Below are 71548 nucleotides of genomic sequence, written 5' to 3' on the forward strand. Positions count from 1 at the left end.
GTTCAAATCCGACCTCAGACACTTAACACTTACTAGCTGTATGACCCTCCGCAAGTCACTTAACCCCAATTGCCTCACTAAAACAAAACAAAAATTAGAGAAGCTATCAGCATAATTCATCATATCAATCATAAAATCCAACAAAAATCATGATTGTCTCAGTTGATGCAGAAAAAGCTTTTGACAAAATGCAATCCTTATTCCTATTAAAAATACTAGAGAGCATAAGAATATATGGAGTTTTATTTAACATGATAAGTAGTATCTATCTAAAACTGAGAGCAAGCATTATCTGTAACGGGGATAAAATGGAGATTTTCCAATAAGATCCGGGGGGAGCAAGGATGCCCACTATCACCACTATTGTACAATATTGTATTAGAAATGCTAGGTATAGCAATAAGACAAGAAAAAAGAAATTGGTTAATTCTGAGCCCTGGTTATGCTATGTCCTGTGAATAATATGGAACTTGGACTATTCCAAAATAAAGATGAATTCTGACTCTTAACTGGGATCAAACAGAGCTATGGAAGCTCTATCTTGTTAAGCTTATATGAGGTTGGGCTGTGCCCTTGAAGGACAGCCTTGACTTTGTTATAACCATTCCCTGCCTTGTCTTTTCATTGCAAATTACTAAAACCAGGACAAGTGAATTGTAAAAGTTTTTTGTTTGTTTTGTTGTTTTAAATGATAAATCTTATTGTTGAAATGCTTAAACATGTCCAAGTTTCTATAATAGGATGCAAGTATAAAAGACTTAATGTTTTGAATTTTCTTATTCTGAATTTGTGATCACTAATTATTTCCATTTTCTAACCTAAGCAATTAGGTAAAGAAATCCTTAGGTTTGCCAGCGATCCCCTTGTTAAGGGTTAAGAATTCATGTGTAGAAACATGGCTGCACAGTGCCACCTCTTTTCTAGATGATGTGATGAGATATAGATGTGTCTGTATATATACACATATTCATGTGTATGTATATGCACCCATGTATATATCATACTTTGTGCGCATATGCATATGCATACATGTGCACGTGGGTATATTGTGTGTGCAGGTGTATATGTACATGTGGGTATATGTGTATATGTATATTCTCACAGGAGGGATAGTTTAAAAAATATGATTTAATTAAAATACAAAAATTTTAACTCAAATTTTGTGTGAAAGTTTACAATTTTCATGGAATAGCAAACTTTGAGAAAAACAACAAGGTTACACTGTTTTCTCTAAGAACTAGGATATATATATACATATACATATGCACATTTATGATTAATTTTCACATATCCCTATTAAGAGTAACAAAAGCATGAGTAAACAGGATGTTCCTGGATTGTATATCTTTAGGAGATATATATATGTGTGTGTGTGTGTACGTATATATATATATATATATACACACACACATAATTTTCTATTTTTCTTTTGTACCTGACAGTAATTAAGAATAAGTGAAAAAATAGAACAAAGGATTGAACATCCTTCAGGTTCAAGCGATTACACAAACGAATTTTTTAAAATAACTTTTTATTCTCTTCCTTTGTCTGAAATATCCAGACTTTATTTATATTTTAGAAATGAGTTCCTAAAAGTAGGTTATGGATTGTATACATAAAATTGCATGAGTAATTATCAAGAATTTAAAAATCATGTTTCTGTTCCTGTCTCGAAGGCTGATGATATTCATATTAAAAGACACAAGGCCTCATTTTATATCTCAGACCCTTAAGAATCCTTTTCAAAGGCAGATCGCTTCTCCAACTATCTCAGTTTCTTCATCTATAAACTGGGGGTCCGAGCAGCAGTGAGCTCCCAGGGCTGTTGCGAGCATGGAATGGTAGAAAAGTCCCTGTCCTACTGCAAGTGGGGCACAGCGCGCGTGGGGACTGGCATCATCGCTGTCCACCCGACCGGACAACCCCCTCTGCCACCTTTCTCCGGCACAGGTTGGGGCAGTCGCAGCCACTTTCTCCAGGGCCAAGCTTGGTCGGCATCATTAAATGCACGGCCTGGTTGCCTTTGCAGTTAATCGGTTGGCGGCAGTTCTTATGGCCCCCCCTCCCCTGACCCCTTCCCTTCCCTGGCGTGGGCTCCTATGCTGCCTTTTGGGGGGATGCCGGGGGGGGGGGGAGGGAGGCCTCTTTTTCATCTGGGCTGCCATGACTCTCCTGAACGCTAGGGGGCGGAGGAGAGAAAGGGGTGCGGAGGAGGACTTGCCCTCTCCGTGAGTGCTGAGGCCGAAGCAGTCCCAGCAGCGGAGGCGTCCTGGGAGGTGAGCAAGCTTCGCACGTGCAGCCCCGCCCCCTGCCCCCGTGCCTGCCTACCCCCCCCCCCCGCCTGCCCGGCTCTGGCACGCGGCTAGAACTCGCCTCACTCCAACCGTCGCCCTCGTCATGCGCCATTGTGGGCGTCGTTGTCGTCATCCTGGGTGGGGGAGCGGAGCCCCCTGTCCGGGGGGGGGGGCGGTGTTAGTGCTTGTGGATCCTGGGAGGCCGGGACGGTCGGGCCTTCTCCCCATTCCTGCCCCGCCATTTGTCTTAGGCCCGGCTACCAGTGAGTACCTCCGGTCCCCCGCCGCGGCATTCCAAAGGACGCCCCCATCCCCCCTCCCCGCCCAGCCCTACCTCGTCCCCCCCCATCCCCGCAGCCCCGCCCTGTGTAGACGCCCGCCCCACCCATCCCCCCATCCCCGCCCCGGGCAGCCGCCTCCGCGCCCCCCCAATCCCCGCCATGGGCAGCCCCCCTCCCAGACCCCCCCATCCCCTCCCCGGGCAGCCGCCCTCCCCCCGCACTTCCATCACTGCCATGGATAGCCCACCCCCGCGCCCCCCATTCCCCGCCATAGGCAGTCCCGCTCCCACGCCCCCCCATCCCCGCAGCCCCGCCCCGAGTAGACCTCCGCCCCCCAATCCCCTACACTCGGCCGTCCCCCCACATCCCCTCCCCGGGCCGCCCCCCCCGCCCCCCTGCCCAGCGTCCCCCCCAGAGCCCCGCCCTGGGTAGACCCCCGCGTCCCCCCATCCCCGCCATGGGCAGCGCCCCCCGCTCCTCCCTATCCCCGTCATGGGCAGGCCCCCCCACACCACCCAATCCCCGCAGCCCCGCCCCGAGTAGACCGCCGCCCCCCAATCCCCAGCCCCGGGCAGCCCCCCCACATCCTCTTCCCGGGCAGCCCCCCGCAGCCCCCAGCAGTCCTGCCGGGTGGCCCCCACAGTCCCGCCCTGGTTAGACCCCACCCTACCCATCCCCCCCATCCCCGCCATTGGCAAGCCCCCCCTCCCCCACCAGACTGAGCCAAGTGCTCCCCGCTGGCCAAGAGACAGACTGAGGCGCCCGTGACCCCTGCCAGGCCGGAGCCCCGGATCCTCCGCCTCCTCCCGGACATTGACCTTGACCAAGACCTGGACACCCGCGGGCCCGAACGTACGAGGTACCCCCCCCCCGCCCCCGTTTTATTTGGGTTTATTGTGGTCTCCCGCGAAGTGAAATTGCATGTTCTAGCTCCTGTGTTGGCTCTGACTCGCTGGGTGACGTGGGAAGGAAAGTGCGGGTGTCCCTTTGATCTTTGGCCGGTTAGAAAGGGGAGCTCTTCCCTCATTCCTTCGGTTACAGGCTGCTGAGTTCAAATTAGTTAATCAGTCAATTAATTAATTAATTTTTGCGGGGCGATGAGGGTTAAGTGACTTGCCCAGGGTCACACAGCTAGTAGGTGTCAAGTGTCTGAGGCCGAATTTGAACTCAGGTCCCAAGTCAGGTCTTCCTGACTCCAGGGCCAGCGCTTTATCGACTGTGACCCCCCCCCCCAGCTGCCCCTTACATAAGATCCTAAATGCTTCTTGATACTGCTCACAAGGAGAATTCTTTCATTAACCGACCCCCCCCACCCACCCACCCCTGGAAACTCTCTAAGTTTTCTCTGCTTGGCAGCCCTGGCCACACACCCCCAGCCAGCAAGACCCCTCGAGAAAAACCAGCCTCAGAGGAAGAACTTGTCAAAGCCATCGCTAAAAGCAACGCTTGGCCCAGCACCCCTGAAGCCAACCTAAGGATAACAGGTGTGACTGCAAGCTCTGTCTGTCTGTCTGTCTGTCTGTCTGTCTGTCTGTCTGTCTGTCTGTCTGTCTGTCTGTCTGTCTGTGGTGGCTATGAGTGCTTAGGCCAGTTCCAAATCTGGTCGGGCTCAAAGAGAGGTAAAGGAAGCAGGGGCTAGAGAATCCAGCCAGCCCTTTAAGGAGGGAAGGGAAAGATTGGGGGGGGGGGAGCAGCGAATTGTCATCGTGTGTCTTTAAAAGCACAGAAACATATGGCCTTGTGGGTAATAATAGCCTTTTTTCCTTTAAAGTGCTAAGAGTCCTGGGCCTAGGAAATGAGATTGTAAAATTGGACCGGACCGGACTAGATTGGATTGGGAAATATCTGAGCGGTGGGACCCCAAGCCAGTAACCACTTGTCTGCTTCCCTCCCTTTGCTCTCGTTCAAGGGGATAACGATAACAGCACCCACCTCCCAGGGCGCTTGTGAGGATCCCATGGTTATAAGGTGCCTAACACAGTGCCTGGTATTGGAGCAAATGCTATGTGAATGTTAACCGTTTGAATTATTTCTTTAAGTAGGTGTGATTGCTTCACACGGGATAACTTTACATGGCTTTTTAGAAGTGATCAGATGCATAAGGAGAGAAATGATTTTCTGTGTAAGGTAATTGGGAAATGGTGGATAAAGCACCCCCCCCCCATTCAGGAGGATGGGAGTTCAAATCAGGTCTCAGACACTTGATACTTACTAGCTGTGTGACCTTGGGCAAGTCATTTAACCTCATTGCCCCAGCAAAAACAGAAACAAAAAAGTAATTGGGAAATGCATTCACCTGAATTAAGGCCACTTCAGGTGGTGATGCTTTTGATTGGTCATTGGGTTTACTTTCAAGTTTCATAGGCATGAAATCGTTTATGGTATTGTTATGCTTCTTATTTTTCTTATATGGGGATATGCGGTAAACTAGTGTATCAGCTATGTTGTTAGAAAAGCAACTTCTCTTATGATCTAGATATCGTGAGATTAAGAATTGTACTGTTCCAAAAAGGTAAAGAAATGGGTTGAGAAGACTGTTGGGTCATTTTATCAGCCCTGCTGACCATGTGCTGTAATATTCTGAAGTACTGTAATTGAAGAACTTGTAAACTCTCAGTTTTGTCTATAAATAAGGAGGAAATTTCATTTTAAATTATTTGGGTACAATTGATGCACATTATGAGATTGTTTAACTACGTTATTTGGAGTTATGGTTATAATGTTATAAACCTTTCAAGGGGCAGCTAGATGGCGCAGTGGTTAAAGCACTGGCCCTGGATTCAGGAGTACCTGAGTTCAAATCCAGCCTTGGACACTTGACACTTACTAGCTGTTTGACCCTGGGCAAGTCACTTAACCCCCATTGCCCCGCAAAAAAAAAAAAAAAACCAAAAAAAAACAAAAAAACCTTTCAAGTGTTTACATAGATATTTTAAGAAAGAAAATTTGGAATTGTCTAAAATGGGTGGGAAAAGGTACAAAGAAAAGACCTTGTAAAATCTCTTGTAAACTTGGGATTCTTGGAACTCTCCAGTCAGAAATTTTTATCAACCCTACACAAAAGTTTTCTGTGTTGTGGAATTCCTACTGATTAAATAGGATGTAAATACTCCTTGCAAAAAAATAGGGCACCAGCTCTGGCGTCAGGAGGACCTGAGTTCAAATTCGGCCTCCGACAGTTGACACTTACTAGCTGTGTGACGCTGGGCAAGTCACTTAAACCCCAATTGCCTCACCAAAAAAAAGTGTTTTAAAAAATTGGGGTGTAATTTTCAAGTCTGTTTATACTGCAGAGTGAGTCAGGAACCTCTTTAGTCACACATGTTAGTGGAGAATAGTAACTTATGAGGCATCTTGTGTTACCTTAATGAGAAATCCTATTTAGTTTACAATTGTTATTTAACCTGGCATTAGAACCTGCCTGTACAGCATGGCCTGAAATGCATGCAAACTACCCGAGTGTCACCTTAAAGATGTACCCATTGTTTACAGGGATTCTGAGAGCACTCATCTCTGATAATTATGATCATTTGTACATGGCTAAAATTGAACATGTTTGACTATAGACAACTTTTTATATCAGCTGTTCTCTGTATACAGTTTGGCATCATTACATTTACGCATCCCATCCCATGGCTTTTGTTGTTTGTCGTTCAATATCTCAGAGCTTTCAAATCATTTGTGTAATGTCGAACTTGAGGATGAAAAGGCATCTGCTTGCCATGAGTCCTAGTTGTATCAAGATAAGTTGGGGTTTTTCACGATGGATGTCTTACTGTTACCAAAGTGAGATTGGTGATCCAAGGAAATGTGATCCTTGACTATGGAATCCACCTGAAGCTCCCATCAATGGACCTTGCCATTGAAGACCTTATGGGACTGTAACTGATACTGTTCTGAGTCTGACCTCTGGGGTTGATGTCCCTGTACTGCAGATGGAATTCTCCTGGAAGAGGTTGGGAGAGTGATTCTGGCATGGACTGGTGCAAGTTCTTCAGGGTGACATTTCTCCTTGAATGGAAAATATCCCACCTTGATGACTTTCAGGACCGGCTCTGTGCACTTGACTGTATAACTTTTGCCTGCAGTTGATAGAAATTTAGAGAAGCTTATTGTTCCCTTACTGTGTAGCCCTGTCCCCGATTCTGCATTGATGAACAATTTCTATAATTAGTTTTCTGTTATTCTGGGACTAAGTCTGAGTGACTGTAGTCTGATACAAGTAGGAGATTTGATGTATTTGTTCTAGAATTTGAATCCTTGCTATAATGCCAACAACTAGGGGATGGAGTATTTAACCTTGTTGTCTGCCTGTTAATAGTTATATATTCCTGTGTACGAAAAGGTCCTTTAATTGATGGTTGGAGGATAATTGGGAAAGTGATGCAAAGACTTGGGAAACGAAGATAAAATTCTGCTCTTTAGTTAGGATCATATCTTAACTTTCTCAGTTCCGTGTTAATGAAAAGAATAACAGAACACTTAGTGATCTCAAGAGAAGAATGGCTTGTAAATGACAAAGAGAAATCCACTTTTACTAGGCATTACTCGTTTAAACATGGATGGGAGTTAAAAATGTTTTATTATAAATAACTTACTTGATATGGCCTGCTTTGAAATTGAGAATTCAGGGTTTTAGTTGAAGTTAATCTGGAGCAGCAACTAGGTGGCACAGTGGATGGAGCACCAGCCCTGGGGGCAGGAGGACCTGAGTTCAAATCTGCCCTCAGACACCTGACACTTACTAGCTGTGTGACCCTGGGCAAGTCACTTGACCCCACAAGTGTGAAGTTCACCACCCCACAAGAAGTGAAGTTCATCTAGAACTTTTCATTTATTTTTCTATCAGAGTTCATCTTCTTGTAAGAAAATCTTCCATTAACCCCTTGGCAGAAAGAATCTCCTTCTCCTAATGGGGGAGATGAAAGGTGCCAAGGATAAAAACTGGGCTCTAATTTTCTGTTGGTATCTGAGTTTCTTAGATTTATCCACATGACAATTGGCCAGTCTGAAAATGTAAATTCTGTGCTCTAAAAGGTTCACAGTTTGGTTTTCTAATAGTGGAGATGTAAGGGTTGAGCTCCCTTTCAGTCTTTGACCTGGTTACTGACAATGTAAATTACAATTGTGTTAAGACCAATTTTGTAGGTGATTTTTAGCAAGAGAAGAGCCTCTCTTCAAGCGACCTGAACCAGAGAAGCCAGTCAGCTGGGAACTGCTCTGAAGACCATACCCAAATCAGAGAGCTGCATCAGAGGGTATCCCAAGAACCAGGCAGCAGCTGTGTGAGATGAGACTTCTGAGCCTTAACTGGGCAATTGTATTTTATTATTTGCTTTCTCCCTGTGTACCTATTATCTGCAAGGTCTACTTAACAGGGGGGACTGGATCAATGCAATGGATCTCTTTCCCTTTCCCCCCACATTGTTTGCTCTTATAAGGCCCTGTGCTCTTGGTGACTTGTCATTATCAGTTATTGGACTTTGTCTCTCAATAGAATCAAATGGGGAATGACGGAAATGATGAGTCCTCTCTCGTGTTAATAACTAGTGATTGTATTGAGACCCCTTTTTTACTTGCTCATCCAGACATCACCAAGTGTGGGGAATCTTAGGCAAAGGCTTACCAGGCCAAGAGACCTGATCAGACCAGAAAAGGGATTCAAAAGGGCTTCAAAGTTTGGAGGAATGGGAGGATTCTCGCTCATTGTCTTTACTCAGACAGGTCTGGGAAAGTGGTGATTCTCCCTTTTGTCAGACAAGGTGATAGGGAAATTGATAAGTCTCTTTGACCAAGACTTGAGTGAGCCAAGGCAGGTACCCCCAATACTACCCCTATTTTAATATAGGCCACCTCCCATTATAATATGTATTCTCTCATTACTTGTTGACCAATGAGAGTCGAATGCCACCCTCAGGAACACCTACCTTTCCAAGGGCATACAAAGAGTGAGCCCACCACAGTGAGGGGTCTTTGGCATTAGAAAGGGCCACCGACTTCTTTTAATTCATAAACATGCTAGCCTAAAGCGACTAAATGACCCAGAAATGGTGTGTCTTGAACTTTTTCAATGGCACAGTTTGTAGCTACCCACAAAGGGACTTTAGAGGAAAACAGACAGGCCTGGCTTAAGGTCCCCTAGGAAAAGAAGACAGTGTTTGAGAAGGGCTTGGTCCAGTACCTTGCACATACACGGTAAGCCCATAAGAAATGATTATTACCTTCCTGCAAGCTGCCCAGGGGTTCTGCTCTCAGACAGTGACCTTGGCCATCCTCCCTCAGCCACCTAGAGGTGTGCCCCCAGAGACTCTCCAAATCTGAGGCCCTCCAGCCCCCTTCTCCCCTGACTATCTCATAGACACACCAACATTTTGGCCGCCCGCCACCTGTGAGTCTTTCCTTCTTTGCCTCCTATTTTCTGAGGGGCCAGTATCTCAAAAGCCTTTCCACCCAGATTGACATTAAGGACTCTCTCCAGGCCTGAGCTCTTTTGAGGAAGCTGCTCCAAGGAATTTTGAGCTGGACCATTCTCGCCAGTTTTCAGCCCCCAGTAGGTATCTCCTCCCAGGAACTGAGGATGGTCATCCCCTCCAGGCCCCAGCTCCGGAGAGGCATCTCCTCCCCAAACGAGAGAATATTTGTGAAAGGCTTAGCCCCTGCCTGGCACACAGTAGGCCCATAAGAAAGAATTCTTTCCTTCCCCCAAGCTGTCCGGGAGGGCTGATCTCAGAAACTAACCTTCATCCCAGGACTGTCCACACAGGAGCCTCCAATCAGCCTGACCTTGGCCATCCCCCCTCAGCCAACTAGAGGTGTGCCCCCAGAGACTCTCTAAGTATGAGGCCTTGCAGCAGCCCCCTGCCCCGACTCTCTTTCAGACACCAACATTTGTTTTGCTACCTGTGAGGCTTTTTCTTTGTTTGCCTCCTGTTCTTCCCTGGACCGGTATCTGGGAGGTTTTGAGTGACCTAGACCATTCTTCCCAGGCACTAGCTCCTTAGAGGCAGTTCTTCCCACAAGCAGCTATTTGTAAAGCACTTAGCCCGGTCCCTGCCACGTGTCGTAGACCCTCCATGAATCCCTTTTTTCTTCCTCAGTCAGTCTGACCTCTGAGACTGGCTTTGCTCATTTCCCCAGGCCTGAGCTCCCAAGAGCTGTCTCCTCTCAGAGATTGAGGTTGGTCATTCGAGGCTAAGCACCCCAAAGTTTCAACAGACTGATTATTCAAATGCAAGAGAAAAAAACCAAAAACAAATGCAGTCCCATATATGGTGGTATGCAGGAGACACCTAGAAGACTGGCTTAATTCTCTTTCTGCCACCTTGGAAAGTTGTCTTTAGGGCTTTGCTGGGGTTTCCCCCTTCAAGGTCTCTCAAGTAAGTATAACCTTGTGCCCACAGTCTTTCCAACCTTGCCGTCTGTCCCTTTGTGGTTTCCAAATTTGGTACGGAAAACTCTCTCCTCTAGCACTTAGGATCGTCAGGTGCCAGAATCAAATAACCAAAAAACACAAAACGCCAGGCGTTTCTACCACAATATCATAGAAAGAATTTGAGGAGATCCCTTCTTTTCCTATTTGTACCAATTGTCTATGTGATAGCAAATTAATCCTCCTCTGAATGTTTGGTAGACCTCACTTCTAAATCAATCTGGTCTGGGGGGAGGGGAATCTTTGAGTTAAGCTATAGTTTGATTCGGGTTTGTTTGTTTTTTTTTTCCTGAGATTGAGTCACTGAAATTCTGTTTCTTTTTCTTTTTGGCAGCTGTGTGTCCACTGACAAGTCACTCCGACTGTCATACCCTTAGGTCAGTCTATAAAATGAGGAAGGCCACCTTGGTACCACCTGCTTCCCAGGGTCGTCCTGAGGAGAGGGTTTGGCAGGTCTGAACGTCTCAGAGAAAGGGAGTTAATGTTCTCCCAGTGGGGAGCCCCGTCCTGAATCAGGGAGCCCCGAGTTCCCTTCAGGCCTCACGCCTCGTGTTCATGGGACCCGGGCAAAGCTCTTAAGCTTTATGTGTTCCAGGCAACCCTCGAAGCCTACTCTAAGGCACAGGGCAAGTGCTGGTCATCTGCCTTGATGGCAAGTGTTTCCTCACTACACATTACTCCCCTGATGAATGAAACCATGCTATTAGGTCAGTATAAAATCCAGGCGGAGGAGGGTGAGGGAGAGATTCAGCTAGGAATTGCTGGAGACACTGAGGCTGTTCAGCTGAGCACCCTTGGCAAGTGCCCTCCCACCTTAGGGCCTCAGTTTTCTCCACGGTGAGTTGGGCTTGGTGCCCTCTTTGGAGATTTTGAGTGTCTCTCGCTCCCCCTCTTATGTTCTCAGAGCCTGAGGATGAATCTCCAGTGAGGGGCCATGCAGGCACCATGGGAGAGCTGGGGATGTGGGGCATTGGAGAGAAAGGCATATCTTGGGATCCCTTGGGGCAGCTAGGTGGTAGAGTGGATAGAGCACTGGACCTGAAGTCAGGAGCCGAGTTCAAATCTGGACTCAGACACATGACACTAACTTGCTGTGTGACCCAAGCCAAGTCACCTAACCCCAAATGCCTCACCAAAAACAAAAAATAACAACAAAACCCAAATGTCTTGGCACCCTGACATGTCACATACCCTGTTCTGAGGGCTGCTGCAGCCTGCCCTTGGACAGGCTGACCTCGACCTGGCACTGGCTAGTTTGTGGGCCTATAGGAATGGAGAGACACCCCTGCGCGTCATTGAACAGTGGACCACAGAAGATTTGCTTGGCCATAGCAGGAGTAGGAGGGGAATTAAGGGCCTGCAGGGAGGACAGAGCCCACAAGATGGTCCAGCCATCCAGGCCGCCCTATGTCTGCGTCGCCCCTTCTGGTCAGCCAGCCAGCCAGGCCCTAGAGCAGGGTCCTGGAGCACCTGCTGGCTGGTGGTTCTCAGGCCACGAGCAAGTCACCTCAGCAGCCTGAAGCTTCACTCCCCTGAACCAAGTATGTCTCCAGGGGAGCTTCAGTAGCTTCTGAGGGAACGCTAGCCTGCCCTGTATAGGCTGGGGGAAGGGGACGGGGTCGGGGGGGGGGGGTCGGGAGAGGTAGGCTATGGCTCCCACCACACTTGCATCTGCACGATCACTGAGCCCCAGGAGCTGAGGAAGCCCCCAGGACAGGAGGTGGAGAGAGCTGAGGGCTCAGGACACTGCCAGTGGGGGGAGAGGGGGGTGATGGTGATGATAAGCCACCAGAGGAGCTTGGGGAGGACAGGAAGGAAGAGAGGAAAGAGAGCCCAGGCTCAGGAAAGCCCAGAGAGGAGAATGTCAAGGACCGGGGCGGGGGGCAGTAGATTCTGGTGCCATAGAGAGACCCGTGAGAGTGAAGCTGGAGCAAAGGCCACCAGCAGGTGGCATCTTGGGAGGGGGCACTTTCTGTTGAGTGATGAGGCCAGAAGCCAGGCTGCTTGGGGTGTGAGAGGCAGGGGAGGCCATGGCTGGGGGCGGGTCTCTGGATAGGGGGTGTTTGGCCAAGGGTTGGCTGGGTCAGGTAAGGAGTGAATGTGCACAAGGGGAGCCCATCATAGTCTCAGTCCACCCAAAACTGGATGTCCTCATCCAGACAGCAGGGGGCTGTGAAGACAAAGCCCTTGCAAAAGACCCCTTTGGGAGCCGATGGAGAGCCCAGGGTTTGGGGGCTTCCACTGGTCCGCACCACTTGAAAGGACAAGCCCTCTGTTCTCAATCTAGCCTCTCCACCCTCTGGTGTCACCAGTGGCACCAGCCTCCAGCTCTGTGGACCTGCCACTATGAACCCTGGGGCAAAGACGTACGCCCCTCTGACCCAACCTGTGCCAGTCGGCAAGGGCACCCATCCTGCAGGGGAAATCCAGGAAATTCATTCGGTCCTGACTTGGGCAGACACTGAACATCCAAGTGCTTAACCCAGTCACCACCAGGCAAAGGCCTGTTATGCACCAGGCCCTTCACTTAACACTGGGGCTGCAGGGTTAATGGGGAGGGAGGGGAGGTGATGTGCAAACAACCAGTTCCAAAGATGATTTTTACTGAAGGAGGAGATGGTCAATAGGAGGGAGGCATTCCAATGAAGAGGCTTGAGGCTCCCTGCAGAAGCTGGCGTTTCAGGAGAGGGGAAAGTGGAGGGGCTTGAGCAAGGAGAACCGAGTCACAGTGGCACGGTTTGGGGGCAGGGGGAGACACGTGGGCCAGGAGCAGGGAGCCAGAAGCCTGCAAAGGTGGGAAGGCAGGTTATGAAGGGCAGGGCTTGGACTGCCTGCGGAGCATTTGGTATGCAGTGCTGGAGGGAACAGGGAACCACTGGATATTCTCAGGTGGGACAGAGGGCGAGATGTGGTCAGCCCGACTCTTGAGTGAGTCAGCTGAGCAGAAGGTGGACGGGAGCAGGGAGAGAATTGTGGCAGGCAGCCACCCCCCCTTCCAGTGCCATGGTCCAGGCACCACCTGGTGAGGGCCCGCAGCAGAGAGGTGGTAGTGGCACAGGAGAGGAGGGGGTATCATGCTTCAGGGGGGAATGTCGGGGTCAGATCCACAGGGCGTGGCAACGACTTAATTGCGGGAGGCGAGAAAAAGCCAGGAGTTGCGTGACGCCAACGTGAGCCGGGGTGAGTGGGAACATCTGTGGGTATCCTGTACAGTGCTGTGACAGGATTTGGGAAGAGGGAATGTGGGGGGGGGGGCGGGGAAGGAGGAATTCCGTATCGGACCTGCCCCGTAATAGAAGTCTGCAGCACGTCTGTCCACTTTGAGATGGCCAGAAGAGGTACACATGAGTCTGGAGGTGAGGAGAGAGCTTAGGGCTGGAGAGGTACAGCAGGGGATCATCCTCATACAGATCATTGAATCCCTGGGAACCGATGAGATTACCCAGTGTAGAGGGAGGACAGGGCGCAGGACAGAGGCTTGGAAGTCAGTAGGAAGGACCTGGAAGATTAGATCGAGAAGTCCGACGTGTAGGGGGATCCACACATCAAAGCCGCAGTGAACTCTTTAGGTGGATTTAGGCATCCCCCCGCCTCCCGTCAGCCCCCGCACACCAAAGATTCCCAGAAGCACATATGTAGCCTGTGAGATGCCCTTGGGCAGGGGCGGTCGTCTGACTCCCTCGGCAGCTGCTGTGCCCAAGGAACTAGGATAGGGAGCGGAAAACACCCTTTAAAACACTCAAACTGCAAATTCCCAATCGTTTCCCACATGTACAACTTCCTCCCCAGCAAAGCCTCCTCTCGGGCCCCTGGCCAGACAGCTAAACTTCCCCAAGGACACATAGCTAGGAGTGGGATTTTGCAAGACACCTCGCAGGCTTCTTAAGCCCAAAGAAGTATGAAGTTAGTGTCCCAGAAAGTACACACTCCCACCACCTTGGCATCAGCCAATTCTCTTCAGCCCCCGTAGCCTTCTAGGTTTTTGTGAAATTTGCCTGCTCATCAATTCGGGTTTTTTTTTGTTTCTTTTGTTTTGTTTTCCCATATAAATATTTTATTGCTTTCCACTTACATTTAGAGATAATTTTCAACATTTGTTTTTATAAGATTTCTAGTTTCAAATTTTTCTCCATCGCTCCCCTCCCCAAGACAGCAGGCAATCTGACTTAGGTTATATATGTACAATCACATTAAAGCTATTTCTGCATTAGTCATGTAGTGAGAGAAGAATCAGAGCAAAAAGGAAAAGCCTCCAAAGAGAAAAACAACAAAAACAATAGAAATAGTATGGTTCGATCTGCATCCAGATTCAACGGGTGTTTTTTTCTTCTTCTGGATTTGGAGGGCATTTTCCATCACGCTCACTGGTTATACCCCTTTCCAAAAGCTGAGGTTTGCTTTGTCACGATTGAAATCAACGAAACCAGCAGACACCCAACCCCTCCTCCCGCCCCCACCCCCCACCCCGGGAGGGCTCAGGAAACCCACAGGTTAAAGTAAACATTTTCCAATCAAACCAAATACATTTTCCATTGCGTCTCCAATAGCTCTGGTTAGCTCTCAGCAGAGGAGGCTTGCAGAGGATATACTGGAGAGGGATGAACGTGTGGGGGGCAGGTGCCCAGTTTGTCACCTCAACCCCGGGGGCTGATCTCTCTGGGGTCTTGTTTCTGAGCCCCTCTGTCCACTTCCGTGGGGATGGCCTGAAACCACTTTCACCTGGAATATTCCCCCAGCCTCCTTGGGGATCTCCCTGCCTCATACCTCTCCTCCCCCCAGTCCCTCCTCCACAATGTACCCCAAGCCATTTTCCTTCTGGAAGCACTGACATGACCCTCTCACTCCCCTACTCAGCCAAATCCAGAGGCTCCTCATTCCCTCCAGGATAAATTTTCGGCCCCTAGGTTTCCCGGTTAAAGCCTTCCCAACCCGGCCCTGACATCCTGCCATCACCCCCAATCCATTTGCTCTCTGCTCCTCTAAGGGAACAGTCTACCTCTCCCCTCAGTACTTCCCTCTCTTCCCTGATTGGAGAGCTCATGCGGCACCCGTGCCTGAAGACTCCTGACCTCTGCCCCCCCCCTTCCCCCCACCCCCAACCATGTTCTAGTGACCTTCCTGCACAACCTCATTTCTGCTCTCTGGCCAAACCCTGGACTCTCTTTCCCCCACCCCGGATGAAAATTTTGCCTTTTCTTACCAGGGCCCAGGCCTCTGACACTTCTGGTCCCCGTGCCCCAGGCCACTTCACTCATTCCCCTCTCTCCAAAGCCTTTTCTTGTGGGGAATATCATGAAAGCAGGGGCTCCCTTCTTGTATTCTTACCCAGCTGGCTTTCCCCGAAGCTATCCTTTGCATAGATTTCCTTTTTTTTTTATCATAATAGCATTTTATTATTTTCCAGTTACATGTAAAGACAGTGTTCGACATTTGTTTTCATAAGATTTTTAGTTCCAAATTTTTCTCCCTCCCTCCCGTCCCTCCCCGCTCTCCAAGGCATAAAGCAATCTGATACAGGCTATGTATGTACCATCACATTAAACACATTTCTGCATTAGTCATGTTGTGAAAGAAGAATCAGAACAAAAGCGAAAAACCTCGAAAAAGAGAAGAGAACTTCCCCCCCCTCCAAAGAATAGAAACAGTGTGGTTCAATCGGCATTCAGTATCCACAGTTCTTTTTTCTGGATGTGGGGATCATTGTCCATTCTTTGGAATTGTCTTGGATCACTCCACAGCTGAGAAGAGCCAAGTCTATCACAGTTGATCATCACACAATGTTGCTGTTACTGCATACACCGTTCTCCTGGTTCTGCTTACTTCACTCAGCATCGGTCCCCTTAAGCCTTCTAGGTTTTTTGTGAAATCTGCCTGCTCATCAATTCGGGGTTTTTTTGTTTTGTTTTGTTTTGTTTTCCCATATAAATATTTTATTGTTTTCCATTTACATTTAGAGATAATTTTCAACATTTGTTTTTATAAGATTTCAAATTTTTCTCCACCGCTCCCCTCCCTCTCCCCTCCCCAAGACAGCAAGCAATCTGACTTAGGTTATATATGTACAATCACATTAAAGCTATTTCTGCATTAGTCGTGTAGTGAGAGAAGAATCAGAGCAAAAAGGAAAAACCTCCAAAGAGAAAAACAACAACAAAAACAATAGAAATAGTATGGTTCGATCTGCATCCAGATTCAACGGGTGTTTTTTTCTTCTTCTGGATTCGGAGGGCATTTTCCATCACGCTCATCAATTCTTACAGCACAATAGTATTCCATGACGTTCGTATACCACAACTTGTTCAGCCATTCCCCAAGTGATGGTCATTTCTTCGATTTCCAATTCTTTCCTTTGCATAGTTTTATTTCTCTTGGCTCTTCTCCATAATGACTATGCATCCTTGCTGTCTCGCCCATTTCGAAGAAAGCCCCTCCTGGTTGCAGATCGCTTCATTCTTTGTCCTTGTAACCGCAGCTCTTATCACATCCTAGGCACTTCAACCTACCTTTTCAGCCACTGCCTGCTTGACTGATGAGGGCTTGAGTGGAAAGCTTGGGATCGGTGGAAGGTCAGAACCGTTACCAAAAGTCGTCCTCTTCTCCTCCCCGGGGCTGGCTGCCCTCTAGCTGCCTGCAGTTGGCCCTAAAGAACACACGGGAAGTGGGCATGGCCACAGTGCCCAACCTTTCCATAAGAACCCCCTCCTCCTGCTCAGCCCACAGCCCTGTCTTCCAGGACCTCTTCCCTCAGGGCTCCCAGGCTCCATCCGCCCGCTGGGCTGGAGTCTACTGACCGGCCTCGGCTGCTGAGGGAGGGAAGTCAAGGGGGGAAGGAGGGCGAGGCATGGAGGCCCGCCCGCTGGGAACCGAAACGCTGGTCCCTTTCTCTGAGTCACACGGAGCTCACCCCAAGCCCCGTCACCAAGGCTCCCCACACAGTGCCCTCTACCAACAAAAGGAACGTTTCACTCTCTAAAACAAAAGTGCTTTTCCCAAGAGGCTCTGATCGCCATGAGACTTTCTCACCGAACTAGAACCCAGATCTCCCGGGGCGAAGCCCGCTTCCTCTTGCCCCCTCCGCATGACAGAAAGAACGACCTAGGTTTGAGAGAAAAGCCATCCCAGTGCGTCCTCATTCCTAAAAAGAAGGACGGCGACCACCAGGCCCCCTGCCCACTTGCCTACCCCGCCCCCAATTCACTGCCGGGCCCCGAAGGGCAGCACTTCCAGGCCTCTCTGGAGCCAGAGGGGAGCAAGGATTCCTCCGTGTGCCTAGAACCTTAGCACTCGAGCTCTGAGGAGGTTCAGAGACGCCTGGAGGTGAGGAGGGGCGGGCCCCCCACTCTCAGGCTTTTGATTTTGTTGAAGAACTCATTGTACTAGCGCTCCTATGAAATCCGCAGGCTCTCAGAACGCTCCCTTTCCCCTTCCCGCCCTCGGAAGTTTCAGTGTTTGTCGGGGTCGCGGGCCAATGCCATTGACGGAGGTTAAGGATCCGAGACGATTAATCATTGATTGACACATCAACACCCCATTATGTGTGATAACTATGTGCACTTTATTGTCCAGGATAGCTCAGTATTTATAGCAGAAAACCACAAAGTTAATCAAATAAAATCTCTGCAAGAATAATTCTAGAGAATAAGAGTAATCTTTCAACCTTTTAGCCTTGACCTGTCAGAACTTGTTCTAGGCTTTAACAGAGCGAGGTTTGTACAGAGGAGTCTTCGGACCCTGGGAGGCCAGCCAAGCGTTGTCTCAGGAATTCAGGCCTTGACCGCAAAGTTTCCTAAGAAACTTACTGCCTCAGTGACCACGGCCCAAGCCCGGGGAGGGGGAACTCAGTCAGAGGGGCGACAGAGAGCCCCCTGGGTTCTCCAACAACTGTTGAGCATCCTTGTCTTGTTTTGAAGGCGGGCCGGTAATCTGCCTCTCTCCACCACCACCCCCACCCCCCGCCCACGTTTTCCCCACGTACCATCCCCTCTGAAGCAGAACGCTGCTCGCTGGCCTTTGGGGTTTGTGGTCACGAGGGTGTGGCCCCCATCGAGACCTCCCCACGGGGCAGTATGCTCACTTCGCCATCGGCCTCCTAGTTTCCTCACCTGCTGGGGGCTGGCAAGCCCGCGTCCCGCCTCTAAGCCTGGGCCACGGGTGCCTGAGTCCCCCCCCCCTTTCCTCTTGGGAAAGGCTCAGCTTCCAGAGCAGCCCACCTGAATGAAGGGGCTAAGGGATACCCAGCGTGCAGCCCCCCGACCCCTCCCCTAACATTTCCCCCTCGGACAACGACGACGGCCGCGGTTTGCTCGATTCTCCCGAGATTGTAATGGAGCAGAAGAGTTTGGAACTGTGGTTCGGAGTTTCTCTGGTCCCGACCGCCGCGCTCGCTGCCTTCACCCCACTCGCCCAGGCCCCCGCCCCCCCTCCCCCTGGCGCGCCCATTTTGGTTGGCTCCCTACGGGACCCCCTCCCACTGCCCCCATTCCCCGCCGAGGGCCTCCCCCCCCCCCAAACCACTCGGCAATGTCAACAGCCAGGTAGATTTTTAATAAGAATCTTCCAAGTTCAGCCGCCCTCCCCTTGTCCCTCCCCGACCATCTGAATCCGGGGGGGGGGGGGTTGTTGGGGGGGAGAGGGTTGAGGGGGGCGTTGCCTTTCCGACGCACTGGGCCTGGCCCGTGAGCGCGGGAGCTAGCGGATTCTGGAGAAGAGATTGAGCGCGGAGCCAGGTCCCCAGGAGGAGTAAGATTTGGGGAACACATTCCAGAACCTCAGGGTCTCGTCTCCCGCACCCGTCACGATGGCCTGTCCGTCGGGTGACATGGCAAGGAAGAGAACCAGGTAGGTGTGCCCCGTGAGCCTGGCTACCTGGGCCAGGGAGGGGTACCTCCAGACGACGATCTGGTTCTCCGAGTAGCCGTGGGTGCTCACCAGCTCGTTGCTGTGTCTGGACCAGGCCAGGTTGCACACCTGAGAGCCCGTCTTGATGCGCTGCAGGGGCTGCCCAGTCAGCTTGTCCCAGAAGCGGACGCAGCAGTCGGCGGAGCCGCCTCCCGACGCCAAGAGGCCGTGCTGGTGGGGAGACCACGCGATGGCCTTCACGGCGGCCCCGTGCTTGGCGTACTGCTGCACGGGCTTCGGACTGGCCGGGTTCCAGAGCAGAAGCTTGTTGTCGTTTCCGCCCGACGCCAGCAGCTGGTGATCCGGGGCCCAGCGCAGCCCGCACACCTCCTGCTCGTGCCCTCGCAGCCAGCGCTGAGACTGCAGGGGCGACGCCCGGACGTCTCTCTGCAGGACCCGCGTGTCCCGGCTCCCCGAGGAAAGCTGGTCGGCGTTCCAGGCTAGCACCCCGACCCTGCCCGTGTGCCCCTCCAGCGTGGACACTTTCTTCTCGGCCGCCGCGTCCCAGATCTGCACCGAGCCTTTCTGCGTGCCCACGGCTACGAGCTTCCCCCGCTCCGACCAGCCCACGGAGGTCAACGAGTCGCCGTCCCCGGACAGTTCACACAGCCTGGTCACCTGGCACGTGGCAGCGCTCCACAGGTAGACGCGGGTGCCCAGGCCCACGGCGATGACGTTGAGACACGACCAGTCCAACAGGTTCAGGTAGAAGTCATCGCGGAGTCCGGGGGCCTCGAGGATCTTGAAGGGGCTCTTGGCGACGTTCCGGGTCAGCCGCTGCGCCGAGGTGAGCAGGCTCTGACTTCTGGTGCTGACCGGGGACAGAGGGTAGGGGGAGACGTCGCCGCCGGCGTCGGGGCTCCAGTGGGCCGTGCTGGGGGCGTAGGTGAAAAGCTTCCTGCTGGGTGGTGCCGAGGGCTGCAGGCTTAGGTCGCCGGCCTTCACGTCCCGGACTTTCTGGACGCCCGCTCCCAGCAGCTCGTTCTTCAACAGGGCGGAGTAGACGAGGCCGCTCTTGCCGTTGGCCGCGCCCGAGCCTTTGGATCTCGGCTTCTGCCTGGTCGCGTCCTCCGGGCCGTGGAAGTGCAGGCCCCACTGGGCCCCGGCCCGCGCTGGAATGTAGCGGTCTCCGTATTTGCCGGCAGAGGACACGGGAGACGTGGGCAGCGCTAGGGCCCAGCACAACGCCATCCTCGAGATGGCGATCCGGTTCTGCTGGGATCTCCAGGGGCTCACGCTGGGCCCGGCCGGGAGCAGGTCCAGCCTTCGGGAAAGTCGGCTCGGCCGCCCGACCGGCCTCGGGGATGGACCACGCTGGCGCTGGGGGCTGCGGACCGATGGACGCACGGACGGACGAACGGAGGGACGGGCGGATGGACGGAGGACGGACGGACTGAGGACTGACGGACCGGCGGACTGACGGATGGACCGCGGGCGCACGGGCGGAGGACAGACGCACGGATGACGGACCGGAGGACGAACTGCCCCACAGCCTGCCTGACTCGGGATGAGAGTGTGCAGATGGGGGCAGCCCCCGGCTCGGGGCCAGGTGTGGCTCCTTCGGCCAAGGCCTGGAGGTCCGGGTCAGTGGGACTCCACCAACCGGGGCTGCTGGGTCCCACTCAGCCTCTGGGGCTCTATTCTAGGAGGAGAAGACAAAATCGGCCAGGTCAGGGAAGGGCACGGGCACGGGCACGGGCACGGGTAGGAGGAGGGCATGGACGGGGGCAGGCCTTGGGGCGGTCGAGGGAGGGGCAGGGTGAGGCCTGGGACTGGGCTAGGGCTGGGCAGGGCTAAACGGGAGGGGAGTTGGGGGGGGAGTGTCCCGGACAATTGCGGGGGGGCGTCAAGGCCGAGGGCGGGGCGGGGCAGGGTGGGGCAAGGGGAGGCTGACCACCAAGGTGTGGAGTAGCTCCTCACACCACGTGGCACAGGCAGCCCGGAGCGCGCGCACTGCCTGGCTCAAGGAGCTGCCTCTGCACGAGCGAGTCCTGGTGCTGCCAACGTCCCGGGCGACACTGGAGCGCTGTGAGAGTGCCTGCGTTCGGCCGGCTTTAAGTAGCTTCAATAGGAAGCATTCGAGAAGCTCGGAATGTCTCACCTGAACTGATGCAGGGGAGAAGAAGCAGGGGCAGGAGCAAGCATGGCAAGCAAAGATGACCTTTGAGGGAGGGCCCTTCCTTCCCACCCCTGCAGCTAGAGTCAACTTTCTCCAGTTTGAGTAAGGGGTGTTTAACGACTGGCTCATTCCAGTTGGGCTTCCTGACAGGAAGGAGCCAGAAGGGAAATCTAGCCAGGGGACTGCATTGTTTATGTGACCAGGCCTGACGATGGGCAGGTAGGCAGCAAGGCCAAGTGGGTGGAGGGCAGGCCTCAGAGCAGCCCACCTAGGCCTGCCACTGCACTCAGCGCCCCAGGCCAGCCTCAAAGGCTCCTCAGTAAATAGAGGTGGTGGCGGGCTGGGCTAGGACTGGCCGACCTCTGAGGTCCCTCTCGGCTCCAGAGTTAGGGCCCTGTGGACTCTGAGCACAAGCAGGAGGTGTAAGGGCTGCGCTGGGCCCCGGATCACCAGCTGCTGGCGTCGGGCGGAAACGACAACAAGCTTCTGCTCTGGAACCCGGCCAGTCCGAAGCCCGTGCAGCAGTACGCCAAGCACGGGGCCGCCGTGAAGGCCATCGCGTGGTCTCCCCACCAGCACGGCCTCTTGGCGTCGGGAGGCGGCTCCGCCGACTGCTGCGTCCGCTTCTGGGACAAGCTGACTGGGCAGCCCCTGCAGCGCATCAAGACGGGCTCTCAGGTGTGCAACCTGGCCTGGTCCAGACACAGCAACGAGCTGGTGAGCACCCACGGCTACTCGGAGAACCAGATCGTCGTCTGGAGGTACCCCTCCCTGGCCCAGGTAGCCAGGCTCACGGGGCACACCTACCTGGTTCTCTTCCTTGCCATGTCACCCGACGGACAGGCCATCGTGACGGGTGCGGGAGACGAGACCCTGAGGTTCTGGAATGTGTTCCCCAAATCTTACTCCTCCTGGGGACCTGGCTCCGCGCTCAATCTCTTCTCCAGAATCCGCTAGCTCCCGCGCTCACGGGCCAGGCCCAGTGCGTCGGAAAGGCAACGCCCCCCTCAACCCTCTCCCCCCCAACAACCCCCCCCCCCCCCGGATTCAGATGGTCGGGGAGGGACAAGGGGAGGGCGGCTGAACTTGGAAGATTCTTATTAAAAATCTACCTGGCTGTTGACATTGCCGAGTGGTTTGGGGGGGGGGGGAGGCCCTCGGCGGGGAATGGGGGCAGTGGGAGGGGGTCCCGTAGGGAGCCAACCAAAATGGGCGCGCCAGGGGGAGGGGGGGCGGGGGCCTGGGCGAGTGGGGTGAAGGCAGCGAGCGCGGCGGTCGGGACCAGAGAAACTCCGAACCACAGTTCCAAACTCTTCTGCTCCATTACAATCTCGGGAGAATCGAGCAAACCGCGGCCGTCGTCGTTGTCCGAGGGGGAAATGTTAGGGGAGGGGTCGGGGGGCTGCACGCTGGGTATCCCTTAGCCCCTTCATTCAGGTGGGCTGCTCTGGAAGCTGAGCCTTTCCCAAGAGGAAAGGGGGGGGGGGACTCAGGCACCCGTGGCCCAGGCTTAGAGGCGGGACGCGGGCTTGCCAGCCCCCAGCAGGTGAGGAAACTAGGAGGCCGATGGCGAAGTGAGCATACTGCCCCGTGGGGAGGTCTCGATGGGGGCCACACCCTCGTGACCACAAACCCCAAAGGCCAGCGAGCAGCGTTCTGCTTCAGAGGGGATGGTACGTGGGGAAAACGTGGGCGGGGGGTGGGGGTGGTGGTGGAGAGAGGCAGATTACCGGCCCGCCTTCAAAACAAGACAAGGATGCTCAACAGTTGTTGGAGAACCCAGGGGGCTCTCTGTCGCCCCTCTGACTGAGTTCCCCCTCCCCGGGCTTGGGCCGTGGTCACTGAGGCAGTAAGTTTCTTAGGAAACTTTGCGGTCAAGGCCTGAATTCCTGAGACAACGCTTGGCTGGCCTCCCAGGGTCCGAAGACTCCTCTGTACAAACCTCGCTCTGTTAAAGCCTAGAACAAGTTCTGACAGGTCAAGGCTAAAAGGTTGAAAGATTACTCTTATTCTCTAGAATTATTCTTGCAGAGATTTTATTTGATTAACTTTGTGGTTTTCTGCTATAAATACTGAGCTATCCTGGACAATAAAGTGCACATAGTTATCACACATAATGGGGTGTTGATGTGTCAATCAATGATTAATCGTCTCGGATCCTTAACCTCCGTCAATGGCATTGGCCCGCGACCCCGACAAACACTGAAACTTCCGAGGGCGGGAAGGGGAAAGGGAGCGTTCTGAGAGCCTGCGGATTTCATAGGAGCGCTAGTACAATGAGTTCTTCAACAAAATCAAAAGCCTGAGAGTGGGGGGGCCCGCCCCTCCTCACCTCCAGGCGTCTCTGAACCTCCTCAGAGCTCGAGTGCTAAGGTTCTAGGCACACGGAGGAATCCTTGCTCCCCTCTGGCTCCAGAGAGGCCTGGAAGTGCTGCCCTTCGGGGCCCGGCAGTGAATTGGGGGCGGGGTAGGCAAGTGGGCAGGGGGCCTGGTGGTCGCCGTCCTTCTTTTTAGGAATGAGGACGCACTGGGATGGCTTTTCTCTCAAACCTAGGTCGTTCTTTCTGTCATGCGGAGGGGGCAAGAGGAAGCGGGCTTCGCCCCGGGAGATCTGGGTTCTAGTTCGGTGAGAAAGTCTCATGGCGATCAGAGCCTCTTGGGAAAAGCACTTTTGTTTTAGAGAGTGAAACGTTCCTTTTGTTGGTAGAGGGCACTGTGTGGGGAGCCTTGGTGACGGGGCTTGGGGTGAGCTCCGTGTGACTCAGAGAAAGGGACCAGCGTTTCGGTTCCCAGCGGGCGGGCCTCCATGCCTCGCCCTCCTTCCCCCCTTGACTTCCCTCCCTCAGCAGCCGAGGCCGGTCAGTAGACTCCAGCCCAGCGGGCGGATGGAGCCTGGGAGCCCTGAGGGAAGAGGTCCTGGAAGACAGGGCTGTGGGCTGAGCAGGAGGAGGGGGTTCTTATGGAAAGGTTGGGCACTGTGGCCATGCCCACTTCCCGTGTGTTCTTTAGGGCCAACTGCAGGCAGCTAGAGGGCAGCCAGCCCCGGGGAGGAGAAGAGGACGACTTTTGGTAACGGTTCTGACCTTCCACCGATCCCAAGCTTTCCACTCAAGCCCTCATCAGTCAAGCAGGCAGTGGCTGAAAAGGTAGGTTGAAGTGCCTAGGATGTGATAAGAGCTGCGGTTACAAGGACAAAGAATGAAGCGATCTGCAACCAGGAGGGGCTTTCTTCGAAATGGGCGAGACAGCAAGGATGCATAGTCATTATGGAGAAGAGCCAAGAGAAATAAAACTATGCAAAGGAAAGAATTGGAAATCGAAGAAATGACCATCACTTGGGGAATGGCTGAACAAGTTGTGGTATACGAACGTCATGGAATACTATTGTGCTGTAAGAATTGATGAGCGTGATGGAAAATGCCCTCCGAATCCAGAAGAAGAAAAAAACACCCGTTGAATCTGGATGCAGATCGAACCATACTATTTCTATTGTTTTTGTTGTTGTTTTTCTCTTTGGAGGTTTTTCCTTTTTGCTCTGATTCTTCTCTCACTACACGACTAATGCAGAAATAGCTTTAATGTGATTGTACATATATAACCTAAGTCAGATTGCTTGCTGTCTTGGGGAGGGGAGAGGGAGGGGAGCGGTGGAGAAAAATTTGAAATCTTATAAAAACAAATGTTGAAAATTATCTCTAAATGTAAATGGAAAACAATAAAATATTTATATGGGAAAACAAAACAAAACAAAACAAAAAAACCCCGAATTGATGAGCAGGCAGATTTCACAAAAAACCTAGAAGGCTTAAGGGGACCGATGCTGAGTGAAGTAAGCAGAACCAGGAGAACGGTGTATGCAGTAACAGCAACATTGTGTGATGATCAACTGTGATAGACTTGGCTCTTCTCAGCTGTGGAGTGATCCAAGACAATTCCAAAGAATGGACAATGATCCCCACATCCAGAAAAAAGAACTGTGGATACTGAATGCCGATTGAACCACACTGTTTCTATTCTTTGGAGGGGGGGGAAGTTCTCTTCTCTTTTTCGAGGTTTTTCGCTTTTGTTCTGATTCTTCTTTCACAACATGACTAATGCAGAAATGTGTTTAATGTGATGGTACATACATAGCCTGTATCAGATTGCTTTATGCCTTGGAGAGCGGGGAGGGACGGGAGGGAGGGAGAAAAATTTGGAACTAAAAATCTTATGAAAACAAATGTCGAACACTGTCTTTACATGTAACTGGAAAATAATAAAATGCTATTATGATAAAAAAAAAAAGGAAATCTATGCAAAGGATAGCTTCGGGGAAAGCCAGCTGGGTAAGAATACAAGAAGGGAGCCCCTGCTTTCATGATATTCCCCACAAGAAAAGGCTTTGGAGAGAGGGGAATGAGTGAAGTGGCCTGGGGCACGGGGACCAGAAGTGTCAGAGGCCTGGGCCCTGGTAAGAAAAGGCAAAATTTTCATCCGGGGTGGGGGAAAGAGAGTCCAGGGTTTGGCCAGAGAGCAGAAATGAGGTTGTGCAGGAAGGTCACTAGAACATGGTTGGGGGTGGGGGGAAGGGGGGGGGGCAGAGGTCAGGAGTCTTCAGGCACGGGTGCCGCATGAGCTCTCCAATCAGGGAAGAGAGGGAAGTACTGAGGGGAGAGGTAGACTGTTCCCTTAGAGGAGCAGAGAGCAAATGGATTGGGGGTGATGGCAGGATGTCAGGGCCGGGTTGGGAAGGCTTTAACCGGGAAACCTAGGGGCCGAAAATTTATCCTGGAGGGAATGAGGAGCCTCTGGATTTGGCTGAGTAGGGGAGTGAGAGGGTCATGTCAGTGCTTCCAGAAGGAAAATGGCTTGGGGTACATTGTGGAGGAGGGACTGGGGGGAGGAGAGGTATGAGGCAGGGAGATCCCCAAGGAGGCTGGGGGAATATTCCAGGTGAAAGTGGTTTCAGGCCATCCCCACGGAAGTGGACAGAGGGGCTCAGAAACAAGACCCCAGAGAGATCAGCCCCCGGGGTTGAGGTGACAAACTGGGCACCTGCCCCCCACACGTTCATCCCTCTCCAGTATATCCTCTGCAAGCCTCCTCTGCTGAGAGCTAACCAGAGCTATTGGAGACGCAATGGAAAATGTATTTGGTTTGATTGGAAAATGTTTACTTTAACCTGTGGGTTTCCTGAGCCCTCCCGGGGTGGGGGGTGGGGGCGGGAGGAGGGGTTGGGTGTCTGCTGGTTTCGTTGATTTCAATCGTGACAAAGCAAACCTCAGCTTTTGGAAAGGGGTATAACCAGTGAGCGTGATGGAAAATGCCCTCCAAATCCAGAAGAAGAAAAAAACACCCGTTGAATCTGGATGCAGATCGAACCATACTATTTCTATTGTTTTTGTTGTTTTTCTCTTTGGAGGCTTTTCCTTTTTGCTCTGATTCTTCTCTCACTACATGACTAATGCAGAAATAGCTTTAATGTGATTGTACATATATAACCTAAGTCAGATTGCCTGCTGTCTTGGGGAGGGGAGCGATGGAGAAAAATTTGAAACTAGAAATCTTATAAAAACAAATGTTGAAAATTATCTCTAAATGTAAGTGGAAAGCAATAAAATATTTATATGGGAAAACAAAACAAAAGAAACAAAAAAAAACCCGAATTGATGAGCAGGCAAATTTCACAAAAACCTAGAAGGCTACGGGGGCTGAAGAGAATTGGCTGATGCCAAGGTGGTGGGAGTGTGTACTTTCTGGGACACTAACTTCATACTTCTTTGGGCTTAAGAAGCCTGCGAGGTGTCTTGCAAAATCCCACTCCTAGCTATGTGTCCTTGGGGAAGTTTAGCTGTCTGGCCAGGGGCCCGAGAGGAGGCTTTGCTGGGGAGGAAGTTGTACATGTGGGAAACGATTGGGAATTTGCAGTTTGAGTGTTTTAAAGGGTGTTTTCCGTTCCCTATCCTAGTTCCTTGGGCACAGCAGCTGCCGAGGGAGTCAGACGACCGCCCCTGCCCAAGGGCATCTCACAGGCTACATATGTGCTTCTGGGAATCTTTGGTGTGCGGGGGCTGACGGGAGGCGGGGGGATGCCTAAATCCACCTAAAGAGTTCACTGCGGCTTTGATGTGTGGATCCCCCTACACGTCGGACTTCTCGATCTAATCTTCCAGGTCCTTCCTACTGACTTCCAAGCCTCTGTCCTGCGCCCTGTCCTCCCTCTACACTGGGTAATCTCATCGGTTCCCAGGGATTCAATGATCTGTATGAGGATGATCCCCTGCTGTACCTCTCCAGCCCTAAGCTCTCTCCTCACCTCCAGACTCATGTGTACCTCTTCTGGCCATCTCAAAGTGGACAGACGTGCTGCAGACTTCTATTACGGGGCAGGTCCGATACGGAATTCCTCCTTCCCCGCCCCCCCCCACATTCCCTCTTCCCAAATCCTGTCACAGCACTGTACAGGATACCCACAGATGTTCCCACTCACCCCGGCTCACGTTGGCGTCACGCAACTCCTGGCTTTTTCTCGCCTCCCGCAATTAAGTCGTTGCCACGCCCTGTGGATCTGACCCCGACATTCCCCCCTGAAGCATGATACCCCCTCCTCTCCTGTGCCACTACCACCTCTCTGCTGCGGGCCCTCACCAGGTGGTGCCTGGACCATGGCACTGGAAGGGGGGGTGGCTGCCTGCCACAATTCTCTCCCTGCTCCCGTCCACCTTCTGCTCAGCTGACTCACTCAAGAGTCGGGCTGACCACATCTCGCCCTCTGTCCCACCTGAGAATATCCAGTGGTTCCCTGTTCCCTCCAGCACTGCATACCAAATGCTCCGCAGGCAGTCCAAGCCCTGCCCTTCATAACCTGCCTTCCCACCTTTGCAGGCTTCTGGCTCCCTGCTCCTGGCCCACGTGTCTCCCCCTGCCCCCAAACCGTGCCACTGTGACTCGGTTCTCCTTGCTCAAGCCCCTCCACTTTCCCCTCTCCTGAAACGCCAGCTTCTGCAGGGAGCCTCAAGCCTCTTCATTGGAATGCCTCCCTCCTATTGACCATCTCCTCCTTCAGTAAAAATCATCTTTGGAACTGGTTGTTTGCACATCACCTCCCCTCCCTCCCCATTAACCCTGCAGCCCCAGTGTTAAGTGAAGGGCCTGGTGCATAACAGGCCTTTGCCTGGTGGTGACTGGGTTAAGCACTTGGATGTTCAGTGTCTGCCCAAGTCAGGACCGAATGAATTTCCTGGATTTCCCCTGCAGGATGGGTGCCCTTGCCGACTGGCACAGGTTGGGTCAGAGGGGCGTACGTCTTTGCCCCAGGGTTCATAGTGGCAGGTCCACAGAGCTGGAGGCTGGTGCCACTGGTGACACCAGAGGGTGGAGAGGCTAGATTGAGAACAGAGGGCTTGTCCTTTCAAGTGGTGCGGACCAGTGGAAGCCCCCAAACCCTGGGCTCTCCATCGGCTCCCAAAGGGGTCTTTTGCAAGGGCTTTGTCTTCACAGCCCCCTGCTGTCTGGATGAGGACATCCAGTTTTGGGTGGACTGAGACTATGATGGGCTCCCCTTGTGCACATTCACTCCTTACCTGACCCAGCCAACCCTTGGCCAAACACCCCCTATCCAGAGACCCGCCCCCAGCCATGGCCTCCCCTGCCTCTCACACCCCAAGCAGCCTGGCTTCTGGCCTCATCACTCAACAGAAAGTGCCCCCTCCCAAGATGCCACCTGCTGGTGGCCTTTGCTCCAGCTTCACTCTCACGGGTCTCTCTATGGCACCAGAATCTACTGCCCCCCGCCCCGGTCCTTGACATTCTCCTCTCTGGGCTTTCCTGAGCCTGGGCTCTCTTTCCTCTCTTCCTTCCTGTCCTCCCCAAGCTCCTCTGGTGGCTTATCATCACCATCACCCCCCTCTCCCCCCACTGGCAGTGTCCTGAGCCCTCAGCTCTCTCCACCTCCTGTCCTGGGGGCTTCCTCAGCTCCTGGGGCTCAGTGATCGTGCAGATGCAAGTGTGGTGGGAGCCATAGCCTACCTCTCCCGACCCCCCCCCCCCCCGACCCCGTCCCCTTCCCCCAGCCTATACAGGGCAGGCTAGCGTTCCCTCAGAAGCTACTGAAGCTCCCCTGGAGACATACTTGGTTCAGGGGAGTGAAGCTTCAGGCTGCTGAGGTGACTTGCTCGTGGCCTGAGAACCACCAGCCAGCAGGTGCTCCAGGACCCTGCTCTAGGGCCTGGCTGGCTGGCTGACCAGAAGGGGCGACGCAGACATAGGGCGGCCTGGATGGCTGGACCATCTTGTGGGCTCTGTCCTCCCTGCAGGCCCTTAATTCCCCTCCTACTCCTGCTATGGCCAAGCAAATCTTCTGTGGTCCACTGTTCAATGACGCGCAGGGGTGTCTCTCCATTCCTATAGGCCCACAAACTAGCCAGTGCCAGGTCGAGGTCAGCCTGTCCAAGGGCAGGCTGCAGCAGCCCTCAGAACAGGGTATGTGACATGTCAGGGTGCCAAGACATTTGGGTTTTGTTGTTATTTTTTGTTTTTGGTGAGGCATTTGGGGTTAGGTGACTTGGCTTGGGTCACACAGCAAGTTAGTGTCATGTGTCTGAGTCCAGATTTGAACTCGGCTCCTGACTTCAGGTCCAGTGCTCTATCCACTCTACCACCTAGCTGCCCCAAGGGATCCCAAGATATGCCTTTCTCTCCAATGCCCCACATCCCCAGCTCTCCCATGGTGCCTGCATGGCCCCTCACTGGAGATTCATCCTCAGGCTCTGAGAACATAAGAGGGGGAGCGAGAGACACTCAAAATCTCCAAAGAGGGCACCAAGCCCAACTCACCGTGGAGAAAACTGAGGCCCTAAGGTGGGAGGGCACTTGCCAAGGGTGCTCAGCTGAACAGCCTCAGTGTCTCCAGCAATTCCTAGCTGAATCTCTCCCTCACCCTCCTCCGCCTGGATTTTATACTGACCTAATAGCATGGTTTCATTCATCAGGGGAGTAATGTGTAGTGAGGAAACACTTGCCATCAAGGCAGATGACCAGCACTTGCCCTGTGCCTTAGAGTAGGCTTCGAGGGTTGCCTGGAACACATAAAGCTTAAGAGCTTTGCCCGGGTCCCATGAACACGAGGCGTGAGGCCTGAAGGGAACTCGGGGCTCCCTGATTCAGGACGGGGCTCCCCACTGGGAGAACATTAACTCCCTTTCTCTGAGACGTTCAGACCTGCCAAACCCTCTCCTCAGGACGACCCTGGGAAGCAGGTGGTACCAAGGTGGCCTTCCTCATTTTATAGACTGACCTAAGGGTATGACAGTCGGAGTGACTTGTCAGTGGACACACAGCTGCCAAAAAGAAAAAGAAACAGAATTTCAGTGACTCAATCTCAGGAAAAAAAAAACAAACAAACCCGAATCAAACTATAGCTTAACTCAAAGATTCCCCTCCCCCCAGACCAGATTGATTTAGAAGTGAGGTCTACCAAACATTCAGAGGAGGATTAATTTGCTATCACATAGACAATTGGTACAAATAGGAAAAGAAGGGATCTCCTCAAATTCTTTCTATGATATTGTGGTAGAAACGCCTGGCGTTTTGTGTTTTTTGGTTATTTGATTCTGGCACCTGACGATCCTAAGTGCTAGAGGAGAGAGTTTTCCGTACCAAATTTGGAAACCACAAAGGGACAGACGGCAAGGTTGGAAAGACTGTGGGCACAAGGTTATACTTACTTGAGAGACCTTGAAGGGGGAAACCCCAGCAAAGCCCTAAAGACAACTTTCCAAGGTGGCAGAAAGAGAATTAAGCCAGTCTTCTAGGTGTCTCCTGCATACCACCATATATGGGACTGCATTTGTTTTTGGTTTTTTTCTCTTGCATTTGAATAATCAGTCTGTTGAAACTTTGGGGTGCTTAGCCTCGAATGACCAACCTCAATCTCTGAGAGGAGACAGCTCTTGGGAGCTCAGGCCTGGGGAAATGAGCAAAGCCAGTCTCAGAGGTCAGACTGACTGAGGAAGAAAAAAGGGATTCATGGAGGGTCTACGACACGTGGCAGGGACCGGGCTAAGTGCTTTACAAATAGCTGCTTGTGGGAAGAACTGCCTCTAAGGAGCTAGTGCCTGGGAAGAATGGTCTAGGTCACTCAAAACCTCCCAGATACCGGTCCAGGGAAGAACAGGAGGCAAACAAAGAAAAAGCCTCACAGGTAGCAAAACAAATGTTGGTGTCTGAAAGAGAGTCGGGGCAGGGGGCTGCTGCAAGGCCTCATACTTAGAGAGTCTCTGGGGGCACACCTCTAGTTGGCTGAGGGGGGATGGCCAAGGTCAGGCTGATTGGAGGCTCCTGTGTGGACAGTCCTGGGATGAAGGTTAGTTTCTGAGATCAGCCCTCCCGGACAGCTTGGGGGAAGGAAAGAATTCTTTCTTATGGGCCTACTGTGTGCCAGGCAGGGGCTAAGCCTTTCACAAATATTCTCTCGTTTGGGGAGGAGATGCCTCTCCGGAGCTGGGGCCTGGAGGGGATGACCATCCTCAGTTCCTGGGAGGAGATACCTACTGGGGGCTGAAAACTGGCGAGAATGGTCCAGCTCAAAATTCCTTGGAGCAGCTTCCTCAAAAGAGCTCAGGCCTGGAGAGAGTCCTTAATGTCAATCTGGGTGGAAAGGCTTTTGAGATACTGGCCCCTCAGAAAATAGGAGGCAAAGAAGGAAAGACTCACAGGTGGCGGGCGGCCAAAATGTTGGTGTGTCTATGAGATAGTCAGGGGAGAAGGGGGCTGGAGGGCCTCAGATTTGGAGAGTCTCTGGGGGCACACCTCTAGGTGGCTGAGGGAGGATGGCCAAGGTCACTGTCTGAGAGCAGAACCCCTGGGCAGCTTGCAGGAAGGTAATAATCATTTCTTATGGGCTTACCGTGTATGTGCAAGGTACTGGACCAAGCCCTTCTCAAACACTGTCTTCTTTTCCTAGGGGACCTTAAGCCAGGCCTGTCTGTTTTCCTCTAAAGTCCCTTTGTGGGTAGCTACAAACTGTGCCATTGAAAAAGTTCAAGACACACCATTTCTGGGTCATTTAGTCGCTTTAGGCTAGCATGTTTATGAATTAAAAGAAGTCGGTGGCCCTTTCTAATGCCAAAGACCCCTCACTGTGGTGGGCTCACTCTTTGTATGCCCTTGGAAAGGTAGGTGTTCCTGAGGGTGGCATTCGACTCTCATTGGTCAACAAGTAATGAGAGAATACATATTATAATGGGAGGTGGCCTATATTAAAATAGGGGTAGTATTGGGGGTACCTGCCTTGGCTCACTCAAGTCTTGGTCAAAGAGACTTATCAATTTCCCTATCACCTTGTCTGACAAAAGGGAGAATCACCACTTTCCCAGACCTGTCTGAGTAAAGACAATGAGCGAGAATCCTCCCATTCCTCCAAACTTTGAAGCCCTTTTGAATCCCTTTTCTGGTCTGATCAGGTCTCTTGGCCTGGTAAGCCTTTGCCTAAGATTCCCCACACTTGGTGATGTCTGGATGAGCAAGTAAAAAAGGGGTCTCAATACAATCACTAGTTATTAACACGAGAGAGGACTCATCATTTCCGTCATTCCCCATTTGATTCTATTGAGAGACAAAGTCCAATAACTGATAATGACAAGTCACCAAGAGCACAGGGCCTTATAAGAGCAAACAATGTGGGGGGAAAGGGAAAGAGATCCATTGCATTGATCCAGTCCCCCCTGTTAAGTAGACCTTGCAGATAATAGGTACACAGGGAGAAAGCAAATAATAAAATACAATTGCCCAGTTAAGGCTCAGAAGTCTCATCTCACACAGCTGCTGCCTGGTTCTTGGGATACCCTCTGATGCAGCTCTCTGATTTGGGTATGGTCTTCAGAGCAGTTCCCAGCTGACTGGCTTCTCTGGTTCAGGTCGCTTGAAGAGAGGCTCTTCTCTTGCTAAAAATCACCTACAAAATTGGTCTTAACACAATTGTAATTTACATTGTCAGTAACCAGGTCAAAGACTGAAAGGGAGCTCAACCCTTACATCTCCACTATTAGAAAACCAAACTGTGAACCTTTTAGAGCACAGAATTTACATTTTCAGACTGGCCAATTGTCATGTGGATAAATCTAAGAAACTCAGATACCAACAGAAAATTAGAGCCCAGTTTTTATCCTTGGCACCTTTCATCTCCCCCATTAGGAGAAGGAGATTCTTTCTGCCAAGGGGTTAATGGAAGATTTTCTTACAAGAAGATGAACTCTGATAGAAAAATAAATGAAAAGTTCTAGATGAACTTCACTTCTTGTGGGGTGGTGAACTTCACACTTGTGGGGTCAAGTGACTTGCCCAGGGTCACACAGCTAGTAAGTGTCAGGTGTCTGAGGGCAGATTTGAACTCAGGTCCTCCTGCCCCCAGGGCTGGTGCTCCATCCACTGTGCCACCTAGTTGCTGCTCCAGATTAACTTCAACTAAAACCCTGAATTCTCAATTTCAAAGCAGGCCATATCAAGTAAGTTATTTATAATAAAACATTTTTAACTCCCATCCATGTTTAAACGAGTAATGCCTAGTAAAAGTGGATTTCTCTTTGTCATTTACAAGCCATTCTTCTCTTGAGATCACTAAGTGTTCTGTTATTCTTTTCATTAACACGGAACTGAGAAAGTTAAGATATGATCCTAACTAAAGAGCAGAATTTTATCTTCGTTTCCCAAGTCTTTGCATCACTTTCCCAATTATCCTCCAACCATCAATTAAAGGACCTTTTCGTACACAGGAATATATAACTATTAACAGGCAGACAACAAGGTTAAATACTCCATCCCCTAGTTGTTGGCATTATAGCAAGGATTCAAATTCTAGAACAAATACATCAAATCTCCTACTTGTATCAGACTACAGTCACTCAGACTTAGTCCCAGAATAACAGAAAACTAATTATAGAAATTGTTCATCAATGCAGAATCGGGGACAGGGCTACACAGTAAGGGAACAATAAGCTTCTCTAAATTTCTATCAACTGCAGGCAAAAGTTATACAGTCAAGTGCACAGAGCCGGTCCTGAAAGTCATCAAGGTGGGATATTTTCCATTCAAGGAGAAATGTCACCCTGAAGAACTTGCACCAGTCCATGCCAGAATCACTCTCCCAACCTCTTCCAGGAGAATTCCATCTGCAGTACAGGGACATCAACCCCAGAGGTCAGACTCAGAACAGTATCAGTTACAGTCCCATAAGGTCTTCAATGGCAAGGTCCATTGATGGGAGCTTCAGGTGGATTCCATAGTCAAGGATCACATTTCCTTGGATCACCAATCTCACTTTGGTAACAGTAAGACATCCATCGTGAAAAACCCCAACTTATCTTGATACAACTAGGACTCATGGCAAGCAGATGCCTTTTCATCCTCAAGTTCGACATTACACAAATGATTTGAAAGCTCTGAGATATTGAACGACAAACAACAAAAGCCATGGGATGGGATGCGTAAATGTAATGATGCCAAACTGTATACAGAGAACAGCTGATATAAAAAGTTGTCTATAGTCAAACATGTTCAATTTTAGCCATGTACAAATGATCATAATTATCAGAGATGAGTGCTCTCAGAATCCCTGTAAACAATGGGTACATCTTTAAGGTGACACTCGGGTAGTTTGCATGCATTTCAGGCCATGCTGTACAGGCAGGTTCTAATGCCAGGTTAAATAACAATTGTAAACTAAATAGGATTTCTCATTAAGGTAACACAAGATGCCTCATAAGTTACTATTCTCCACTAACATGTGTGACTAAAGAGGTTCCTGACTCACTCTGCAGTATAAACAGACTTGAAAATTACACCCCAATTTTTTAAAACACTTTTTTTTGGTGAGGCAATTGGGGTTTAAGTGACTTGCCCAGCGTCACACAGCTAGTAAGTGTCAACTGTCGGAGGCCGAATTTGAACTCAGGTCCTCCTGACGCCAGAGCTGGTGCCCTATTTTTTTGCAAGGAGTATTTACATCCTATTTAATCAGTAGGAATTCCACAACACAGAAAACTTTTGTGTAGGGTTGATAAAAATTTCTGACTGGAGAGTTCCAAGAATCCCAAGTTTACAAGAGATTTTACAAGGTCTTTTCTTTGTACCTTTTCCCACCCATTTTAGACAATTCCAAATTTTCTTTCTTAAAATATCTATGTAAACACTTGAAAGGTTTTTTTGGTTTTTTTTGGTTTTTTTTTTTTTTTTTGCGGGGCAATGGGGGTTAAGTGACTTGCCCAGGGTCAAACAGCTAGTAAGTGTCAAGTGTCCAAGGCTGGATTTGAACTCAGGTACTCCTGAATCCAGGGCCAGTGCTTTAACCACTGCGCCATCTAGCTGCCCCTTGAAAGGTTTATAACATTATAACCATAACTCCAAATAACGTAGTTAAACAATCTCATAATGTGCATCAATTGTACCCAAATAATTTAAAATGAAATTTCCTCCTTATTTATAGACAAAACTGAGAGTTTACAAGTTCTTCAATTACAGTACTTCAGAATATTACAGCACATGGTCAGCAGGGCTGATAAAATGACCCAACAGTCTTCTCAACCCATTTCTTTACCTTTTTGGAACAGTACAATTCTTAATCTCACGATATCTAGATCATAAGAGAAGTTGCTTTTCTAACAACATAGCTGATACACTAGTTTACCGCATATCCCCATATAAGAAAAATAAGAAGCATAACAATACCATAAACGATTTCATGCCTATGAAACTTGAAAGTAAACCCAATGACCAATCAAAAGCATCACCACCTGAAGTGGCCTTAATTCAGGTGAATGCATTTCCCAATTACTTTTTTGTTTCTGTTTTTGCTGGGGCAATGAGGTTAAATGACTTGCCCAAGGTCACACAGCTAGTAAGTATCAAGTGTCTGAGACCTGATTTGAACTCCCATCCTCCTGAATGGGGGGGGGGTGCTTTATCCACCATTTCCCAATTACCTTACACAGAAAATCATTTCTCTCCTTATGCATCTGATCACTTCTAAAAAGCCATGTAAAGTTATCCCGTGTGAAGCAATCACACCTACTTAAAGAAATAATTCAAACGGTTAACATTCACATAGCATTTGCTCCAATACCAGGCACTGTGTTAGGCACCTTATAACCATGGGATCCTCACAAGCGCCCTGGGAGGTGGGTGCTGTTATCGTTATCCCCTTGAACGAGAGCAAAGGGAGGGAAGCAGACAAGTGGTTACTGGCTTGGGGTCCCACCGCTCAGATATTTCCCAATCCAATCTAGTCCGGTCCGGTCCAATTTTACAATCTCATTTCCTAGGCCCAGGACTCTTAGCACTTTAAAGGAAAAAAGGCTATTATTACCCACAAGGCCATATGTTTCTGTGCTTTTAAAGACACACGATGACAATTCGCTGCTCCCCCCCCCCCCAATCTTTCCCTTCCCTCCTTAAAGGGCTGGCTGGATTCTCTAGCCCCTGCTTCCTTTACCTCTCTTTGAGCCCGACCAGATTTGGAACTGGCCTAAGCACTCATAGCCACCACAGACAGACAGACAGACAGACAGACAGACAGACAGACAGACAGACAGACAGACAGACAGACAGAGCTTGCAGTCACACCTGTTATCCTTAGGTTGGCTTCAGGGGTGCTGGGCCAAGCGTTGCTTTTAGCGATGGCTTTGACAAGTTCTTCCTCTGAGGCTGGTTTTTCTCGAGGGGTCTTGCTGGCTGGGGGTGTGTGGCCAGGGCTGCCAAGCAGAGAAAACTTAGAGAGTTTCCAGGGGTGGGTGGGTGGGGGGGGGTCGGTTAATGAAAGAATTCTCCTTGTGAGCAGTATCAAGAAGCATTTAGGATCTTATGTAAGGGGCAGCTGGGGGGGGGGGGTCACAGTCGATAAAGCGCTGGCCCTGGAGTCAGGAAGACCTGACTTGGGACCTGAGTTCAAATTCGGCCTCAGACACTTGACACCTACTAGCTGTGTGACCCTGGGCAAGTCACTTAACCCTCATCGCCCCGCAAAAATTAATTAATTAATTGACTGATTAACTAATTTGAACTCAGCAGCCTGTAACCGAAGGAATGAGGGAAGAGCTCCCCTTTCTAACCGGCCAAAGATCAAAGGGACACCCGCACTTTCCTTCCCACGTCACCCAGCGAGTCAGAGCCAACACAGGAGCTAGAACATGCAATTTCACTTCGCGGGAGACCACAATAAACCCAAATAAAACGGGGGCGGGGGGGGTACCTCGTACGTTCGGGCCCGCGGGTGTCCAGGTCTTGGTCAAGGTCAATGTCCGGGAGGAGGCGGAGGATCCGGGGCTCCGGCCTGGCAGGGGTCACGGGCGCCTCAGTCTGTCTCTTGGCCAGCGGGGAGCACTTGGCTCAGTCTGGTGGGGGAGGGGGGGGGCTGCCCGGGGCAGGGGATGGGGGGGCGCGAGGTGGGGCTGCGGGGGACTGGGCGGGGATGGGGGCTGGGGGGCCTGGGAGGGGGGCTGCCCATGGCGGGGATTGGGGGATGGGTGGGGCGGGGCTGCTGGGATTGGGGGGCGCGAGGTGGGGCTGCGGGGGATGGGCGGGGAGGGGGGATGGGGGCGTAGGTACTCACTGGTAGCCGGGCCTAAGACAAATGGCGGGGCAGGAATGGGGAGAAGGCCCGACCCTCCCGGCCTCCCAGGATCCACAAGCACTAACACCGCCCCCCCCCCCGGACAGGGGGCTCCGCTCCCCCACCCAGGATGACGACAACGACGCCCACAATGGCGCATGACGAGGGCGACGGTTGGAGTGAGGCGAGTTCTAGCCGCGTGCCAGAGCCGGGCAGGCGGGGGGGGGGGGGTAGGCAGGCACGGGGGCAGGGGGCGGGGCTGCACGTGCGAAGCTTGCTCACCTCCCAGGACGCCTCCGCTGCTGGGACTGCTTCGGCCTCAGCACTCACGGAGAGGGCAAGTCCTCCTCCGCACCCCTTTCTCTCCTCCGCCCCCTAGCGTTCAGGAGAGTCATGGCAGCCCAGATGAAAAAGAGGCCTCCCTACACCCCCCCCCGGCATCCCCCCAAAAGGCAGCATAGGAGCCCACGCCAGGGAAGGGAAGGGGTCAGGGGAGGGGGGACCATAAGAACTGCCGCCAACCGATTAACTGCAAAGGCAACCAGGCCGTGCATTTAATGATGCCGACCAAGCTTGGCCCTGGAGAAAGTGGCTGCGACTGCCCCAACCTGTGCCGGAGAAAGGTGGCAGAGGGGGTTGTCCGGTCGGGTGGACAGCGATGATGCCAGTCCCCACGCGCGCTGTGCCCCACTTGCAGTAGGACAGGGACTTTTCTACCATTCCATGCTCGCAACAGCCCTGGGAGCTCACTGCTGCTCGGACCCCCAGTTTATAGATGAAGAAACTGAGATAGTTGGAGAAGCGATCTGCCTTTGAAAAGGATTCATAAGGGTCTGACTTGTAAAATGAGGCCTTGTGTCTTTTTTTTTTTTTTGTGAGGCACTTGGGGTTAAGTGACTTGCCCAGGGTCACGCAGCTAGTAAGTGTTAACCTTGTGTCTTTTAATATGAATACCATCAGCCTTCGAGACAGGAACAGAAACATGATTTTTAAATTCTTGATAATTACTCATGCAATTTTATGTATACAATCCTTAACCTACTTTTAGGAACTCATTACTAAAATATAAATAAAGTCTGGATATTTCAGACAAAGGAAGAGAATAAAAAATTATTTTAAAAAATTCGTTTGTGTAATCGCTTGAACCTGAAGGATGTTCAATCCTTTGTTCCATTTTTTCACTTATTCTTAATTACTGTCAGGTACAAAAGAAAAATGGAAAATTATGTGTGTGTATATATATACACACGTACACACACACACACACACACACATATATATCTCCTAAAGATATACAATCCAGGAACATCCTGTTTCCTCATGCTTTTGTTACTCTTAATAGGGATATTTGAAAATTAATCATAAATGTGCATATGTATATGTGTATATATATATCTTAGTTCTTAGAGAAAACAGTGTAACCTTGTTTTTCTCAAAGTTTGCTATTCCATTAAAATTGTAAACTTTCACACAAAATTTGAGTTAAAATTTTTGTATTTTAATTAAATCATATTTTTTAAACTATCCCTCCTGTGAGAATATACATGTACACATGTACCCACATGTACATATACACCTGCACACACAATATACCCACGTGCACATGTATGCATATGCATATGCATACAAAGTATGATATATACATGGGTGCATATACATACACATGAATATATGTGTATATATACAGACACATCTATATCTCATCACATCATCTAGAAAAGAGGTGGCACTGTGCAGCCATGTTTCTAGACATGAATTCTTAACCCTTAACAAGGGGATCGCTGGCAAACCTAAGGATTTCTTTACCTAGTTGCTTAGGTTAGGAAATGGAAATAATTAGTGATCACAAATTCAGAATAAGAAAATTCAAAACATTAAGGTCTTTCTTTTATACTTGCATCCTATTATAGAAACTTGGACATGTTTAAGCATTTCAACAATAAGATTTATCATTTAAAAAAGAAACCAACAAAAAACTTTTACAATTCACTTGTCCTGGTTTTAGTAATTTGCAATGAAAAGACAAGACAGGGAATGGTTATAACAAAGTCAAGGCTGTACTTCAAGGGCACAGCCCAACCTCATATAAGCTTAACAAGATAGAGCTTCCATAGCTCTGTTTGATCCCAGTTGAGAGTCAGAGTTCATCTTTATTTTGGAATAGTCCAAGTTCCATATTATTCACAGGGCATAGCATAGCCAGGGCTAAGAATTAACCAATTTCTTTTTTCTTGTCTTATCGCTATACCTAGCATTTCTAATACAATATTGTACAATAGTGGTGATAGTGGGCATCCTTGCTCCCCCCCAGATCTTATTGGAAAATCTTCCATTTTATCCCGGTTACAGATAATGCTTGCTCTCAGTTTTAGATAGATACTACTTATCATGTTAAGGAAAACTCCATTTATTCTTATGCTCTCTAGTATTCTTTTTTTTTAGTGAGGCAATTGGGGTTAAGTGAATTGCCCAGGGTCACACAGCTAGTAAGTGTTAAGTGTCTGAGGCCGAATTTGAACTCAGGTATTCCTGATTCCAGGGCTGGTGCTCTATCCACTGTGCCCTCTCTAGTATTTTCAATAGGAATAAGGGTTGCATTTTGTCAAAAGCTTTTTCTGCATCAACTGAGATAATCATGATTTTTGTTGGATTTTATGATTGACATGGTCAATTATGCTGACAGCTTCTCTAATTTTGAACCAGTCTTGCTTTTCTGGTAGAAATCCCACCTGGTCATAGTATATGATCTCTGTGATATATTGTTAACATCTCCTTGATAGTATTTTAATTTTTTCGGGGATATTCATTAGGGAAATTGTAGTATAGTTTCCTTTTTTTTGGTTTTCGTTATTCCTGGCTTAGGTATCAATACCATAGTTGTGTCATAAAAAGAATTTGGTAGGACTGCTTCTTTGCCTATTTTTCTCAGACACGTAACACTTGCTAGCTGTGTGAGCCTAGGCAAGTCACTTATCTCTGCTTGCCTCAAAAAAAAAATTTGTGGACAGCAGTTGGAGAAATGCCTGTTCTGACGATATTCTATCAGTTGACATTTATCAAGTAGAAACTATAGCAGTAAATTTGAAGCATTGACTTTGAGGTGCTGGTAGCTAATGGCCTTTGGGAAAATAGGATGATACCATCTGTGATTGTAAATACAGACTTGATTGTTTGTCCTAAAACTAAATTATGATATATATCTATATCTATATATATTGTGGGGCAATGGGGGTTAAGTGACTTGCCTAGGGTCACACAGCTAATGTCAAGTGTCTGAGGTCAGATTTGAACTCCTGAATCCAGGGCCGGTGCTTTATCCACTGCGCCACCTAGCTGCCCCCTAAAACTAAATTATAATGTGGTGTCTCTCTCTCTCTCTCTCTCTCTCTCTCTCTCTCTCTCTCTCTCTCTCTCTCTCTCTCTCTCTTTTTAGTGAGGCAATTGGGGTTAAGTGACTTGCCCAGGGTCACACAGCAAGTAAGTGGTAAGTGTCTGAGGCCACACTTGAACTCAGGTACTCCTGACTCCAGGGCGGGTGCTCTATCCACTGCACCATCTCGCTGCCCCTGTGGTCTCTTTTAAAGTGAAAGGTATTCTCCTCTCAGGATCATCATGATATGCTGGATATTTGGCATTAAGGTGATATGCTTAGAAAAATTATTGATAAGAATTAAAAGTGTAATGAATTCAGAACTATCCTTCATTGATTTTTAACACCACTATCATAGATGATAAATTGATAAATGGATGAAGTGATTTTTATGTAAGATGATTCAGAAACACATTCAATTGAACTGATATTTGACACGGTTGTTTTCTGTTTTTTAAATCCAAAATATTGATTATGCTATTGTTAGCCTTCAGATTTTTTTTTTGTATCGTGATTTTGGGGAAATTATTGTAAAAGAAGTGTTGTGTGGTACAAGATAGTTCCAAAGGACTCATGATGGAAAAGGCTCTCTGAATCCAGAAAAAAAAAAGAACTGTGGAATATGCATGAAGATTGAACCATACTATTTCTTTTGTTTTTGGTGCTGTTGTTTTTCGGGTTTTCCTTTTTGCTCTGATTCTTCTCTTATAACATGAATAATGCAGAAATATGTTTAATGTTATTGTACATATATAACCTATATCAGATTACTTGCTGTCTTGGGGAGGGGGGAGGGAGGGAACAAAATTTGAAAATAGAAATCTTATAAAAACAAATGTTGAAAACTATCTCTACATGTAACTGGAAAATAATAAAATACCTTTATAATTACAAAAAGAGAAGTGTTGTGAATTTGAAAAATGATACCCAGAGAGTGATGTGTACCAGTGATTTATACCAGAAAAGCAAGATTGGTTCAATATTAGGGAAACTATCAGAGTTGAGTTGCCTAGGCACACACGGCTAGCAAGTGTTAAGTGACTGGATTTGAACTGAGGTGCTCTATCCACTGCACCACCTAGCTGCTCATGGTAGTCCACAGATTTATAGGTTTATCCCACTGTGTGTACACACACACACACACACACACACACACACACACACACACACACCAATTCTCCTTTTCTCTCTATTTGCTGAAATCTTCCCTGCTTTATCTTACAGTGGTCTTAATTAAAGCCCTGAAAATTTTGAAGTTGTGCTTTCCTTGTTACATTCTGATTGAATCTTACACTTACCCATTACTTTTCTTTATTTCCATCTCATCTGTAGTTCCCAATCATATCCAAGTCTAACGCTCCACTGATTCTCTCCTTTATGAATTTTCTTATCTTTTATGTTTGGAGTTGCATAGTCTATTTTCATTCATGACTTTATCTCTAATTTACCTAAACGATTACATTCTGTTAAATCATTCACAAAAGAAAATACAGAGGTAAGGTATTGCTTGATGAGGACTACAGGATGCAGACTATAAACTGTCCCCCCGCCTTGCTTTTAGCATTTTCTAGGCAGTGAAATCGCTTTTCCTTTTCTTTTAGGTGACTTTGTCTCTAATTTACCCAAACAATTAAGTTTTCTTAAATCATTCACAAAGGAAAACACAGAGGTAAGGTACTGCTTGATAAGGACTTACAGGATGCAATCTACAAACTCTTTTTCCCCCTTTGCTTGTTTTTTTTTTTTTAAGTGAGGCAGTTGGGGTTAAGTGACTTGCCCAGGGTCACACAGCTAGTAAGTGTTAAGTGTCTGAGGCCGGATTTGAACTCAGGTACTCCTGACTCCAGGGCCACTGCGACACCTACCTGCCCCCCCCCCCCCCGCCTTTGCTTTTAGCATTTTCTAGGCAATGAAATCACTTTCTTTTTTTCTTCTTTTTTGAAATCACTTTCTACGGAAACGATTAATCCATCATCTACCAAGGGAAAGAATAATTTTTAAAAGGTGTTATTTGCATGTAATAATACTTCTAGGAAGTTGCTAACATCTCCCTCAAAACCAAACCCATGAAATATAAATCCACGAAGATGTTTCAGCATTTACAAATACATTCAACCCAGAATTTAGAAAATTACAGCAAAGATATTACATTTCAGTTACAATTTTAGTCTCTAGTTTACAATGCCATAAATTCACGCATCTTTCTTCTTTATCCTCATCTTTGCACCTTAACGAATCCAAGAGATTATCTTGCAGTTTTTCCTGTTTACAGCTGTTATAGGTATACAATTTTATTAGTTAAGTCATGGAAGGTGTTTATTTTTAAAAATGATCTTTCCTAGGATGTAGGCAGTTTAGAAGACGCTAATCCCAAATGAGTGGCATCAGCATAATTTTACCCACTATTATTCTAACCTCCCTAAACTTGCTCCAGGGGCAGCTAGGGGCCCCGTGGAGAGAACGATGCACCCCATTGTTTAATCTCCATCACTTAAACACCCGGGGCCATCTCCAGTGGTCCTGATCTATATCTCATCACTGGACCAGATGACTGGAGGAGAGAGCCAGGCTGGTGACTTTGCACAGCCGTCCCTCACTTAAATCCAGTTCAGTGCAAGTCATGACATCACCTCCTAATGTCGAGAATAAAGGACAAACAACAACACACTGGCCCAAATTTTGATTGCTTTCCCACTGCTTTTCTTTGCAGGAGGTAGGGGAGTGTATTGTGCAGGGAGTTGGGGTCAGGCCCCTAACACCTTGTTTGCATAAGGAGGTAGGGTTTTCTGATGATCAAAACCCATAGACACATCTGTAGGCATGTGTCAAAGCCAATTGCTGTTTTTCACATTTAGGGCAGAATTTTTATTCTCAGGGTCTGCCCAAATGTTTCAATAAACCATCTCCAAAAGGTATCTAAGAACACGCAAGTATTAAAAACAAAGGGTTGTTCTCAGGGCCAAGGATATATATATATATATATATATATATATATATATATATATATATATATATATATGTGTGTGTGTGTGTGTGTGTGTGTGTGTGTGTGTGTGTGTGTATGTATATGTATGTATGCATCCCCTGAAATTAATCTTCAAAGGAATCTTTTTCCAAATTAGCCAGGAGACAGCCCATAGGGGTATCTTTAGAAGGAATGGACTGACTAGATCCCATAGTTTGGAGTAAAAAGATTTTTTTATCCAGGAATATTTGAACCAGAACCTGAGGACGCCCAAAGAAGAGTGATTTTGGAACCACTTTTTCCCCTTTCAAATCAGGACCCAATGCACTGGAACCAATTTGCTGCACCCTTCAAGGTCAGTTTTCCTGTTAGTCCAAGCGTTGTTACTGATGACAGCAATGTTACTGTAAACTAGATAATTAAGACAGTAAACAGAAAGAATGGACTTCACAATTATTGCTGGCCTGTCCTCAATATAACACTTCGATATGGGCCAGGGATGCATTCTTTTTTATTTATTTTTATTTTTTTTATTTAATTTTTTATGAGATATTTTATTTTTTCCATTACATGTAAAGATAGTTCTCAACTTTTGTTTATACATGCTTTACAATTTCAGATTTTTCTCCCTCCCTCCCCTCCCTCCCCCCTCCCCTAGACAGCAGGTAATCTGATATAGGTTATATCTATATATCTCTATACATATACATATAGATATATATATACACACACATATATATACACATAATAACATTAATCCTATTTCTGCATTAATCCTGTTACAAGAGAAAGAATCAGAGCAGTGATGCAAAACCTCAAAATAGAAAAAAAAAACAACAGCACCCAAAACAAAAGAAATAATATGGTTCAATCAGCATCTATACTCCACAGTTCTTTCTTTCTTTTTTTTTTCTTGGATTTGGAGATCCTCTTCTATCATGAGTTCCCTGGAGCTCTTCTGTACCATTGCATTGGTGAGAAGAATATAGTCCATCACAGTAGGTCAACACTCAATGTTGATGATACTGTGTACAATGTTCTTCTGGTTCTGCTCATCTCACTCATCATCAGCTCACGTAAGACCCTCCAGGTTTCTCTGAACTCTTCCTGCTCATCATTTCTTACAGCACAATAGTATTCCATTGTATTCATATACCACAACTTGTCCAGCCATTCCCCAATTGATGGGCACCCCCTCAACTTCCAATTCCTTGCTACCACGTAAAGAGCAGCTATAAATATTTTTGTACATGTGGGTCCCATTCCCCCTTCCATGATTTCTTTGGGCAAAAGACCTAAAAGTAGGAACTCAGTATTTGACAAAAACTGCTGGGAAAACTGGAAGATAGTATGGCAGAAATTAGGCATAGACCAACATCTTACACCTTATACTAAAATAAGGTCAAAATGGATACATGATTTAGACATAAGAGGTGATACCATAGGTAAATTAGGAGAGAAAGGAATAGTGTACCTATCAGATCTTTGGAAAGGAGAACAGTTTTTGACCAAACAAGAGATAGAGTATATTATAAAATGCAAAATGGATGATTTTGATTTTATTAAATTAAAAAATTTTTGTACAAACAGAAGCAATGCATCCAAAATTGGAAGGGAGGCAGAAAACTGGGAAACAATTTTTGAGGCCAGTGCTTCTGATAAAGGCCTCATCTCTAAAATATATAGGGAATTAAATCAAATTTATAAGAATCCAAGTCATTCCCCAATTGAGAAATGGTCAAAGGACATGAACAGGCAGTTTTCTGATGAAGAAACCAAAGCTATCTATTCCCATATGAAAAAATGCTCTAAATCTCTAATGATTAGAGAGATGCAAATTAAAACAACTCTGAGGTACCACCTGACACCTATCAGATTGGCTAAAATGACAAAAAAGGAAGATAATAAATGTTGGAGAGGCTGTGGGAAAATTGGAACACTAATGCATTGTTGGTGGAGCTGTGAGCTGATCCAACCATTCTGGAGAGCAATTTGGAATTATGCCCAAAGGGCGATAAAGCTGTGCATACCCTTTGACCCAGCAATCCCACTTTTAGGTCTTTTGCCCAAAGAAATCATGGAAGGGGGAAAGGGACCCACATGTACAAAAATATTTATAGCTGCTCTTTACGTGGTAGCAAGGAATTGGAAGTTGAGGGGGTGCCCATCAATTGGGGAATGGCTGGACAAGTTGTGGTATATGAATACAATGGAATACTATTGTGCTGTAAGAAATGATGAGCAGGAAGAGTTCAGAGAAACCTGGAGGGTCTTACGTGAGCTGATGATGAGTGAGATGAGCAGAACCAGAAGAACATTGTACACAGTATCATCAACATTGAGTGTTGATCTACTGTGAAGGGATGCATTCTTACCAGCATCACTTACCCGGTAACCAAACCAGAGAGCTGGACCCTAACAGGCTTCAGTCAGCATCACAACTGAAAACCACTGAAGGGCACTATCCATCCAGCATGCAGAGCCACTTAACCAGCGGTCAGATTCGTGTTGCTGGACCCTACCTGGGTCAAAGCAGAGAAAATGGCCACAACACACAGGCAAATCTCTTGCTTATTTGCCTGCAAAGAATCAGGTTAAAAAAGGCACAAGGGGGGCAGCTAGGTGGCGCAGTGGATAGAGCACAGGCCCTGGATTCAGGAGGACCTGAGTTCAAATCCAGTCTCAGACACTTGACACTTACCAGCTGTGTGACCCTGGACAAGTCACTTAACCCCAATTGCCTCACAAGAAAACAAACAAACAAACAAACAAAAAAGGCACAAGGTATTGAGGAATACAAGGCCCAAGGCTTGGGCATGGGGGTGGGGAAATGCTTCGTCTCACCTGTTAAAACCCAGAATTTCTCAGTCCATCCCCTGGTTTAGACTCAGAATCGCAGAGCTCTGTTCATCACAGTGTCTGAGCTGCTACCAGACTAAGCACCCGAAAAGTTTCAACTACTAATTATTCAAATTCAAGAGACAAAAAAAACCCAAAATGCAGAATAGAGAGAAAATAAAAAACAATACACACAAGTACATAGAACTCACTGTAATTTTTCCCCCTTTTTTTGACAGCAGTCTTTATGGCCTGGTTGAGTTTAGTTCCTCCCCCTCCCCCAAATTCTCCAAGATAAATATACCATTGTGAGCACTGGAGAACTTCTTTTTTTCTTTTTGAGGCAATTAGGGTTAAGTGACTTGCCCAGGGTCACACAGCTAGTAAGTATCAAGTGTCTGAGCCGGATTTGAACTTAGGTCCTCCTGAATCCAGGGCTGGTGCTTTATCCACTGCACCACCTAGCTGCCTCTGGAGAACTTCTGAAATGGAAATCTCAGGCTTTCCAACCTCACAGCCATGATGGTCAAATTTGTGATGGGAGAAATCCCTCTCTCTTTGCAGATAGATGGAGAGAGAAAGAGAGAGAGAGGGAGATAGAGATAGGTAGATAGAGAGAGATAGATAAATAGAGATAGATAGATAGAGGGAGAGATAGAGATACATCAGAGATAGATGATAGTTGATAGGTGATAGGTAGATGATGATAGATAAGGAGAGAGATAGGTAGAGATAGATAGGTAGGTAGAGATTGCAGGTGATAATCACTGCTATATATATATATATTTGCCATAATATATTATATATTATGTATACAATATTCAATAATATATGATATAAAATATATTTGCCACAATGCAGAAATTGTGGAGGTAAAACCCAGCTTTTATTATTATATCAAGCATAGGTTCAGGCCTCAGAGAAAGCAATAAACGTAAACAACCATTAGGATTCTGGCAAGTCCTTTTATTGGCAAAATCGCATCATCAGAGTGACAGAGAAATAACTCTATTCCATATTGCAATCTAGTTCGTTCTTCTTGGGCCTTAAAAGTTAAAGAGAAGGCAGATTCACAATAGCATACTTCCTTCAGTGTCAGAAAAGTTGAACAGATTTAGTTAAACAGAGTCATAATGTGTAAGAATACATCCCCTAAGGAAGCGAACTTCATCAACCAAACTCTATAGGTAAACTAAGACAGGTTACAGATTAACCTACATTTCGAGGATTCCCAAATAGGCTGATTGAGAAGGAGGGTTTCCATGTGGACAAGGAGTCATGGAGAGTGTAGCTTCTTTCTCAAGCTCCTTAGCTAAGGAACATTTAAGGCCTGAGGTACATTTTCACATCCCATGGGACAGGTTTCAGGCAGCTCAACAAACTTCCCCTTTAACATTATTATTCCCTGATTCAGGTTTTGGTCAGGTGAGGTCAATATTAGCAGAAGATAGACTTTCAATTAACCAAAAGTTGCAGAAATCATAAAAAGAAATTAAAAATTCCCATTACAAGGATGATAGATTCAGTGTTTTAGTAGAAGGTGATTTCACTGGGGCAGCTAGGTCCGCGCTGACCCTGGATGCAGGAGGACCTGAGTTCAAATCCGACCTCAGAAACTTGACACTTACTAGCTGTGTGACCCTGGGCAAGTCACTTAACCCTCATTGCCCTGCAAAAAAAATTCCGAAAAGGTGATTTCACTGCCTAGAGAAAGCTAAGAAAATCTTAAAGCAGAGAAAACAAATGGTTTGCTGTCTGTGGCCTTTAGGTCTTGTCTGGTGAAAATTTAATCGTGGAAGCATAATTTGCCTTACCACCCTATTTTCTTCTGTGAATGATTCAATAGAATTTATTTGTGTGTAGGTAAGTTATAGTTAAAGTCACCCAAAAGAAATTGAAATAGACTATGCAATTTGAAATGTAAAAGTTTTGCAGTTAATTGGTACGGCCTATGGAAATTTGTATAGGAGAGATTCAGTGGAGTGTTAGGGATATGATTGGGAAATAAAGATGAGATAGACTAAAAAAGTAGTGAAGGTCAATGAAGGGTCAAATTAGGGTATTATAGGTACAGTTTGAAAGACAGTTTGAAAGTAAAGGGCTTTGAGTTATGGGAAGAGAGTTTTGGGGAGATTTTTAAAAAAATTTCATCGACATCAGGAGAATATGAGAAACTGTAAATTTGTGGACAGAGAAATTCCTGTTAGCAATTTAAGATAGACAGCATTTACCAAATAGAAATTATAGCAATAAATTTGCAGCATGGAATTATTAGAATATTAAAATTCTGTAGGACCATTAGAAAGGTGTGTTCCAATCTTTATGTGGGAGATAAATCGTCCCAATATCATTATTTGGTTTTTTTGTTTTTTGTTTTTTGTTTTTTTGCAGGGCAATGGGGGTTAAGTGACTTGCCCAGGGTCACACAGCTAGTAAGTGTCAAGTGTCTGAGGCCGGATTTGAACTCAGGTACTCCTGAATCCAGGGTCAGTGCTTTATCCACTGTGCCACCTAGCCGCCCCCCCAATATCATTATGATTACAAGTTCCATATTTCAGGAGAGCCTCATAGGCCTCAAAGAGTTAAATTTGAGGTGCTCTTTCCTAATGGCCCTTGGGAAAATGGAGATTTTGAATGTTACCATTTGTACTTGTAAATTCATATTTGATTTGAGCTAGTGTGTCCTAAAACTAAATTATTATGGGGTCTCATTTCGAAGTTAGATATATTCTCCTCTTAGGATAATTGTGGCATTTGACCCTCTGTAGGCAGATCACAACTTAGTGCAGAATACACTTGATATTTGACATTAGGCTAATATGCTTAGAGACTGCATGAATGGGATTAGTATAGAATGCCAAATTGATGGATGAAGTAATTTTCTACGTGAGATGATTCAGAAATGTGTCAACCGAATTGATGTTATTTGAGTGCTAATAGCTTTTGGTTTATGGTTTTTAAATCCATAGTATTATTAATGTTATTGTTAGCCTTTTATTTTTTCCTGTATCGTGATTTTTTTTTGGTAAATCATTGTATAAGAAATGCTGTAGGGGCAGCTAGATGGCGCAGTGAATAGAGCACTGGCCCTGGATTCAGGAGGACCTGAGTTCAAATCCAGCCTCAGACACTTAACACTTACTAGCTGTGTGACCCTGGGCAAGTCACTTAGCCCCAATTGCCTTACTAAAAAAAATTTAAAAATTAAAAAAAAAAAAAAGAAATGCTGTGAATTTGAAAAATGATGCCCAGAGAGTGATATCATTACATCTTTAGAAAATTACATTCTCTTTGAACCTGGATGTTGTTAGGAAAGGTGGTCACAATGTTCTCAAGCTGTTTAAACATTTACTTGGGAATATTTTGCTTTGAAATGAACTATAATAATAACTTGGAGGCACCTGGCTGGCTCAGTGGCTAGAGTGCTGGGCCTGGAGTCAGGAAGACCTGAATTCAAATCCAGCCTCAAATACTTACTACCTGTGTGACCCTGGGCACCCCTCTGTCTGCCTTAATCCACTGCAGAAGGAAATGGCAAAGCATTTCATTATCTTTGCTAAGAAAACCACAGGGACAGTATTGGCATGCTATGTTACATGAAGAGTCAGACATGACTGAACAACAAATAACAATAATAACAACAATAACAACAACAACTTAATCTTTGGGAAAAGTACAACAGATCTTGTAAATTGTCCTTATCTGTGAAATCCTTTGGGGATTTACCAGGTTCCTTGGGACTCTCAATGTGCTGTGAAATTCTAAAGTAATGAAGTAGTTTGATGAGAAACTAGAAGCTTTCACTGATGAAATAAGTGGGTTAACAAGTTTGTTTTAGAAGAGGGAATTTTTATCTGATAGATTGTTTGGCCACTGATTATTACAATTTCTTGAAGTTACACCCTCAAGGCAACTTAATCTCAGGAGACCTCAGATTTAAATATTTTATATTTGCCTTAAGGGTTAATAAGTAATCTCTTCAAAATAACAACAAAAAATAATAAGTAACCTCTTCAGACATGGGTGCCTATTAGCCTGGAAGCTTATAGTAGTCGGATTGTTTCTGGGTTTTGAGTGACCTCTTGTGTATTCACTGCATGTATGTAATGACAGAATGTGATTGTTTTCTTAATTTCTAATGATTGATCTCTTCTTCAGGATGCATTTAAACTAGGAAGGATGAAGAAGACAAGGCCTTGTATGTGCTTAATGTCTACTGTTATTGTAACAATATGAGATAAATTGACAATGACTATACCTAGCCTTAAACTGTGATGAGTGAAACTTGCTATTTGAAGTAAAAACATCTTGGGATTATAATTCGTTATACTGGTCTGACTTTTGATTTCAGGTATGATTGTCTGGTTTATGGTTAAGTTAATAACCCATCATTCAAAGGAAAAGCCATAGTGCTCAGTTAGATCAGCCAGCCACCACAGGTGGATGTCTGTGCCTGGGAAGGATGAGAGAATGACCCTGCATAGGCAAAGGGAAGAGCTTCATCACTAACATTCCTTCACCTTTTTGAAGTGGAAATTTTCTTCCCCGGCTAATTCTGAGTCTGGCTATGATAGACCCTGTGTAAAATGTGAAACGTTGCTGTGTCATTGGCTGTTCCAAATTAAAGGTTAACTCAACTCTTTCCAGGAATCAAATAACACTAAAGAAGAAACTTTATCCTTTGAGGCTTGTGTCAGGTTGGTAAGTACCCTTGAAGGACAGTGCCCATTTTGTTAGAATCCTGTCCCTCCTTCCTTTCATAGCAAATTTCTATAACCAGGGCAGATGAACTGTAAACTTAAAAAAAATATATGGTGAATCTTGTTACAATACTAAATATGTCTGAGTTTCTCTAATAGCATGCAAGTCTGCAAGACCTTAATGTTTTAATTTTTTTGGGGGGGGGTGAGGCAATTGGGGTTAAGTGACTTGCCTAGGGTCACACAGCTAGTACATATCAATTGTCTGAGGCCGGATTTGAACTCAGGTCCTCCTGACTCCAGGGCCGGTGCTCTATCCACTGAGCCACCCAGCTGCCCAGACCTTAATGTTTTCAATTGTACTATTCTAAACTTATGCAAACAACAAGAGACAGGATTAGACTGTTCTCTATCTCCATATGTATTATGGGCTGCCAATTATGGACAACAACAACAAGCACCCAAGGAAACACGATGCTCCTAGATGATTTTCTTTTCTTTTTTTTTTTAATTCAGAAGGTGATTCAGAACAAAATTGAAAAGCAGAGCAAAGTATCGAACAGTCTTCAGATTCAATTGAATATGTAAAGATGAATTTATTCTTGTAAAATTGTTTTTCTTCTTTTCCCCCCCGGGATATAATAGGTTGGGATTATGTTTTAATCATAAATTCTCAAAGTTAGATTAAGGACTTTAGATATAAAGTTACATTACTGATTCTAAAGAAATTCTAAAATACTATTTGTTTTCTGTTTTGAAATCTCTGATTGTTGTTGTTTGTCCTTCATTCAGTTCTTTCTCTGGAGATGGACAGCATGTCTCATCATAAGTCCTTCAGAACTGTCTTGGGTCATTGTGTTGCTGAGAACAGCTAAGTTATTCATAGAAGATCATCACACAACCTTGTGCTTATAACTTTCAAGGAACAAATTGTCTAACCTTTCCTCCATTCGTATTTGCACATTGAGGGCAGCAAGGTGGCACAGTGGATAGAGCACTGGCCCTGGAATCAGGAGGACCTGAGTTCAAATGCAGCCGCAGATCTCCTACTAGCTGTGTGACCCTGGGTAAGTCACTTAATTGCTGTCTGCCTCAGTTTCCTCATCTGTAAAATGGGGATAATAATAATAGGGTTGTTCTGAGGATCAAATGAGATAATATTTGTCAAGTGTGGCACAGTGGATAGAGCACTGGTCCTAAAGTTGGGAGGACCTGAGTTCAAATCTCACCTCAGACACTTATTAGCTGTGTGACCCTGGGCAAGTCACTTAACCCCAATTGCCTTAAACATCCAGGGCCATCTCTAGTCGTCCTGATGTATATCTTGCCATTGGACTCAGATGGCTCTGGAGGAAAGAGTGAGGCTGGTGACTTTGCACAGCCCTCCCTCACTTCAATTCACTGTGAGTCATGACATCACCCCGATGTCATGGTCCCCTTTGAGAATGAGTGACCAAAAACCCTGCCACAGAGTAGGTACAATATAAATGCTTCTTCCCCTCTTTCACTCCCCACCCCATCCCCCATCTTGAGGAAGGTCCTTTCCTACAGTCACACAACTAGAAAGTAGCAGAGCCTTTTAAGGAATTCAGACACCATGATTCGAATCACATTTTCTACCTTATTCTGTAAGGAGCTGCAAATGGAGGATCCCAGAATGACCACCTGCTGATGTCAGAGAGGCCCCAAGGCCACAGAATGTGAAGGATACAAGGCGCTTTGGAGATCATGGAACATAACCCTCTCACTTTACAAAAGATGCCACTGAGGCCTGAGATGGAAAGATACTGACCTAAGACACACAGTTACGAAGGTTCGAACTCAGGCAAATTTGTCTCCAAATAGGACAGTCCTTCCACCATGTCTATCTTCAAGAGTCTATCAGTGTTTAACCAACGGGTCCGAGATTAAGAGTGGAAAGGGGTCCTAAGAGCTGATCTAACAATCTTCCCCTTCTTCAATTGTTTTACTTTACAGAATTAAAATATTTATCTTTTGACCTCCCTGAAAGAAGGAAGTGTCTTCATAGATTGAAACATGAAATAATAAGACTTATCTTTAGTGGGTAATCCATATTATAATTTGAACTTTGTAAGGCTTCAGAGAACCGTATTTGTGACATGTAGACTTTATTTTATTTATTTGGGGGGGGCAGGGCAATGAGGGTTAAGTGACTTGCCCAAGGTCACACAGTTAGTAAGTGTGAAGTGTCTGAGGCTGCATTTGAACTCAGGTCCTTCTGAATTCAGGGCCGGTGTTTTATCCACTGCGCCACCTAGCTGCCCCCGGCATGTAGACTTTAGAAAAGTACTTTAACCCAAAGTAGAGATGTTTTTAAACAATTGTCCTCAGAATGACAAGAATGAGACATGGCAAAACCTATGTGATATAGTGAAAATAGTAGTCAGGAAAATTTAGATCTCTAAATGTTTATATCAATAAAATAGAAAGAACAGACCAATGAATTGGGTATGTCATTTAAAAAAAATAGAAAAAAACCAAATTAAAAACCCCCAATTAAACACCAAATTGGAAATTTTTAAAATTAGAGATTAATAAAGTTGAGTATTAGAAAACCATCAAATTCATAAATAAAAAGAGGAGTTGTTTTTTATGAAAAAGTCAACAAAATAGATAAACCATTGGTTAATATGATTTTTTTATTTTTATTTTTTTAATGTATAAGGTATTTTATTTTTTTCATTACATGTAAAGATAGTTCTCAACTTTTGTTTATACATGCTTTACAATTTCAGATTTTTCTCCCTCCCTCCCCTCCCTCCCCCCTCCCCTAGACAGCAGGTAATCTGATATAGGTTATATCTATATATCTCTATACATATACATATAGATATATACACACACATATATATACACATAATAACATTAATCCTATTTCTGCATTAATCCTGTTACAAGAGAAAGAATCAGAGCAGTGATGCAAAACCTCAAAATAGAAAAAAAAAACAACAGCACACAAAACAAAAGAAATAATATGGTTCAATCAGCATCTATACTCCACAGTTCTTTCTTTCTTTTTTTTTTTCTTGGATTTGGAGATCCTTTTCCATCATGAGTTCCCTGGAACTCTTCTGTACCATTGCATTGGTGAGAAGAATATAGTCCATCACAGTAGGTCAACACTCAATGTTGATGATACTGTGTACAATGTTCTTCTGGTTCTGCTCATCTCACTCATCATCAGCTCACGTAAGACCCTCCAGGTTTCTCTGAACTCTTCCTGCTCATCATTTCTTACAGCACAATAGTATTCCATTGTATTCATATACCACAACTTGTCCAGCCATTCCCCAATTGATGGGCACCCCCTCAACTTCCAATTCCTTGCTACCACGTAAAGAGCAGCTATAAATATTTTTGTACATGTGGGTCCCATTCCCCCTTCCATGATTTCTTTGGGCAAAAGACCTAAAAGTAGGAACTCAGTATTTGACAAAAACTGCTGGGAAAACTGGAAGATAGTATGGCAGAAATTGGGCATAGACCAACATCTTACACCTTATACTAAAATAAGGTCAAAATGGATACATGATTTAGACATAAGAGGTGATACCATAGGTAAATTAGGAGAGAAAGGAATAGTGTACCTATCAGATCTTTGGAAAGGAGAACAGTTTTTGACCAAACAAGAGATAGAGTATATTATAAAATGCAAAATGGATGATTTTGATTATATTAAATTAAAAAATTTTTGTACAAACAGAAGCAATGCATCCAAAATTGGAAGGGAGGCAGAAAACTGGGAAACAATTTTTGAGGCCAGTGCTTCTGATAAAGGCCTCATCTCTAAAATATATAGGGAATTAAATCAAATTTATAAGAATCCAAGTCATTCCCCAATTGAGAAATGGTCAAAGGATATGAACAGGCAGTTTTCTGATGAAGAAACCAAAGCTATCTATTCCCATATGAAAAAATGCTCTAAATCTCTAATGATTAGAGAGATGCAAATTAAAACAACTCTGAGGTACCACCTGACACCTCTCAGATTGGCTAAAATGACAAAAAAGGAAGATAATAAATGTTGGAGAGGCTGTGGGAAAATTGGAACACTAATGCATTGTTGGTGGAGCTGTGAGCTGATCCAACCATTCTGGAGAGCAATTTGGAATTATGCCCAAAGGGCAATAAAGCGGTTAATATGATTTTAAAAAAGAGAGAAGAAAAGCCAATCACTCATATTAAAAATCAAAAGGGTGAATATACCACTAATGAAAATGAAATCAAAATTATTTTAATAAAAATGAAGGAAGCTATCTACATCCAGAGAAAGAACTGATACATAGAAGTATGTATATAAATATATACAAAGTAACTATGAGTCATTATATAAGTATAAAATTTGAAAATATATTGCACAAAAAATTAAAAATACATGTTTCATATGTAAATTTATTTCTATATAAAGTATATTTTGTATATTTCTATAGAAATTTTTATGTAACTTACACATATCTATATAGCTTGAATATATGAGGCAATTGCGGTTAAGTGACTTGCCCAGGGTCACACAGCTAGTAAGTATAAGTGTCTGAGGCCGGATTTGAACTCAGGTACTCCTGATTCTATCCACTGCGCCACCTAGCTGCCCCATATATATATTTTGTAAATATGTATTTATGTATAATTTATAAATAAATAAATAGAAATATGGTTTTACATATATATACATATTTGTGTCTAATGATAGCTTTTTCCAGGGTAGGGTGGGGAGGATGGGAGAAAAAAAAATTAAAAGTGCACATCAGAGAACACAAGAAAATTTAGAAGAAAGTATAGAAAAGTGGGATAGCTTTGAAAATGATGCGCAGTATTCATGACATAGTTTTTTTTTGTTTTGTTTTGTTTTTTTGTTTTTTGCAGGCAATGGGGCTTAAGTAACTTGCCCAGAGTCACACAGCAAGTAAGTGTCAAGTGTCTGAGGCCGGATTTGAACTCAGGTACTCCTGAATTCAGGGCCGGTGCTTTAACCACTGCGCCATCTAGCTGCCCCCATGACATAGTTTTTTATGACATCGCATTTTTTAAAAAGTAAATTGTGAAAAAGAAATTCATGTTTTTATAGTGCATCCTCTTTTTATGTTGTGCTGTGTACATAGAAATGTTCTTTTTTGTCCTTTTATGTTTAGGTTCAAAAAGAATAAAATGTTTTGAAAAATGATATACAGTCTTATCGATATAACTCATAATTGTCTTTTAGTTACCTAGGAAGGGAAAATAGAAAAGAACATTTTCTTTAACATTATAACAAGAGAATTAAAAGTACATTTTTACAGTGAGAAGATAGGTGGCACAGGTGCTGGGACTGAAATCAGGAAGACCTGAGTTCAGATCTGTCCTCAGATGCTTCCTAGCCGTGTGACGCTGGGTAAGTCACTTTACCTCTGTCTGCCTGAGTTTCCTCAACTGTAAAATGATAACACCTAGCTGGAAGGGTTGTTGTAAAGATCAAATGAGATAGTAACTATAAAGCTCTGAGACCACTACCTGGCACTTTGTCAATGCTGTATAAATGCTAGCCATTAGAGTTCAGCCACCATTGGCTGTAACTGTCCTAAATATGTAGACAACATTATACTTTGTCCCCCAGGTGGCCTACTTATGAAAAAAAAACCACAATGACAACTTGACTGTTACACTTTTACTTTTCCCATATTTGGTAGGTAGAACTCAGGTGCTTCACAATGAGGGTTTTTTTGTTTGTTTGTTTGTTTTTTGGAGGATGGAGAAAAACTGAGATGGACAGATCCAGAGCAGAGCATAAATCTCCAACCTTTCATGGGAAGACTTATGTGAATAAATGTGAAATGAACCGGGAAAAAATAGACCAATGACCACAATGATGTAAGAGGAAAGAAGAAAAGACACAGGTGTATAATTATGACCAAGCTTAGCCCCAGAGAAGAGATGAGAAAATGCATCTCTCTCCCTTCTTTGTAAAAGTGCTAGACTATGAGTGTGGAACAAGTGTCTGATACACAGTAGGTGCTTTATATCTAAAAGCTTATCCCCTTCCATTCTCCTGTCAGACTCAGATGATATTAAGTTTGCTAAGCAAATGTTTCTCTTTCTCTCTCTCTCTCTCTCTCTCTCTCTCTCTCTCTCTCTCTCTCTCTCTCTCTCTCTCTCTCTCTCTCTCTCTCTCCCCCCCCCATTCTTTGTAACAAGGGCTGGCTTCCTAACCTAAGATGAGATGTGACTGACCACCTCTTCTGTTCCCTGGGCACAATACACAGTATTGGTCTATACCCAATTTCTGTTCATACCTCCCTTTACATAGAGGTCATAGATCCATTTTGACCTTATCTAGGTAAATGGTATAAGATACTGATCTATGCCCAATTTCTTCCTGACTCTTTCCAGCTTTCCCAACAATTTTGACCAAATCATCAATTCTTATCCCACAAATTTAAATCTTTACATTTGTCAGACACAATTCATTCAGAAATAAAGGTGGTGTACAAATAAACGTTATTGATAAAAAGTTTAAATGAACAAAAACCACCACGGAGCTTTGATAAAAAATAAATTTGCAGTGTGAGGCCCTAGCCTAGGGGTTAAGCCACCTGTGGGCTCAGCAGCAGAGCCAGAGGATGGCTATGAGTCCTATGGTCTAAGGAGTCGCTAGGTAGAGTCCACCACAGGAGCAGCCCCAAGTGCCTTGAAGGAACGGCTTCATCTTGGCCACACTCAGGACCAGGCAATGCCTGCTCATGACATTCCAGACAGCTGGAGTGCTTTCACCTCAGCTCAGACCCCTGCTGTGCAACCTAGACATTGAAGCTGTTGACATGAGCAAACCACCCTCCCCCCCCCCAAAAAAAAATACCGTAAGGAAAAACCTTGAACTCAGAGACCCAACGGGTCACCCCAAGGAAGCAAAAGGCCCCATAACAAGTGCAAGTCAAGTCTCAGGGGGCAAAGTGTCCTGGCCAAAAGGATTATAACAGTACTCAAAAGAAATGAAATGAGATATGGAATAGAATCGATAGAGAAAGGACAGAACAGCAAGGAGAATTGATAACTTAGGTTCGATAATGGAAAATCTTAGCCAAGAGCTGAATCTCCTGAAAATTAAAATGGGTTAAGTAGAAGACAATGACTAATTAAGATAACAAGAAATATATAAAAAAGCAGAACCAAAAGATTGGGGAGGGGATAAGAAAATGTAAGAAATGATGTAAAAAAGGCAATTCACTCAGAAACTGATGAGGGAGAGAGAATCTAAGAAATATAAGACCATCTGAAAGCTATGATCAAAAACAGTGTGGGGGGCAGCTAGGTGGTGCAGTGGATAGAGCACCGGCCCTGGATTCAGGAGGACCTGAGTTCAAATCCGGCCTCAGACACTTAACACTTACTAGCTGTGTGACCCTGGGCAAGTCACTTAACCCCAATTGCCCAGCAAAAAAAATAAATTAATTGAAAAAAAACACAGTGTGGATACCCAAGTAGACATTTTGAAATGGAAATATTAGAGCCCAGAGAGGCATAGAAAGATAGACATATTTGTTTAATTGAGGTTGAATTGTTTATATGCTACTGAGAGGATGGGAAGCAAATGTGTGCTCTATCTTCTCAGAATGCTAATATCATTCATGGTCATAGAGAAAGGAAAAGAAGATAAAACAGAGGGCCTGTGTGTGGTTTTCTTCGGTTTTGATGGTCTCAGAAGGCAAAAATAGGAGGCATTAGGGGGGATATACTGAGAAAGAACCGAGAAGGAAATCAAATCATGTACACAGCAAAAAGCATTTAAATATGGAGGAAGGGGTGGAAGAAATGGGCCTACCAGGAACTTCACTTTCATCTGAAGTGGATAAAAGGAGTTGAACACAATTACACCCTTCCCCCAAACACAACACACAGCGCACACACACACACACACACACACACACACACACAGATCTCAGGATAGAAATACATTAAACTGAAAAGGAAAATAGGCAAGGGCAGGGACAAAGATAGGTAAGAGAATAGCAAAATAAGCAAAATAAACTCAAATGTTGGAGAGATGAACATAAAGGGGAGATTCAAAAGAAGAGTAAAAACCTGGGATCATGGGTGAGACAAGCAGAAAAGACCTGCAACCTGGCAAAAGCAGAAGTTTCATTTAGAGATCCCGAGGGTGAGGCCAATGTTCTCTCTTTTACCACTTTCTTCTTTATAAAGAAGAGGTGGGAGAGAAGAGAGGGAAAAGCACGAATATATAGGATGGAAGGAAATAAGTAATGAACCAGAAGCATGAAAAAGCTGAGCTTAGTTCTCCCAAAGAACAGAAGAGGGTAGTAGGTAGAATGGATTAGAAACCAAAATCTAACAATATGTTGTTTATAAGAAACACACCTGAAACCTTAAATTGGCATGGTTAAAATGAGGGGCTGGAGGAAAATCTCTTATTCTTTGGCTGAACTAAAAGAAAAAGCAGGGGTAATAAACATGATTTCAAACAAAGCTACAATAAATATTGATGAGGTAGAAAGAGATAAGCCAGGAAAGTACCTATGCATTTATGATGCTCAAAAGCATCTCTGTATCGATTCTTTTTTTCTTTTCTTTTTTCTTTTTTTTGTGGGGCAATGATGGTTAAGTGACTTGCCTACGGTCACACAGGTAGTAAGTGTCAGGTGTCTGAGGCCAGATTTGAATTCGGGTCCTCCTGACCCCAGGGCCTGTGCTTTATCCATTGTGCCACCTAGCAGCCCCTGTATAAATTCTTAATTGATCAGGATCAATCAGCATCAATACTTAATAGATTATAGAGCTAGAAAAATAATATAACAATTTATTTGGAGGTACAAAAAGTCAAGAATCTCCCAGATAATAATGAAAAATGGGAAGTGAGGAGGCTGATCTATACTGGATCTCAAACAAATTAGCAATCATTAAAACAATTTGATGTTGATTTAAAAAGAAAAATTAGACTACTTAATTTAAATAGCCCAGTATCAGAAAAAGTAATTTAATAAGACATTTAACAATGTTAACAAATTAAACCATGAATTACCAAATTAAAAAAAAACCAGAACTCCAGGACCAGATAGATTTACAAGAGAATTCTACTAAACATTCAAAGAACAATTAATTCCAATAATGCAGAAACTGCAATGGTAGGAAATGAAGGCACCCTTTCACTTTCTCTTTTTATGATATAAATATGTAATAAATATATGTAATATATACATGTAATAAATATAGCTGTTAAAACCAGAGAAAGCCAAATCAAGAAAAAAATTATTGACCAATATCCCAAATGAAAATAGACAACGATTTTAAATAAAATATTAACAAATAGGATATAACATATTATAAAGATTATGCAAGATGACCATGTTGGATTTATACCATCTATACCCATTGTGATCAAATCAATATGTAACTGTGTTCTTCCCTCCCTTCCCCCTCAACAGGAGTTAGTTTTCCTTAAAAAGCTGTCAAAGCTGAGCCTGCATGTATGTCTTTTGATAGTTTTCTGGTCACCTAGGAGCATAAAAAGTTCCCCCTTTAATCTTACTGTGCTATAGTAATAACTACAACAATATAAGTGAAAAGACCAACAATGCACCAAAAAAGTAATTGTAATAAAATTATAAAGATCATTTGGCACTTGAATGAAGAGGACACCCCCAACCTACCCCTTGGTGGAGATGGGAGGTCCACAGGTGTTACACATTGCACATGTTTTGGGACTTTCTCGACCTATTGATCAATTTTGCTGACATTATTTCCTCTCTAAAAAAATACTGTATGTCATATTAGATTGCCATCTGTGAGGGGGAGGGATATGTGTGGTAACCATGGTGATGTAAGAAACAGAAAATATCAATAAAACTTTTTTTTAAAGTCCTACTCTTGAGACCTTTCTGACTTGAGCAGTGTGTGAAGACCATTCAAGTCACCATATGGTCCCTTGTTAATTAGAAGCATTTCCATATGGAGACGAGGACTGTGTGTTGAGGAGCTATTTCTTTGTTTCTGTGTAAGTAAGTAAGTAAACCTTCTTTTGCTAGCTTCTCAGTGACATTGGTAGTTTCTCATTTCATCCCCAAATTGAACCTGAACTAACAGGGTACTGTCATCAGGCTTTCCCCTAACACCAGGAATGCAAAATTTCATCAACATAAGGAAGATTATAACTACAATGAATCATGTTAGTAATATAAATAATAAGAACCACAGGATTATATCAATACATGCTGAAAAGGCTTTTGAAAAATCCAATAACTATTTCTGTCAAAAAAAACCCCTACAAACAAACAACCAAATTCTAGAAAGAAATGAAGACACATCCAGAAACGATATGAATATAACTACAAAACAGAAGTAAAGAGAGTGAAATAATTGGAGAAACAGGAATTGCTTATGGTTAGGTCATATCGATGTAATAAAAATGACAATACAACCTGAATGAAATTATGTAGTTTCCAGTCAAAATTGGCAAAGTATTACTTTACAAAGATAAATATGATAAAAGCAAAATTCACATGGAAGAACAAAAGGTCAAGAATCTCTAGCGTAATATTGAAAACAATGGGACAGAAAATCCACCAGTACCAGTTCTCAAACTGTATTACAAAGCAGTCATCATTAAAACAATTTGGTAGTGGCAGAGGGAGAGAGGGGGCGGGAATAATCTGTGGAATAAGTTACTCATGTAACATAGAGAAGCCACTGAACACAGTAGCAGTTATTGGTATAAGGACTTATTATTTAACAAAAATTACTGGGGAACCTGGAAAGAAATTGAGCAGAAATTAGATATGAACCAACACTTCACATTGTGTAGCAAGATGAACTCCTGATATAGAATACAGGACTTAGACATAAGGTAAGAGCATAAGCAAATTACAGGAGCAAGAAAGAAAGTACCTTTCAGATCCATAAAAAGAGGAAATGTTGGTGACTAAACCAGGGAGGGGATAACAGAAGATAACATGGACAATGTTGATTATGTAATGGGGGTAATGGGGGTACGGGGTTGGTTTGGGGTTGGGGTTCTTAGGAATTCCTCTTTAAAGAATTACACCCTCTTGCACACAAAAGTAGTTAGAATAAGGCGGTAGTTTATTTAGGAGCAAGGGAAGGGAAGGGTGGGGGGAGGGAAACCATGACAGAAATCCTTGGACTTCTCATGGGGAAATAGGCACAGAGCACATGGCTCAGAGGTACCAAATCTCTTCGAACAGGAGACTGGAAGGTACTTTTATAGAAGACTGATGGGGGGAGGGGTCACCATTTGGCTGTGGAAAGTTCCTTTAGTAAGGGAGGACCATCCCTCACTGGTGGTAGCTGGGGGAATTGCGTGAGGAGTGCAGGACCATCCCCCACTGGTAGTGACTAGAGGAATTGGGTGAGGGGTGGCTACAGACCTCTCTTCAGGACACAAAGGCCGAAGCCACACCCAAATTTATCTCCCCAGGATAAGGGAGACCAGAATGAAGGGTAGGAATCCAAAGCTAGCTCAGTCTGATTTGGTTCAGTTTATCTCTCTAGGGGTTATCTGTCCTCAGGTTTCGTTTCTCAAGAAGATTCCTCGGTGTGCCCCAGAGAAATTCTGGGGTGCTCTGCACCCCATGACAATTACATAAAATTTCCGTTTTTATACAAACAAACCTAGTGCAGTTAAAATGAGAAGGGAAATGGGTTCTTTCCAGCAAGCTTGTCTGATAAAAGTCTCATTTCATACACAAACACACACACACAAACACAAAATTTCCAATATATATAGAACTCACATTCTCCTAATCAATCAATGGTCAAAGGATATGAACAAGCAGTTTTCAAAGGAAGAGATTTGAGCTATCAACAACCATATGAAAAGATGCTCCAAGTGATTGATAACTAGAGAAATGTGAAGTAAAGCTACCCCGAGCTTGTACACCACACTTGTGGGACTGGTAAAGATAAACAGAGAGAAAATGACAAATACTGGAGGTCTGGCTGGAAAACAGGTGTGAGAAAATGGTTATTAATGATGGATTTCTAGGGGACAGCCAGAGATCAGTGTTATTGCTCTCTCTCCTTCACCCCAGAAAGTTCAGCTCTTGTCTGGGACAAGCTCAGGTGAACAAAAGAAATGGAGATTGATTCTTTTCTTCAGCTAGATGAAGAAGCACACCTAAACACTGGAATTTGCTCTTTTGCATACTCTCTAGACCATCCTCAAGTCATGTCAGTCAGTAGAACTGAATGACGCTATAACCGATTAGCTTAGATCAATGCGTACTGACCCACCTCTCTCTAAGGAGTATAAAACCCTTGGCCACAACAGGGTCAGCCTCTCTTTTTGCCCTCTCTTGCCCCTCTCTCTAACCTCAATCTTGCTTGGTTCACACTCTTCCTCTTAGAACTATGTAGGCATGCAGGCCTGAGACTATGAGAACTTAGGGAGACACGTGGTCAATTCTTTACGGGTATATATGATATTAATTGATAATAAATGCTTCCTGCCCAATTGGGTGCAGTAGCCATTAATAAATAAATAGCAATTCGTTTCTAAAATACAATAGCCACAACAATTTTTAAAAAACCTACACAGGTCCACTGCTGAATTGTTGGAGGAGCTACCAATTGCTCCAGCCATTCTGGAAAGCGATTTGGAAACATGCCCCCCACGGTTACTAAACTGTGAGTTCCTCTTTTAACCCTTTTAGTAGGCCTGTACTCCTAAAGTGAGCAAAGAAAGGTTAAAAGAGGAACTCCCAGTAACTATAGCAGCTCTTTTCATAGCAGCCCTGAACTGGAAACTAAAGGGATTATACTGGGGAATGGTTGAAATTCTCGCATTAGAAGAAATGACCAGATAGACCATTTCAGAGGAAACTTGGAGGACCTCTATGTACTGATGTAGGGTGAAGTAAACAGAACTAGAACAATTTATTAAATAGAAACAACGTAAGAGAGGAAGAGAACATTGAATCCAAATGCAAAGTCTGATAAACCTGGAGTTCAGAAGATGAAACATGGATAGTATGCAGAAAAAGACCTACATTTTTGGAGATGGCTAATGTGGGAATTCGTTTTGCAGAATTTGGTGTATTAGGGTGTTGTATTTTGGGGGGAGCAGGGCAATGAGGATTAAGTGACTTGTCCATGATCACACAGCTAGTGTCAAGTGTCTGAGGCCACATTTGAACTCAGGTCCTCCTGAATCCAGGGCAGGTGCTTTATCCACTGTGCCACTTAGCCCCCCCCCCTTTGTTTGGGTATATTTGTTAAGAGAGTTTTGTTTTTCATTCAATTGAGGAAGGTTGTGGGAAGGAGAACTAATAAATTCTTACATGCATGAAAGAATTGAATGAATGAATGAATGAATGATTTTACAAGAAATAGTCCCACAAATACTGAAATACAGTACCATTTCAAAATTTCATAATGCCCCCCCAAAATAGTGTAAGTTATCGATCAGTATCACGAACGTGCAATCAAAGAGCATTTTTTCTACTTTTTGTGAGGGCAAAGTATTCTGTATTAGACCATACTACTGTTGTGAAAGAATGTCACTAACGGCTATTTTGCACACTCACTGGAAAATGTATTTTTTAAAAGTGCCTATTTGGAAATGAGGAACAAAAGATGATATAATGTGGTAAAAGAAAACAAATATTTGACAGGGTAGTGGGATGTCTTCTCATTCTCTCCCCTCCCCCCCCCCACATGCAGACACACCCAACATGGCGGCACCACATCAGCTCACACTTGCTGATGAGGTATTTATTTAGTCCCAAGATCCCCATCCCCTTTCAAGCTGTGCTTAAACTCAAATATAGGCATAGTTTGAACAGGATTGCCCAAATGCCCTCTGTTTTACAGAGGGGGAAACTGAGGCCCATGGAGGGAAAGGCACGGAAGGGAAGCGACGGGGTTGACTTTTGAATTGACTTCCGGCATACATCATCGGAGGTTTAGGTCGGTACACACCCTTCACCCCCCCACCCCCCACAGCGCCCCAGCCCCGACCTTCCTCGCGCCTTTTCTCCGGGTAGGAACTGCTAGCTGATTGGCTGGCTCTTCTTGCTACGTCAGCAGTATAAAAGGCAGCCCCCTGCCGGCCCGCCTTCTCTTCCCTGCCACATTCTTGGGGAGAGTCACGCTTCGGTCGCGCGGTCGCTCCTCTCTGTGACCGACACGACGACGACCGCGAGTCTCCTTACCTCCACAGCTCTTGTGTCCCAACCAGAGAGCTGAGGAGAGGGGGCAGCCGCCGGCCAGCCGGTCGGTCGTGCAGCCCGGAGACCAGAGGCGGCGGGAGCTAGCCAGCCCGCTGTCCAGCGGCGCGGCCGCTGTCCAACCCGCCTGCTGAACCTGCCGTCCTCGGCCAGGCGAGGTTTCCAGGCCCGGCCCGGCGAGGCGTTCGAGGCCTGGCCCAGTGAGGCGTTCGACGCCTGGCCAGGCGAGGCGAGGCGAGGCGTTCGAGGCCCGATCCTGCCGCTCGCTCCGTGATGGCGCTCTCTAAGCACCAGAAGGCGGACAAGGACTCGGAGGAGTTCGAGGATGGGGAGCCGGTGCTGACCTTCCATGGCCTGACGATGCGCAAGGGGCACTCCATCAGCGTGGCAGTCGTGGACAAGAAGGTGCAGCACCTGGTACGGTACCAAGGCGGGACCGGAGTCAACCCAAGCTCCGTGATCTACCCCCCCTATGCCCAGCCCCAGCAGGACCCCGCTTCCCACGGCCCGGCCTCAGAGGCCCAGTGGCCTGAGACCCGCAGCCCCTGTAAAGCCAAGGCCAAGAGTAAGGGTGGCAGCCGAGCGGCCGGCGGGAGCCGCCCCAGCACTAGCAGAGCAGGCCCAAGCGGTGTCAAGGCGGGCTCGGGCGCCAGCCGAGCAGGCCCCAGCAGCAGCAGCGGCCAGAGCCCCAGCCGAGCAGGCCCTGGCAAGAGCCCCAGCCGAGCCGGCCCCGGCAAGAGCCCCAGCCGAGTAGGCCCCGGCAAGAGCCCCAGCCGAGCAGGCCTCAACAGCGGCAGCGGCCAGAGCCCCAGCCGAGCAGGCCCCGGCAAGAGCCCCGGCAAGAGCCCCAGCCGAGCAGGCCTCAACAGCGGCAGCGGCCAGAGCCCCAGCCGAGCCGGCCCCGGCAAGAGCCCCGGCAAGAGCCCCAGCCGAGCAGGCCCGAGCCCCAGCAAGGCCGGCCTCAGCGGCGGCCGCGGCAGCGGCAAAGTAGGCCCCAGTTCGGGTGGCGGGAGTGGCGGCCGAGGCAGTGCCAGCAGCAGCCCCCTAGGGGGCGCCGCGGCTCTGGGGGCCTTCAGTGGCAGAAGCAGCGGCGGCCAGGCAGGGGGCGCCAGCGGTTCACCATCCTCTGCCACCACCGAGGCCGCCAAAGAGGTGGTCGGCCCCGTAGTCAGTGGCTGGGACTATGAATGGGTCCCCGAGAATAGGGTGCTCCGCTACTCCGAGGAGCAGCTGAAGAAGGATAGCGATGCTGCCATTCAGATGGTCACTAGGCAAGAGCAGAGGCGCGGGGAGCGCTCCCGAGGCCGCCGGGCCTTCGCCTATGGCGATCACCGGCAACCGGGCACCTCCAGAAGCACCATGAAGCCCCCCCCTAAGAAAAGCCGCCAGAGGTCCCAGATGCAAGGATGCAGGCTGTGGGGGAGCCGGGGCGATGCTGGGGATCCCAAAAAGGACCCCGCTGACCAATTTGAAGTCCAGGTCAACCTGTCCAAGTCTCTGAGGCCCTTGCTCATGCAAGATTGGGAGATGGTGATCCTGGGGAAAAAGCTCTGCGACCTGCCTGCCAGGGTGAGCGTCGATGCCATCCTGTACGAGTATGCCACGTTCCCTCTGAGCTGCCGCACCAGGGATAAGAAGTACGCCGTCTTTGGCCTGGTGGATGTGATCAAAGAATACTTCAACGTGATCCTGAGTACCCAGCTGCTCTACGATTTCGAGAGGCCCCAATACGCCGAACTGGTGGTCAGCTACCCCTCTACCCAGATGTGCCAGCTCTACGGAGGTGTCCACCTGCTTCGCCTCTTCCAGCAGCTGGGCCCCATGCTCACCTGCACTTCTCTGGATGATAACAGCCTGACTGTGCTGCTGAGCCACTTGCAAGATTTCATCGATTATCTGGCCGAAAATCCTTCTCAGTTGTTCATCTTTGCCAGCGATTACGTGCTTGCCTCTGAGGAGTACCTGAAAGTAGCTGTCTAAGGCCTTGGTGCTCTTGGCTCCTGTCCGATGAGCATATCTTGGAGCCTACCTACTGGGTGATTCAATCCATACCTTGCCAAAATGATCTGTTCATATATTGGCTTGCATTCTTTCGGGGGTTGATTTTGTTGCTTTAAATTTCCCGTGAACTACTTCCATGGAGGAAGCCTCCTCTCTCCTTGCAGAACAGTAACTGATGTTTGCCGTCAAGGACACAGAGACTGAGATGCAGTAGGAACACTCCCTGCCCGCCTAGATGAACACAATGAATTCCAAGAACTTTACATCCTGATGCTTCCCCATCTCAGCGACCTGCATCAACGACGACGACGCTCAGCGACCAAAGACTGTTGAAGATTGTTAGTGCCAAAGATATTGTCACTTTAACTGGGTATGCGTGTGTGTCGGGTTATCTGGTACATGGGGCTGGTCACCTGCCCCTTCTTGAAATGTGACTATGCTGGCCTTCCACATGCTTTATCTCTATGTCCTAACGAATGACCTGTTCTGTTATTTGCCGTGTTGATTCCAATGATTAGGTGATAGGAGGAAACCACTCGTCTGTATTGAGGGATGTCTGGGAAAGTTCCTCTTTCTGAGGTCTTCCCAAAATGTCAAAAATGTATGAATTTTGCTGCCTCCAGAAGATATCCATATTTTTAAGGTTCTCTGTTTTCCCCCCACTCCTGACTCTTTCTACTTTTATTTTTGTCAATCTTTAGAGTATTTTATAGAAAAGGAGTATTTTATTTATTCCATTTACATGTAAAGATAGTTTTCAACATTTGTTTTCATAAAGTTTTGACTTTTTTCTGTGCTTTTAAATCTCAGCACCTTGGACCTGTCTTAATGCTGAGTGTCCAAAGACTTTGAGTAAAGATTGTTAGTTAAAAAAAAAAAAGAAAAAGAAAAAAAGGAAAAAAAGAAAGATTGTTATTGACAAAGATATTGCCACTTTAACTGGGTGTGGGTATGTCAGGTTAGATGGGTACATGGGCTGTCTAGGAAAGTTCCTCTCAGAGGTCTTCTAAAATTGTCAAAAATGTATGAATTTCCTGTGCCCAAAAGATATATATATATATATATATATATATATATATATATATATATATATATACATACATATTTAAAGTTCTGTATTTTTTCCCACTCCTGACTCTTTCTACTTTTGTTTTGGTCAATCTTAAGAGTATTGTATAGAAAAAGTGTATTTTATTTATTCCAGTTACATGTAAAGATCATTTTCAACATTCGTTTTTATAATATTTTGACTTTTTTCTGTGTTTTTAAATCTCAGTACCTTGGACCTGTCTTAATGCTCAGTGTCCAAAGACTTTGATTAAACATTGTTAGTAAAAACAAAACAAAACTAACAAAAAAAAAAAGAAAAAAAGGAAAAAAAGGAAGATCGTTAGTGACAAAGATATTGTCACTTTAACTGGGTGTGGGTATGTAGGGTTAGATGGGTACATGGGGTGTCTAGGAAAGTTCCTCTCAGAGGTCTTCTAAAAGTGTCGAAAATGTATGAATTTTGCTGTGCCCCAAAAGTATATCTATGTATTTAAAGTTCTGTGTTTTTTCCCACTCCTGACTCTTTATACTTTTATTTTTGTCAATCTTAAGAGTATTTTATTTTTTCCAGTTACATGTAAAGATAGTTTTCAACATTTGTTTTCATAAAGTTTTGAGTTTTTAAATCTCAGCACCTTGGACCTGTGTTAATGCTCAGTGTCCAAAGACTTTGATTAAAGATTGTTAGTAAAAAAAAGAAAAGAAAAGAAAAAAAAGAAAAAAAGAAAAAGAAAAAAAGATTGTTAGTGACATAAATATTGTCACTTTAACTGGGTGTGGGTATTTCAGGTCAGATGGGTACATGGGGCTGGTCATTTGCCCCTTCTTGAAATGTGACTGTGTTGGTCTTCCACATGCTTTTTCTCTATGTCCTAACAAATGAACTGTTCTTTTGTTTGCCATGTTGATTCCAATGCATGATTAGGTGATAGGAGAAACCCACTCATCTGTATTGACAGATCGTCTAGAAATGTTCTTCTCAGAGGTCTTCTAAAAATGTCAAAAATGTATGAATTTTGCTGCCCCAAGAGGTATACATATTTTTATGGTTCTGTTTTTTTCACCATTCCTGACTCTTGGTATTTTTATTTTTGTCAATCTTGAGAGTATTTTATTTTTTCTGGCTACATGTAAAGATGATTTTCAACATTGATTTTTATAAGATTTTGAGTTTTTTCTGTGCTTTTAAATCTCAGCACCTTGGACCTGTGTTAATGCTCAGTGTCCAAAGACTTTGATTAAAGATTGTGAGTGACAAAGATATTGTCATTTGAAGTGGGTGTGGGTATGTCAGGTTATATGGGGACATGGGGCTGGTCACTTGCCCCTTCTTGAAATGTGACTGTGTTGGTCTTCTGTTCTTTTGTTTGCCAAGTTGATTCCAATGCATGATTAGGTGATAGGAGAAAACCACTCATCTGTATTGACAGATTGTCTAGGAAAGTTCCTCTTTCTGAGGTCTTCCCAAAATGTCAAAAATGTATGAATTTTGCTGCCCCCAAAAGGTATATATTTTTAAGGTTCTGTGTTTTGCCCCCACTCCTGGCTCTTTGTACTTTTATTTTTGTCAGTCTTAAGAGTAGTTTATTTTTTCCAGTTACACATAAAGATAGTTTTCAACATTCATTTTTATAAGATTTTGAGTTTTTTCTGTGCTTTTAAATATCAGCACCTCAGACCTGGGTTAACGCTCAGTGTCCAAAAACCTTGACTGATCATTTTTGGTACCAAAGATATTGCCCCTTTAACTGGGTTTGAGTGTGTTGGGTTATCTGGTACATGGGGCTGGTCACCTGCCCCTTCTTCATGTGACTATGCTGGTCTTCCACATGCTTTATCTCTATGCTCCAGTGACTGAACTATTGTAATGTTTAGGTGTCAAGGCAACTTCCTCTTTCAGAGGTCAACAACAGGTGTTGAAAATATATTGATTTTGTTGCAAAATAAAAGTGTGTGTGTACTTTTATTCTGCGAGTTCTGGTAGACCCCAGGAGTTCACTCAGTTTTGTAATCTGTTAAGAGTGAGCTTTGCTTTTGCTCTGGTGTTTCTCCATTCTGACCTCATAAGACCTGCACCTCACAGAAAGGAGTTGGGCTTAAAATGAAGCAGGATGGGGAAGGCATAGGGACATCCCTATTTCTTCAATCACACAGGTCTCTGCGATGCTCTTAAGGGCCTGTAAGTGCTTTTGTGCCACCGTAATAGCACTGGTTTCCTCTGATGCCAACTATATGGAGAAATAGTTAATCTGGGGATTTCCCCCTGGGAAGGGGGGGAGGCCTCACTGGGTCACTGTTAGGGCCACTCACCCTTGTTCTGAACCTTCTACCACCTGCAGAGGCCCCAGCAGTGGGGCTAACATCCCCTTCCATGTGTACTCCCTCACACTTTACAACTTTTGTGGGCCCAAGAGGAAGGGGATGGGACTGGGCCTTTGCAGAGAACAATACATAGCATCAGGGACCTTAGAAGTCATCTAGCCTTGGCCCAGCAGGTAGAGACCCTATGGGTGAGAGAGCCATACTGCTCTTGGCCATAAGTCTGAGTCTGAGGCCTCCTCCCCTGCCTGGCCTTCTCCCTACACAGAGGTCCTGAAAGGCCCTCCCTGCATGCACTGAACTACATTGTGAGAGGCTCACTCCCACCCCCTCCTTTCCCTAGCAGCAACTGCCAGACTTGGCATAAGGGAAATTCTTCCACAGATATAGTCTTTTTTGAAGGTTTTAAAAATGCTATATTCAAAAAAAAATGCTATATTCCTTTCTTCCTCACATTTGGTTTTTTATCTCAGGAATGTCAAAAGTCTTCCTTTAACATTGTTGTTCCATGGGTCA

At 46.2% G+C, this 71548-nt stretch overlaps 1 protein-coding gene, 2 long non-coding RNA genes and 1 pseudogene across 6 annotated transcripts; 2 read left to right on the forward strand and 2 right to left on the reverse strand.

The window, feature by feature from the left end:
- The first annotated feature begins 2214 nt into the window (after nucleotides 1-2214).
- Nucleotides 2215-5354, forward strand: LOC122734089. 2 transcript variants are annotated; one of them, XR_006353995.1, is made up of 4 exons: nucleotides 2215-2276; nucleotides 3324-3434; nucleotides 3932-4059; nucleotides 4347-5354. It is a non-coding gene; the product is annotated as an uncharacterized LOC122734089 (long non-coding RNA). The 2 variants fall into 2 exon arrangements; XR_006353994.1 differs by lacking the exon at nucleotides 2215-2276 and having other exon boundaries at nucleotides 3296-3434.
- Nucleotides 5355-18692: 13338 nt separating this feature from the next.
- Nucleotides 18693-20093, reverse strand: LOC122733917 (fizzy-related protein homolog). Its single transcript, XM_043974626.1, has one exon. It carries the CDS (start codon nucleotides 20091-20093, stop codon nucleotides 18693-18695), a length of 1401 nt encoding a protein of 466 aa, XP_043830561.1.
- Nucleotides 20094-20363: 270 nt separating this feature from the next.
- On the forward strand, nucleotides 20364-21978 carry LOC122733918 (annotated as a pseudogene).
- A 13345-nt stretch (nucleotides 21979-35323) lies between these two features.
- LOC122734078 lies at nucleotides 35324-37944 on the reverse strand. Of its 3 annotated transcripts, none has more exons than XR_006353992.1 (4): nucleotides 37883-37944; nucleotides 37241-37351; nucleotides 36616-36743; nucleotides 35324-36331 (listed from the first exon to the last, which is right to left on the reverse strand). It is a non-coding gene; the product is annotated as an uncharacterized LOC122734078 (long non-coding RNA). The 3 variants fall into 3 exon arrangements; XR_006353991.1 differs by lacking the exon at nucleotides 37883-37944 and adding an exon at nucleotides 37601-37721 and having other exon boundaries at nucleotides 37241-37321; XR_006353990.1 differs by lacking the exon at nucleotides 37883-37944 and having other exon boundaries at nucleotides 37241-37375.
- Nucleotides 37945-71548: the final 33604 nt, after the last annotated feature.

This window comes from Dromiciops gliroides, chromosome X (genome assembly GCF_019393635.1).
Source record: "Dromiciops gliroides isolate mDroGli1 chromosome X, mDroGli1.pri, whole genome shotgun sequence".
Lineage (NCBI taxonomy): Eukaryota > Metazoa > Chordata > Mammalia > Microbiotheria > Microbiotheriidae > Dromiciops > Dromiciops gliroides.

Bases quoted from the DNA above. Each gene is read 5' to 3' on its own strand.
- LOC122733917 (XM_043974626.1), bottom strand. From the start codon at position 20,093: ATGGCGTTGTGCTGGGCCCTAGCGCTGCCCACGTCTCCCGTGTCCTCT.